Here is a 61587-nt window from a genome sequence, read left to right as displayed (position 1 = left end):
ATGTGAAAGAGAAATGATGTCGTGTCGCCGTAACCCGGTCGCCCGTACTTCTCGTCGTTGCGGCGCTATCTTAAAAGTTGCGGAGAAATAAAAATGATCCAAGTTTGTATTTCTTTGTGCGGAGCTACGTCTGTGAATGTAGTCTTATTCTGTCAGAAAGGAAACGCTTATCATTGCTGCTATTGCATTAGGCCTACTTGAGATTCGGGATAACCATGATATTGATATCGGCTGATGATCACTTAAAACAAACTTATCGGCATCAGCCTGAGATTACGACCAATATGACTATACATGTTGCATATATGATGCTGCATATTAAGTGAAAATGTAACGTTAAAAGAGTAGCTTAATACCTACAGAATCATTGCCAGGAAGAGGACACAAGTGCATGTTGTCCTCACAGACAGTAAAGGAAGATAAGAGGCCCAAGGATCACAGTTTGAGAATTGGAGAGATTGGTGGTGTCTTGGTTTCACCAAGCCTCAAAAAGAACTATAAAATGGCTCCTCCATACCAACAAACTCTTTGGAAGGGTGGCTCGAAGACAGCCCTTACTGAGCACAATAAACAAAACAAAACATCTGGTGTTTGCCAAACCTCATTGGAATTATGACTGATGAGACCAAAATTGAATGTTTTGGCCATAAACACCATCTACATGTTTGGCGGCAAACGAGGAATGCATACAAAAAAAACCACCTCATCAATGACCCACAAACTGTCAAATATGGTGGTGGGTCATTGATGCTTTGAAGTTTTTTTGCTGCTGGTGGTCCAGGGACACTATTTAAGATCAATGGCACAATGAATTGAACAAAGTACCAGGACATTTTGGCTGAAAATCTGTCTCTGCTCGGAAGCTGAGACTTGGTCGTAGGTACTGTAGATTGTCCAGCAGGACAATGACTCCAAGCATACATTAAAAACAACATCCATATTCTCCAATGGCCATCTCAGTCTCCAGACTTAAATCAAAAACCCAAGGATATGAATGATTTTGAAAAATTCTGCATGGAGGAATGGTTAAAAATCCGTCCAAATGTCTCTAACATTATCACAAATGATAGAAAAATATTTTCATTTACATGTTTGAACAAAGCATATACTGTGAGCACCATAATTCATTGGAGAGTGACATATTTTTTTTTTTTTTTTTGGTTCTGTACTCCAGCACTTTGAGTTTGAAAGGATTCAATATATTCATATAAACTAATCATTTTTAATATTTGGTCACATATCTGTTTGCAGGCAATGCCTGCTTGAAGTCTGCAACACACAGAGACCACCAGACACTGTGTATCTCGCCTGGTGATGCTCTGCCAGGCCTGTACTGCAGCCCTCTTCAGTTCCTGCTTGTTTCAATGACTGTTCTGCATTCAGAACAAACAAAATTCATGTTCAGTTGGATTCAGATCCAGTGATTGACTTGGCCAATCAAGGATTTTCCACCTTTTGGCTGTAAAAAACTCCTTAGTTGCTCTAGCTCTATGTTGCTCTATGTTTTGGGTTATTGTCTTGTTGCATGATGAAGTACCGTCCAATAAGTTTGAAGGCATTTGGTTTTATCTGAGCAGATAAAATATTTCTGTAGACCTCAGAATACGTTGTTCTACTTCTGTCTGCAGTCACATCGATTAAGACCAAGACTAAGTGAGCCCATTCCACTGGCAGCCATAAGCCATAACTCCCCCTCCACTATGTTTCGCAGATGAGGTGGTATGCTTTGGATCATGGGCATTTCCTTTTTTCACCACACTCCTCTTTCCATCATTCTGGTACATCATGTGTCCACAAGACTTTGTTCCAGAACTCTTGGGGCTCTTTTAGGTGCTTTTTAGCAACTGTAATCTCGCCTTTCTGTTCTTCAGGCTTATCGGTGGGTTGCCTCTTGTAGGGTACCCTCTGTAGTCCTGCTGGAGTAGTCTTCAACATATTGTAGACTTTGACACATCTATGCCTGCATCCAGGGGAGTGTTTATCTGTTGGGCCTTTATCAGGGGGGTTTTCTTTGCCATAGAGTGTATTCTACGGTCTACCGCTTCTTTTGACATAATTGTGTTCACCAGTTGTTTTTTTCTTGTTAATATTGAATCAAACTGTTCACTTGGCCATGCCCAGGGTTGTTGCAATGCTCCTGAACTAGTTTGAGGTTGATTTTAATTTCTGAGCCTTATGATGGCCATCTTAGTTTTCATCGCTGTCTTCCTCGTCTTGTCACGCCCCTACAACAACATCTCTCATCAACAACTCTCTTCTGCATTCACTTCTGCATTCTGTATGACACAAATGAATACACCTGCCAAATGAAACACATCTGTGAAACTAATTCAACAAATGCTTGTAGTACCGGGGGGAGCATGTACAAAAGTTGCTGTCATTTCTGAACGGTTTATCCGACATGGATGAAAATACCCACAAATTAAAGACAGTGTGCACTTAATTCTCATTGTCATTGTATTCTTTCAAACTTAAAGTGCTAGAGTACAGAACCAAGATAACAAAAAAAAGTCAAATGAATTACAGTGCTCGCTGTGGATTACTATCTGTGTTGTTTACTAAATACAGCCTTTTTCATTTTTATCAAGGGTGCCGATAATGCTGGAACCCACAATATGTATAATAAAAATAATTCTGCAGGATCCTTAGGATGTTACTTTAGGTCAACATGGAAGTGAAATAGCTGTAAATCTATGTCTGTGTGTGTGTGTGTGTGTGTGTGTGTGTACATAATATGTGTTTATTGTATTTTTCATGTATCATTTCTTTCTTCTGTTTTTTTGGGGGTTTTTTTACCACTCCAAGGTTGATGCGTTCATAAGATGAGCAGCTCCAATTCTCAAAAGGGGCCCCAATATATGCAACATTGATAATATGGAGGCTAACGACTAAGAAAACTGTGGATAATGAAGAGTCACATGTGGACCAGTTTTGGAGTTGGGCACAGATGCCAACACACAGGAAACATGGGCTTACCATCACAGGAAACAGTTCAGCAAAAGTTGCACAGTAAACACAAAGTCCTTCTGAGAAATCACAATGCGAATGATGGTATCCAGTAATATTTAGCAAAGCAACCTGCTGGAAGTGCAAAACGTTAGCTACGAGTACTATGATGCAGCGTGCTGACACTGACAGACAGATTGAAAGATGAAAGGTGAGTTTTACACAGGGTCAGGTTTTTTTGGAACTTAAAAAAATGTGAACTCTGTTGTCCCGGGGATGATACTTGTCAAGCGATACTCTTCACACCATTTTTCAGTGCGAGCAGTCTGACAGTAGGTCAGAAGACTATGTTAGCTTTTACAGGAACACCCCTCAGCAAACACATTCCGCAAACTGACAGAGAACGCTGCTTTAAAGGCCATGCTGAAAAGCTGGGCTGTTTTCATTACAAGCTCAGTCATAAAACAACATGCGGCAGACCAAATTTTATATTTTCTTATGAGGATGTTTCTGAGTTGCTATGTCTACAGTTTCATGACAGATTTTCTTATATTGTAGTTTTAGGTTCCTTAATCATTTTTTAACCCTTGTGTTGTCTTAAGGGTCATAAATGACCCATTACTATGTTTCACAGCAGAGAAACAGCAGTTGTGTCCACTGATTAAATGCAGTCTTTCTGCACTGTGAAAAGGGAAAACCCAGATGTTCACAAAGTTTGTGATGAGTGACAGGTTGTTTTTTCATGCAAAATAGATTTGGGGTTTAAAATTAAATTAAGCCGCTTTATTTTAGGGACTTAGTGAAGGTCATTTTTTACCCTGAGGACAAAGGGAGTATACAGAATGTTAAGACTACACAAGAGTTAGTTAAGAAACACTGCTAAAGTTTGGGCAACATAAATGTATTTCCTGACCCTTTAGTTTTTAGTAACAAATCTGAAAATCACAGTTTCAATAAATAGTTTTCAGCTATCACAGCAACCAACTTACGAAATGGCCGTGTTCTTTTCACAGCAGATGAGCAGGACTGTTTGACAGGTTTCATGATTTCAGATTCAGCCTGAACAGCATGGAGAGGACCCCAGTGCAATCACATTCCCAACAGAACTAAGAGATATGGTAACATTATTTCATGCATTGGATCTAAATACATCATTATGTGAAAAACCGTGAATTATCGCGTCAAGCAGTAAATCATATAATAACGCAAAAGTGTGCGAGCAAGCTCATTTGTAATATAAACTTTGATAAAATGCATGGCATCACTCTTATGGGAAGGAAATACACTTTATTAGGTATTTATTAGACTTCTTTTTGTTCTTTTTTCTACTGCTGTAGCCTATCCACTGTCTGGCACCAACAATAATTCCAAGTCACTTAGATCAAATGTATTCCCTACCCTGATGGTTGATGTGAACATTAACTGAAGCTCCTGACTCCGTAGCTGCATGATTGTATGCATTGCACTGCTGCCACACAATTGGCTGATTAGATAATCGCATGAATAAGTAGGTGTACGGGTGTTCCTAATAAAGTGCTTAGTGAGTGTATATTTGAAAATGCATTGAAAAAAATATTTTACCAATATATTACCACTATAGGTTTGCAATATATACACAATATATTTCAAATATATTGTAGTATATATATTGTAGTATATTCAATTTCCATAAGTATACCTAGGGACAATAGTTTTCCTGTTCTCTCTTCTACCATCACAATTGAATTTAATGGTGTCTTTAATTCATGCGGTACAGGTAGCCGGCAACTAGGCCCTTGGAACAGTAAGTAGGTAAGTGGAAACCATTGTTGATGGAAAGTGTATTGTCAACCCAAACAAGGTTAAAGCTGTCTTCATTGAGAGCAGAAAAGAAGGCCTAAACAAATACCCAAGTCAAAACATCTCCACTTAAATGCAAGAGACGATGATCCAACCAGAGGCACCTTGATTAATTTTGTTTGGAAAGGTTTGAATAGTCTTACTGCTGTTTATTTATGAATTTTTCATGCTTAAAAAGTGTTGAAAGTTGAAAAATCATGCCTATGCGATTCAGAAAAGCACCCCTGGATTGGCAAACACATTTGGTAATGAGGTACTATTGTTAGTATCCACGACAGAACCAAGGGAGAAAACCAAGAAGAAAAGGAGGAAATATAGGTTTTCATAGACAGAAAAACCAATGCATTTTAGCATTATACCTTCATTCCTTCTCTGTTGAACTTACAGATTTGAGGAAATTTCAATGTTTTCTGTATACCCTTGTTCACACTTGTCAGTTGTATTACTGAAAATGGGTAGACAAATACAAAATAATAATAATAATAATAATAATAATAATAATAATAATAATAGTAATAATAATAATAATAATAATAATACATTACATTACTTGACATAGAAGGTTTTGAGCGTTTTTCCAAGGTGAGTAGTTTTTTAGATTGTAATTGCACCAAAATGAAAATAGTTAAAAGAGCCATACACAACCCTAGTTCCACTGGAGTTTAGTGCAAATAGACTTTGGGGAACCACCCTTATTTTCCTTCATAAACAATTTGTACTGTGGCTCAAATAAGAATGGCTATTAATTTATTGGTGATGTGTTTCAGAACCATCATTTATCATGAATCAGCCTTTCTGGTAAAACTTACTGCAATAAAAAAGTACTTCTCTTGAGAACACTTTTTATGTTTATACACACAGTTTTTTGGTCCTACCACATTTACAAAGATGCCACTTTAACATTCCTCTCAAAAGTAAAATCACTTTCGAGTTTATTGCTTTTGAAAGTGTTTTGAAAATGTTGAAAAAGCAGTATGATAGGGGTCTGTTTTTGTTTGATTTAGTACAATTCCTGTTAATCTCCTCACTGGATCAAATTATTTGTACCTTATAAAACGAATCTAAAAGGGCCTAGGGCACAATGGGCATACCTTTGAGGGTACCGCCCCAGTGACAAGCGATTGTACCCATATCGGTAGCACATTTTGTTCTGACAGTGTATAGGAGTGAATTAGACGCTGTGATAATGGCAACTTCTGATTGAACACTAAAGTTACTCCTGCACGCTTTTCCTGACCTCATCCCACAAAGCCTTCCCATTGACACAATACACAAAGAATATTTAATTTATGTAACTGTCTTTGTCTTAGCATGAATCTGATTACTTTATGTCCCTCTTCTCGCACTGTTGCCAAACATTTGTGCGGTTAATGGGAATGATTTAAGAATCAACTTTTGGCAGAGCAGCTCAAAGAACATGCGAATGGACTGGTCTGGTCTATCACCACAATAAAAACTCAAGCAAAGTATAATGAGTCTTGACTAAATTTAATGGAATCTCAAGATTTCATATCTATATTGGTCGGACCAGGGCTGGCTGGATTAAGCTGGTTGATTTTTCAGACTTTCTTTTGTAATATTCACTGCAGCGTTTGGATGTTTTGATCCTTTATTGGTTGGTCCGATATGCAAATACATTTGAAATAATAATAATTGATAACAATAGTAATAATAGTAATAAATGTAGATTTAATAAGCAACTGCTATAATGCCACACAAAAAAGATTGTGTGTGTGTGTGTGTGTGTGTGTGTGTGTGTGTGTGTGTGTGTGTGTGAGTGTATACCACCCATTGTTACTGTATTCACATTGCAGGTCAGAGGTCAGTTGGAGGCCAACTGCTATGAATAATTCCTGTTCTCACAGTGGAACATGCTCTGTTTAGGATTTCTGCTTTTCAATGTGTTCATCATTTTTTTTTTCCTTCTTCATGTTCTTCCCCCCCACCGCTGTCTGTCTTCGTGTTGACAGATTACAAATGTAAAATTATAATGCTTTTGTCATCCATATCTCTGTATACTTTTCATTTAGTGTAATAGAAGCCAGCCTTTTCTGTATTGCTGCATTTGCTTTCAAATCATGAATCATTTCTGTTTGATCGGTTGATGAGTTTACTTAATCAACTGACCATTTATCAAAGTTTTCAGCAGCTGAATTTTTAGTTTGACCTAGTACAGCTGCTTATTGGGATTTTTTTCTATTTGGTATCATAACAAAAATGAACTAATTTTATTTTGACTACAAAACTTATGCGTCACTCAAAATAAAATAAAAATTCAGGGGACTGCTCAGATATATTTGCCCTTTTTAATCTATCCAGTATGGGATGTTTTGTTATTCTCAATATATATTAATAAACATTTTGGTCAATGTACATCTTAAAAGATTGTTTATTAATTGCGTTGTTCCCTGACAACACTGCTTTGTTCTTGGTTGTGAGTTCAGCTTTAGAACAGCAATGGCTCCCTCTACTGGCAGAGGAGTGCAGTGGCACCATCTCAATCAACATCCTCTCTGCCTATTGTGCCTTTTAACAGCCAGGAACAGCTAATGACCACCCCCATTAGTGTAACATATCAAAGGGAATACTGATTAAAACACACCCCACATTGAATGTAAATAAAATTATGTATCTCTAATAATGACTTAGCTTTGTTTGCATAAGTGTGTATTTGTATGTGTACACGTCCTAGTTATTTATGTTTGAAGATAAACGTATATTATTCAAGAATTGCAAGTATTTTGTGTGCGTACGTGTGCGTGTGTGTGTGTCCGTGCGTGTGTGTGTCTGTGTGTGTCTGTGTGTGTCCGTGAGTGTGTGTCTGTGCTTTATGTGTGAATGTGGGTTCAGGAACTTGATGCGTGAAAGCGCCATCATCAGTTTTTTTTTAAAGGTTGTATTTATCAGTATCCATCATCTCTGCCATTACATCAATTAATAGCATTGAAGGGAGAAAAAATTGTCACAGGCCTGGCAGAAACCTTTTCCCATCCCTCACAAAGAGTTGTTTCCTTCCAGCTCCTTTCCCTGGCATTAGCTCCTGTCATCCCAGAAACAACAGAGCCCAGTGGTGTCAATTATATTTGATTGACTGAGTAAAGCACACACAAATAAGCCAAAACAATGGACACAAAAATCTATATATGACTCCCCCTGTCAAATCAAGGGCCTGTCTCCTCCATTTTCATTCTACACACTGGCCTCGCCGCTACATACTTAAATGTTTTCTTTCAGCGCTCGTACCATCACCAATTAAATTGCCAGGGTCTTCAAAGGTGTGGAATGGCTCCCTTGGTGACTGGCTCAAACTGTTGTCCACTAAATGAGGTCTAATTTATCAGTTTAACTTCACTTTTAAAAAAACCCACAGTCCCCAGGCACTGTTTTTGTTACTCGGGATGTTTGAAAAATCCTGTAAGTAATACCGAGAAACTATCTTTAAGACAGATTAGCCGAAGCCAAATATATCGCCTGGCAGTTGTGTTGGCAATATATACAGTGCCTTAATGTTTTATTAGGATTTTTATTTTTCTTGGTTTTGTTCTGATTCTGATTCTTCCGTTTTGAAATAAAATGTGAAATTGTCTTTGAACATCATGGTGGGTTTAGTCAATGAGTAATGTCATTTGCCTCACAGTAAAATACAGTAAAATATAAGCAGGGAGCTCAACTGTGTATATTTCATACATTCCATACATATTATTCCACATTATTAGTCCTTTTATTTAAAAACACATTTCATATACTGAACTTAATATACTGTATTAATTGTAATTACCATGTTTTCATATATGTAATTATCTACAGTATGACTGATGATCAGAAAATATTATCAATATATTTCAGATTTACATGCAAAATGAAACTATTTTGGCTTTCTCACACACCTACTCCAAACACTTGCTTCAACAAAGCAACAGTGCATTCAATAAAGGATCAAAATATCCAAACGCTGCAGTAAATATTACAAAATAGAGTCTGAAAAATCAACCAGCTTAATCCAGCCCTGGTTTCTGTCAGATCGCAAAATACAGCTCATGGAAGTCGGTCTCCATGGCCGGGCCTGTGTGCCGGCCCAGAACCTGCTTATCCACTCCTGACGCGACTCAGCTGGGCTATCTCAGCGCCTTCCCCGGCCTAGATGAGAAGGCGCCTGCTACCATAGACATATGGTACCAGGACATATTGTCGTGCGCCGATCTTTCGACAGGCAAGCTAAACAATTCTCTGCGATTCTCTAGAAAGGGAAGTTTTTGAAGAAAGCCGTTAATTATTACCTTCCCTTTTTTTTTTAACAACTAAGGACGAGCACAGAGCGTGTCCCTCGTCACAATGAAAGTTTGTCACTGCTGTCCCTCAACACCCGTTTCCTCCGTTGTGATAAAAAAAAACCCCTGCAAAAGCACAGCTATAAACGGTTTTGGTTTTGTGGACAGTCTTTCCGTCGAGAGAAAGCAGCACACATGGTTTCTGCACGCTGACGCTGACATGGTTTCTCATTCGCAGGCCCAGTTACCAATGATATTTTGCCCGTCTCTACTTTGAGTCAAAAGCCAACTGTGCCCACAAATGTGCCAAAATGCTCACAAATGTAAAGTTTAACAACAGCCTTTGCCTTTATGAGGAATGGTTGTAAAATGGCTAATTATATGTAGGCCTACATAAGTCAAAACACAGTTGGTGCAGATTAATTTGCCAACAAATCTCATTTGAAATGGAAGGAAGTCTCATTTTGTATCAATCCTAGTGAATGAGCACTAACTGGTTAGCATCTTATAACATATGTAATTTGTTAAAAGCATTTAAGAATACCCTCCGTGTTGGAATGCTACTGGAATGGCAGAAGAGTAGCCCACTCAACCACCGAAGAACATATTTTGGATTTATGAATGTGTAATACAATTGGAAAAATGTTCTGGAATAAAACAAATAGGTCACTCTCTTTGCCATGTGATAGCCTTTTAAAGGCAGTCACAAAACCCCCATATCAAACGGACCACCTGTAATAAACAACAAAACATATTTTTAAATGTAAAAATCAGTCAGATTACACCTACTACCACTGTGATAATGTATCAGACCAAAGCAAGATTTAAAAGCAAAGCGGAATATACAGTATTCATATGTACAGTGCCCTCCATATTGTTTGGGACAAAGACCCATCATTTATTTATTTGCCTCTGTACTCCACAATTTGAGATTTAAAAAAAATAATCAAATCACATGTGCTTAAAGTGAACATTGTCAGATTTTAATGAAGTGCATTCTCATACATTAAGGATTCATGATGTAGAAAGTAAAAGTCTTTATACATAGTCCACCTATTTTAGGGCACCATAATGTTTGGGACACAGCAAAGTTATGTAAATTAAAGCAGTCATGTTTAGTATTTTGTGGCATATCATTTGCATGCAATGACTGCTTGAAGTCTGTGATTCAAGGACACCACCAGTTGCTGGGAGTCTTCTCTGGTGATGCTCTGCCAGGCCTGTATTGCAGCCATCTTCAGCTCATGCTTGTTTTGGGGGCTAGTCTCCTTAAGTTCTCCTTAAGCTCTTGCCTTCAGTGACAGAGCTCATTTCTACATGGTGAAACCAAAATGTTTAAAAACACTGTCAAATCTGAGAATGTGCACTTCAATGTTAATTATCTGATTCCAAAACCCACACAAAGGCACTGTATATGTGTAAACACAAGTACAGGAGGGAAATATATTGAACATAAAACAGCTACATTCGTGGCTAAGTCGTATGACGTTAGTAAATATATATATATATATATATATATATATATATATATATATATATATATATATATATATATATAAAACATACTGTATTCCATGAGGAAAATATATGAGTGAACAAGGAGGTATCCAAGTGCAAAAAGTACTTACACAAGCATTCCTACTCATAACACTGGATGTGCGATTAACTTACAAATCAGCTGTACATTTTAATTACTAATGCAAATGCATTATTCTGGTGTTAATGCAATTTGTGTCAATACTACAAAAATCTTAAAAAACAAACTGCTCAAAATGGATAAATCATTTTTATTTAGTTCTGCATTTTTCAATTTCTGTCATTGTGACAAAGCATCATACACTTGTAAAATCATAGGTTCATTTGTCACCATTATTGTTTTTAATTTAACTAACAATTTCCATTGTTTTCAGAGTTGCAAATGTTTTGACTCCTCCAGAGCCTACACTAATGTAGAGTAGAAGAACCAAAGTGGTTAGACATGCCCCCTGCAAACAATGATACAGTACAATAAAATATAATTTCTTCCCCAGACTGTCAAGATATGGAGTGGTATGATGAACCTTATACTGTACTGTAAATAGATGTGATGTATACCTGCAGGCTACATTTATTAAAATCTGTTGGAACCTCTTTTGAGTACAGATTTCACAAGAATACTCCATTGGCTAAAATACACAATCCCAGCATAGAGACATGCACCAGGGACTGACTGCAGCGCTTTGTGTGTGGTATGTCTACATGTCCATTAATTGAGTACATCAATCTTTGGCATCAATGCCAAAGAAATTGATCTAAAAACCAGTGGCACCTGAACATGCAAATGCATGTCCTTTCAATCAGCTGTGTGAACCTATGACAACGGCTTCAATAATTGGAGGGGAAGGGGGTTGGGTGGGGCAACCACAACATATCTGTATGCACTGCATTGAATTTATTTATTTATACTGGATAGGAGACAACACTTATGTTATAAACAATAACACAATGTCGTTCAGTTTTGTAAAAGAGATTAAAAATGACCACAGTGAACCAATCGTATTGCAGCATTGTTAACTTTGCATATTTTTGCAGTTTTACATATTGCAGAGTGCAATATTGAGGTTTCACACACGGCACGCCGTAGCTCGCAACTCTTAAGTGGTCTTCAGACATAATTACTACAATAATTTAAAAAATATGTTATGATCACATAGCCTGTGTCCTGCTCTTCAGGAATTCAGTGTCAATAACATTGCAAAAACACTGCAAAAAACTGGAAAAACATTCTCTTTCCACAAATCATTTTTCATACTGCATACCACAAGGTTACACAAACTCAATGGGGTGTCAAAAAAGTCAATACAATATAACATAACAATCGAAATGAAATCATAGGAATATGCATAGGTCACAGATACAGTAACTGATAACATGGCAATAATCAACACTTTGAATGAAAAACTAACAGTAGAAAATGCAAGGTGGATTAAGTGTAAAAGAGTACTATATACAGTGGCTCCAATACATTTGTGCAAGTGTACATCAAGTGCTCCTTACTAGTAAAATCCAATTTACGCAAAAGAAAATTACATCCCCTGTGCATTCCACTGTTATGTTTCTTACCCTTTACAATTACAATATTCTGAATTAATAACTGGAAAAAAAGAAAGTAAAATGATAAGTGGAAATCATCCACAAGTTGTTCAATACAAAAAATCCCCACATTAGTACAACAGTGGTGTGGAATGGAAACGGGAATCTTGGGCAAGCACAGAAAACTTGATCCACGTCACTCGCCCGGCGTGTCTAACACAGGCCACTTCCTACACGATGCTGGTCTTGCTCTTGGACCTGGTGACGCCGGTCTGACCGGCCTTCGCTTCCGACGCCTTTCTTCCGGGCGAGCTCACCGACGCTCCGGGATTGGGACACTTGCCGACGGGCGAGCCGTGGGGATTGTTATTGTTGCTGTTCTGGTTCCCGCTCAGGGACTCCATGATGGAGCGGAAGGTCCCGAACGGCCGCTTCCACGTCTCCCCCGGCTCGGGCCCCGCCGAAGTCCTCCCGGGCCCCTTCTCGCCCTCCTTGGCCTGGGCGCCCTTGGCCTCGGCCTCCGGGGCGTCTTTGTGGACGACAGGCTCGTCGAACGTCACCCTGAGCTTCAGGCTCTGGGAGGTCTTCCTCCTGGAAGAGGGCGACTTGAGGGCGCTTTTGGGGCTGGTGGTGGCGGCCTTCTGGGAGCCGTCCGGCCCGTCCCCCGGGGTGTCCGCCTTGGCCTCGTGGTCCGGGTCGCTGCAGTCGGAGGTGGGCGAAGGGTTGTAGCCGTCGGCGGATTTGGAGGCGCCGTGGGCGAAGGCGAACTTCCGCTCGGCCGTCGAGGCTTGCCTCTTCATCACCAGGGCGGGGTCTTCGCACTCGCCGACGGCCAGTTGCCGGGGTCTCTCAGGCCGGGCGGGAGCGGGGCCGGGCGGGGGGCCCTGGGCGTGCCTCTCCTCGGGCGGGTAGGAGTCCGTGTCCGACTCGCTGAGCGAGCGCTGCATGATCTGCTTCAGCCGGGCCAGCTTCAGCTCGCGGCGCTCCACCACGCCCATGCGCCGCAGGGCCCCCAGGTCGGCCGCGGGCCCGCCCTGCCGGAACTCCAGGGACAGCCGCTCCTTGGTGCACACCTTCTCCGAGATCTCCTTGCCCAGCAGCTGCCGGAGCACCGTGTCCGAGTCGACGTCCCGCTGCCTCAGGACCCAGTGGCCGTCCCCTGGCCCCACCTCTGCCGTCAGGGTCATTTCAGGCCATGCCTCCATGTGGGCGGGGAGGCCGCTAGCACAGACAAAACAAAAAACAGCCAACCGTGAGGACTACAGGTATGGTCATACACATCGAAACGTCAGGCTTTCCCCCTGTTGCATTACACAGTATGTCTTGCTCGGAGCTAGTAGTGTGCTTCTTACATTTTTCAAATATACAGTACTGTGCAAAAGTTTTAGGCAGGTGTGAAGAAATGCTGTAAAATAGGAATGTTAATAGTTTATTTTTATCGATTAACAAACTGCATGAACAGAAGAAGTGAATGAACAAGAAAAATCTAAATCAAATCAATATTTGGTGTGACAACCCCATCAATTCTTCTAGGTATACTTGCGCACAGTTTCTGAAGGAGCTCGGCAGGTAGGTTGTTCCAAAGATGTTGGAGAACTAGCTACAGTTCTTCTGTGGATTTAGGCTGCCTCAAATGCTTTGGTCTCTTCATGTAATCCCAGACAGACTCGATGATGTTGAGATCAGGCAATTCTTCCATGAAGACCACTTCTGACCAGACTTCTCCACACAGTAGATGGGTGTACCTGGGTCCTACTGGTTTCTGCCAATTCTGAGCTGATGGCACTGCTGGACATCTTCTGATTGTGAGGGGAAGTAAGCATGATCTGTCTTTCATCTGCTGCACTAAGTTTCCTTGGCCGACCACTGCGTCTATGGTCCTCAACATTGCCCGTTTCTTTGTGCTTCTTCAACAGAGCTTGGACAGCATATCTGGAAACCCCTGTTTGCCTTGAAAGAGTTCTTTGACTTTTCCAATGGTCATGGTTGATTTTGCATGCTTTCTTTAGAATGAGATTAACTGTATTAAGTAAAATTGTATTGCCAAATTTAGCTTTGTTTGATTTATATTTACAATAATTGTTAGGGGTGCCAATAATTTAGGCACCTGTGGTTTTCAGAAAAAAAAAAGTTTTACATGAGAGTAAATGTATTGAAATAAAAGTATAGTTTTCCCTTATGTTTGAACACAAGATATCGATCATTATCCATGTTGCTTATTATATGCAGCCTTTCTTATCCATTTTTGTTAAGGCTGCCAATAATTCTGGGGCCCGCTGTATCTAGCATTTAGGCAAACTGAGTAGTAGGTACACTTCAGTGGTAGGAAAAGGCGAGCATTGCTGGGCTGAACGGCCTGTTCTCGTCATGATGTCACGTTGTTACGTTAAGTGACCGGCGGTGTGTAACCGGGCGTGGGGCGTACCTGGGGGGCGGGGAGGACGATCCGTCCACGTGAGGCGAGTCCAGGAGCAGCTGCTGGACCTGGTTCTGCAGAGTCATCTTCGCTGCGGCTTGCCTGGAAGAACAAACGCACGCCAGCCATAACCGTTAGCACGGGTACTCTGGGTCACAGATACACACTTAACTTGTCTTGGGTCTGAACTGGTTGACGATATTGAGGTGAAAACAGAGACCAGCACGCCCTGCGGCTCTCCAGGACCAGGAGTGAGGACTCCAGCACACCCTGCGGCTCTCCAGGACCAGAAGTGAGGACCCCAGCACTCCCTGCACCTCTCCAGGACCAGGAGCGAGGACCCCAGCATACCCTGCGCCTCTCCAGGACCAGGAGTGAGGACCCCAGCACACCCTGCACCTCTCCAGGACCAGGAGTGAGGACCCCAGCACACCCTGTGGCTCTCCAGGACCAGGAGTGAGGACCCCAGCACACCCTGCGGCTCTCCAGGACCAGGAGTGAGGCCCCCAGCACACCCTGCGGCTCTCCAGGACCAGGAGTGAGGACCACAGCACACCCTGCGGCTCTCCAGGCCCAGGAGTGAGGACCACAGCACACCCTGCGGCTCTCCAGGACCAGGAGTGAGGACCCCAGCACACCCTGCGGCTCTCCAGGACCAGGAGTGAGGACCACAGCACACCCTGCGGCTCTCCAGGACCAGGAGTGAGGACCCCAGCACACCCTGCGGCTCTCCAGGACCAGGAGTGAGGACCCCAGCACACCCTGTGGCTCTCCAGGACCAGGAGTGAGGACCCCAGCACACCCTGCGGCTCCCCAGGACCAGGAGTGAGGCTGCTCTAGGTCTTTCATTAAAAGTTTCATTTGCTTGCGGTGTATGCTTGGAGGCTGCTTGCATCCAAGGGTCTCTGTTCATCTTTCCTGTTGTGCGATCATAAACTGCTTTCAAGTCATTTTCTGTCTCAGCACACAATACTACACTGCAAACTTTCATCAGGTAAACAGAAAACGGAAACGGTCTGGCTTCACTTGCCTCCTTGTGTCATAGTGTTTGAGGTATTGCTTGACGCTACACTAGTGAACTCATTGAATCAGAGAATGACTGACAATTGACAGCTCTGGTGTAAAATCCAGCTTGAAATTATAGCTTGAAGTTTTACAGCTTCAAAATAGCTAGAGCTGATCAAACCATATTGAGTATGGGGCTGGTCTTAACTGGACTACCAGCTGGCAGCTATTTCACAAGCTCGATTTGTTTTTTCTCAGCAGGGAGGACATGTTTTTGTATCCAACATCCTTTTCCATGGCCCTTTGATTGTGTCTCCAGATTCTGCCGCTGATTTAAATGAACGGTTGCTCCGGGAGGAAGTGGATAGGGAAACACCACAAGCCGACCTTCCTGAGGGTGGCAGACATTGGGAGCGCCCGCCCGGGGGACCCCTGGCCCATATGTACTCACTGAGCTGCTTGGTGGGCTTCACCATCTGGGACCCCGGCCCATACGTACTCACTGAGCTGCTTCACCACCTGCGACCCCTGGCCCATACGTACTCACTGAGCTGCTTCACCACCTGCGACCCCTGGCCCATACGTACTCACTGAGCTGCTTGGTGGGCTTCACCATCTGGGACCCCGGCCCATACGTACTCACTGAGCTGCTTCACCACCTGCGACCCCTGGCCCATACGTACTCACTGAGCTGCTTGGTGGGCTTCACCATCTGGGACCCCGGCCCATACGTACTCACTGAGCTGCTTCACCACCTGCGACCCCTGGCCCATACGTACTCACTGAGCTGCTTCACCACCTGCGACCCCTGGCCCATACGTACTCACTGAGCTGCTTGGTGGGCTTCACCATCTGGGACCCCGGCCCATACGTACTCACTGAGCTGCTTGGTGGGCTTCACCATCTGGGACCCCGGCCCATACGTACTCACTGAGCTGCTTGGTGGGCTTCACCATCTGGGACCCCGGCCCATACGTACTCACTGAGCTGCTTGGTGGGCTTCACCATCTGGGACCCCGGCCCATACGTACTCACTGAGCTGCTTCACCACCTGGGACCCCGGCCCATATGTACTCACTGAGCTGCTTGGTGGGCTTCACCACCTGGGACCCCTGGCCCATACGTACTCACTGAGCTGCTTCACCACCTGGGACCCCGGCCCATACGTACTCACTGAGCTGCTTCACCACCTGGGACCCTGGCCCATACGTACTCACTGAGCTGCTTCACCACCTGGGACCCCGGCCCATACGTACTCACTGAGCTGCTTCACCACCTGGGACCCTGGCCCATACGTACTCATTGAGCTGCTTGGTGAGCTTCACCACCTGGGACGCCAGGGACATGCAGGTCTCCACCACCACCAGGTAGCGCGAGCAGGTGGTATGGCCGTGCCGCTCGGCACTCTGGGAAGGCCGCTCCCCGTGCTGGTTCTGGATGGTGACATTGGAGCCGTACTCCACAAGGGTCTGCAAGCACAACACGGACATTCTTTAAGACACGCAACGTATGGTACACTGCATGCTTACGTTCTCTAACAGATATAACGTTAGCTCAATAACAGAAAACTTTCAGCGAGTGCCTGCAAATCCTCTGCTATGAGCTAATCAAAATGTACTTTCACTTTTTTTCATATTTACATAGAAGATGATTATAATTAAACTATGATACTGTGCATGTCTTCAACGAATTTTACTTGCAGTGCTCAATTAATTGACATTCGCATTATGCCGATTGTTGCCTGTTACTTATTAATTGATGTTGGCGGATAATAAAAGGGCGGATGATGTCTATTTACTCTCTGTCAGACTGGAGAGCCGTTGTCGATTTTTCTACAAGTGAGAATTGATAGATGTGGATTGTGCGGCAGGGCCGGCCTTGGTTGGTTTGGGGAAGCCGGGGAGGCCGATAGCCACGCGCCACGCGCTGAATGTCAAAAAGGCAGAGGTGAGGCCCGGAGCTTGGGCAGACGTAACGGGCAAACACTGCATGTGTGACGTCGCTGCGAGCGAGCGAGGCATGATGGGAAAACAGGCCAATTCGATCTTGGGGGGCAATTTTTTCGAACAATTACCTATGCTCAAATAGTTCATTGCAATTTGTGTACACCACAGTTGATTATATTATATATTATATAGAAGATTATATAAGAGGCAGACTGTGGCCTAGAGGCTAAGGTACATGACTGCCCTGGTGTAGCCACAATAAGATCCATGTAGCTGTTGTAAGCCAACTGTAAGCCGCTTTGGATAAAAGTGTCAGCTAAATAACTAATGTATTATAATTGACATTTTTATATTTAGGCATTAGCAGACGCTTTTTATCCAGACCGTCTACATACAGTCCAGTTATACAGCTGTATATTTTACATTGTACAGAACATCGTAGGGCACAAACGGCAGTCCCCAACCAAGGAACTGAACCTACAACCTTGGTATTGCAGGCCTATTTCTCTTTCAGGGTGCAACACATACAGGGACAATAACAGCAGCATTGCTTAAAGCAAGCGGCTTCTTTTTTTGTGAAGTCAGTTGGAAAAATTATGTCACCGATTGCAAATATTTGTATTATATATACATATATTAAAATACATATTATTATTCTTTTTTTAATATATGGTTGTTGGAGTGGGCAAACCACGGAAAATCGGAAACATTTTGGCAAATGGCAGCTCTTCTGCTCCCAAATGGCAGCTCTTCTGCTCCCAGCCGGTTCTGGTCCTGTTTTAAAAAGAATACGCTGCTCAGCTGCTGGTCGTGAGCTTATCAAGAAATCTACCTAACATAACAGATTGTGTAAATGACTGGCCACCCATAAATAATTAAACACAAAATGTTTTCATAACGTTAATGGGATGTTTTTTCCCATGTTATAACATTGCAACTCCATTCCAGCAACATTGTGAGAACGTTTTTAGTAAGCTGGGTTAGCATCGAATGCTGCGACAGGGCTCTCCCTTCCCACCCCAGTGATACAGTGTTGTGTCTCTGCATTAACGGTGTGTTAAATTCATGGTTAGGCCACCCAACCCAGCGCATAAATAATGCAGTGACACGCTCTGGTATCTGGTGTACATTTCAGCCGCAGAGTATGCGACATCGGGTACTGACCTGGGCCTGATACGCAATTGTTTTGGATTCAAATACGTTTCTGTGCCCGTTTGTTTTTTTGAGAGAGATAGAGAGAGAGAGAGAGCGCGCTTGTACCTGGATGCAGCCCAGGTGAGGCCCTGTTAGCACAGGGGGCTGTGATAGAGCGAGAGCCACTCAGAGAGAGAGAGCGAGAGAGAGAGAGAGAGAGAGAGAGAGCGCGCTTGTACCTGGATGCAGCCCAGGTGAGGCCCTGTTAGCACAGGGGGCTGTGATAGAGCGAGAGCCACTCAGAGAGAGAGAGAGAGAGAGAGAGAGAGAGAGAGAGAGAGAGTGCGCTTGTACCTTTATGCAGCCCAGGTGAGGTCCTGTTAGCACAGGGGGCTGTGGTAGAGCGAGAGCCACTCAGAGAGAGAGAGAGAGAGAGAGAGAGAGAGAGCGCACTTGTACCTGGATGCAGCCCAGGTGGGGCCCTGTTAGCACAGGGGGCTGTGATAGAGCGAGAGCCACTCAGAGAGAGAGAGAGAGAGAGAGAGAGAGAGAGAGAGAGAGAGAGAGAGTGCGCTTGTACCTTTATGCAGCCCAGGTGAGGTCCTGTTAGCACAGGGGGCTGTGGTAGAGCGAGAGTCACTCAGAGTGAGAGAGAGAGAGAGAGAGAGAGAGCGCGCTTGTACCTGGATGCAGCCCAGGTGGGGCCCTGTTAGCACAGGGGGCTGTGATAGAGCGAGAGCCACTCAGAGAGAGAGAGAGAGAGAGAGAGAGAGAGAGAGTGCGCTTGTACCTTTATGCAGCCCAGGTGAGGTCCTGTTAGCACAGGGGGCTGTGGTAGAGCGAGAGTCACTCAGAGTGAGAGAGAGAGAGAGAGAGAGCGCGCTTGTACCTGGATGCAGCCCAGGTGGGGCCCTGTTAGCACAGGGGGCTGTGATAGAGCGAGAGCCACTCCGAGTGAGAGAGAGAGAGAGAGAGAGAGAGAGAGAGAGAGAGCGCGCTTGTACCTGGATGCAGCCCAGGTGTCCGTGCTGAGCGGCTATGTGCACGGCGCTGTTTCCGCCCTGGTCCAGCTCGTCCAGGGAGATGGCCTGCTCCTGCATGAACTGCAGCAGCCATAGCAGGATCTTCTCCTGTAAGGGGATGGGGGACAGAAAGGCAAGGCAACGAAAACAAGTCCGTGAACAATGGTCGCCCAACTTCACTTCCAGCAGAGCCATGGGTGTTGTATCGCCCTGTAAAACAGCTGCTAGATCCTATCGAGAAAAGTTGACTGATACTAAGAAAAATACCGCCCTTAAAGTAAATTCATTTGTTTTTGTTACATCCACAAGTAAAAAAAGTATTTTCTTATCTGAGGGCCAGAGCAGGAAATGGCACCCTTGGGAAAGTTGGTTTACTTTTTTTTTTTTTTTTCAGGCAAAGTCGGCCAAAATTGGTTCTAGAATCAATGTCAAATATTGTCATTGGCTACACTTATAGGTCAAGCATTTAGAATTGGCTAACTCTTATCCATGGTAACTTACAAAGTTTACATTATCTTATGCATACAGTACTGGCAACTAGGCAGCTGGGTATGTACTGCAGTAATTTAGATTAAATGCCCTGCTTGGGAATGGGACCTGCGACCTCAGATTAATACGCTCAGTTCCATAAACATTACTCTACACTGCGCCAAATTTACTGCTGACCATTGCTGTAAAGGACTTTGGGCTGCAATTGCACTGGATAAAAGGTTCTTAATACAGTGTCATTATATGTAAACAGGCCCCCTATCTGTGCCCCCTACCTAGCCATATGGTGCCCCCTACCTGTGCCTCCTACCTGGCTGTATCGCACCCCCTACCTGGCCGTATCCTGCTCCCTAACTGGCCGTATGGTGTATGGTGCCCCCTACCTGGCCATATCGTGCGGAGTAGTGGATCAGGCTGGGGTGCTCCCGGGTGCAGCTCAGCTCTGCGATGGCTTCAGTCTCACTCACCATCCAGCGCACACACTCCAGGTGTCCATTCTGCATGGAAGAGTCCAGGTTTACTTAACAGAGCTTTTCAGTCTAACCAAACATCGTAGAAATGTATTCCTGCCTACCGCTATATATACACAGAAAAATGTGGATAAGGCCATGTGAAGTAAGGGGGGGGGGGTTACTTCCATGAAAACCTGTTTCCCCTACACCCCTTTACAACGGAGAATGGCCGTAGTCGCTATGAACTAATGCCGCCCGTGTCATGTGGCTCATCTTTCCGGTGTGAGGCTTCCTTGTACAGAGGCACCCCGCCCCCCATCCCCCCCCCCCCCCCCCCCTCTGCTTTGGTACCTTCTGGGCGCTCACCCGGGAACAGGGCGGCTCACCTTAATGCCCAGGCCGGCGGGGGTGAGCTGCTGGCTGTTGCGCTCGTTCAGGCAGTCCTCCCCCATGAGCGAGGTGAGGTGCTGAAGGCAGTCGGCGTGCCCCTGCGAGGCCGAGACGTGCAGGAGGTTGTTCCCGTCCTCGTCTCTGATCAGCTCCAGGTTGTCCGCTGCCAGGTGGGGCTGTTACAACGGTGGAGGGGAAAACGAGTCGCATAAATAAAGAATGTGTGATGTGTGTGTTTGCCAGGCCACCGTTTTCATTTCTTTGCCCCTATGTGAGCAAGCCAAGAGCGACTGTAGGCCCTTCCGACATCTCCGTCAATCTGTATTTCTAGCATAGCTGACAGAGGCAGATTGCAACAGATAGGGAATCTGGTCAACCTGTATTGCTGTAGGCACCTTACTTGTTGCCATGGACATGCCATCCACAGCAGATGTGGCATGTGCAGTCAGGATTTGTTTCCAGACCTGCAGGAATGCCACTTCACTGTGAATAAGGGCGGAGATGGCTAACGTTGGTTCTGGAGAACCCTAGGGCCTGGTTTTCGTTTTCGCGTTAAAACCAGCAACCAATTTTGAAGCCAGGTGAGATGATTCAACATGTACTCAGCTGCTTCAACTGACCAATCAAGTGGTGAGGAATGATGAATGAAATGATGAATGCTCAGGACTAGAACTCGTCCTTTTCTGGGTTTAACCTCACCAGAAGCGAGATCTGTCCTTCCCGGATGGTGTTGATGATGTTCTGGACCTTCTTGGCCTCCTCGTCCACCTCCCCGTACCCCCTGGGGCCTCCCCAGGCCCGGCCGCCCTCCGCCTTGCCCCCGGAGCAGCCCTGCAGGGGGAAGTTCACGGACTGGCTCCCGGACACCTCCCCTCCGGCCTTGTGGCCCCGGGACTCCGGGAACGTCCTGGAGGGAGTTTCCACCTCGGCGGACGGCGGGCAGCCGCGCGGGGCCTGGGAGAGGTCGTGGCCCAGGACCGGCTGACGGAGGAAGTCCGGGTCCATGGACTTGGACTTCCGGATGTCGGGCCACTTGACCGGGGACAGCGCGCAGTAGGGCATCACCCCGCCCAGGCTCTCCCCGTGGGGGAGGGCGGAGGGCTTGCCCCCGAGGGAGCCGGACGCGCTGCGTTTCTCCGGGGCCGACCGGGGCAGGGTGGACATCTGCTGGCTGGATTTGATGTAGGGCACGTCCAGGATCTCGTCCATGTCCAGGTCGTAGTGCTCCAGCTCCCCGAAGAGCGCCCCGCCTCCCGGGCTCTTGCCCTTGAAGCTCTGCCCCTCGGCGGACGGCTGGCTCGCCCGAGGCTTGTCCGAGGCCTCCTCTTTGCTCCCGTCGCCATTATGGGACGGGCTCTTGGCGTCAGTGCCGCTGTCCGGCACCTCGGGCTGGTGTTTCAGGGGGGACACCCGTTTAACCGGGCGGAACTTGCTGTGTACGTCGGCGATGCCGGCGGGTTTGATCCCGTTGCCGCCATGAGACGACACGCCGCGGCTCCAATTTATCGCTGGGGCTAGGGGCAAGGACAGGAAGAAAAACGTATCAAGCGTCAATACAATCTTACGAAGCAGGAAAGCATGCAAAGCCCTAACCAGGGCTGTCCAACCCGGGTCCTGGAGATCTACCGTCCTGTAGGTTCTCCAACCCTAATTTGGCTTAACAAGATCTCTATCTGTGAAATGAAGTGCACTTTGTTTGGTTTGGAGAAAACAGTAGATGTACAGAAACTTGGGGATTGGGGAGGCCTGGTCTAAACTTTCACCCACTTTCATGACAACATTCAGGTTATTCCATGCAGCAGAAATCCCACTGAAGTCTAAATGTAGGGCAGTCACTTGGAAATCCTGTTATATAAAGTTTAGCCGGATATGCTATTCACACTTCTTATGTCCCTGAGACCATGTAATCTGATTTGCAGAAGTGGGTAAACTGTTACAAACACTTCTCTCCTTCAATTAAGATTCAACAGCCTGCCTGTACTACAGTAAATCCGCAAAGTCAAGAAAAGCAAACAAGCTGTTTGTTTCAGAGGGAGTATTCTTTTTTCTCGACTAAATAGGTAGCTGGTAAAAATCTCTTTAAGTACAGATAATCTACCCTTTTCTGCCTATTAACTATGGGGGACGGCTAATGTTGGTCCTGGGGAACCATAGTTTTCGTTTTCGTGTTAAAATCAGCAACCAATTTCGAAGCCAGGTGAGATGATTCAACGTGTACTCAGCTGCTTCAACTGACCAATTAAGCAGTGAGGAATGATGAACCCCAGCCCACTGTGACTTTCTAAGACTAGCTCTGGACTAGAACTTCTCCTCCTCTGGGCTTAACCTCACCAGAAGTGAGATCTGTCCTTCCCAGATGGTGTTGATGATGAGGTGCTGGACCTTCTTGACCTCCTCGACCTCCTCGTCCACCTCCCCGTAAAAAGGTTTGGGGGGTGTGACCTTTCATTAGCCTCATTGGTTTTGTCGCTCTAGAGATTATTGCTCTTAGAAAAGGGGGGATGGCACCCAAAAAGTCACCCGCAAGTAGAAATTGGGGTTTGCGTCAATTTTGGAGTGTCATATCTTTGGTATTAAAGCACGGAAAGACCTGAAAATGTGAACTCTGACAAACTTTCCGATCAACTTTCAGATTTTCATAATACTGCTCATTCAAAAAAGCTTAATAATGCCACTTGGTGTATGGTATCCAAACTTTAAATACATGCAAATAGCTTGGCTAAGAACACTCACAAGCAAAATTAAGTCTAATAGATCATTTATTACACAATGCCAAGGTTGGGTTCTTCAAAAGGTACATCCTTTTTTACGAGCTAATATCTCTGGAACGGCAAATCCAAAGTGGCTAATGCTTTGCATGTTCACTATTGAATATATAAAGAACATTTACACAAAGCTTGAGCAAAATTTGAGTGGACACCCCCCACATGTTGACTTTTCACATGTGATTTGTCTGCATCTTCAGAAGAGGTAGTACGAGGAGACTACGGGCATGTGTGCGTGTGTGTGTGTGTGTGTACTGCATATAAATAAATAAAACAATGGCGTGAATGAGAGGGAAGAACGGAAAGCTAACACTGGCATAGCGGCCGCAAAGTTTTCAAGTCTTTGCCACCCTGTGGTAGCATACAAAATGGCTTCCAGAAGCGAAATATGGCAACGCTTTGTTTACAGCACAAATAATAGGGGGCAAAGCCCACACTCTGAAAAATAATTTATGTAAAAGGTGCTCGACTGCATTACGGCACAGGGGAGGCGACACGTCCAAACTTTGCCAAGCACTTAAGTGGCCGACATCCCAACCTCTTCAAGGAGCTCAAAAAGATGGATTATCCTGTTCCAGCCGTGACCTGGGCCACAAGCATTTCAGACAATGGGCTGTGTGGAGCTCAGACCACAGCCGCATGCGAGCGGACTACCAATCTGAGTGTCACATGTCTCTCAACGCTAACAAACAGAGCGATTAAACAGCCCGATGAAAAATAGCCCTTTCTTATTTGTGTTTGCTGTCTAATTAGCATTCTGGGGTGAAATGCACACACCGCAAGAGCGGGTTATAGGGTTTGTGTTTACCTTGTCTTTCCTCACTTTGAGACTCATTTCTGCGACAAAGCTCAGGAATGCTCTTCAGAGAGGTCACAGAGTACTGCGGAGGAGGGGAAAGAAGTCTGATCAGAAACATTTCTTAATAACGTTACGCGCAGTGCACGATTTAGGGAAACTGAGTATGTACAATAGGCTTTTATGCAAAGAAGCCAATACCAATTGGAATTGGAATGTACTGAGCACTTCAAAATTCAAGTCAACACAATGTTTTCCTAGATGCATTCCAATACTCAAAGTACAGAAAAATAAGCACAGGAACAATTTTATTCAGGTATCGTTTCAGACATGGGGCGACATGGCTCAGGCAGTAAGAGCAGTCGTCTGGCAGTCGGAGGGTTGCCGGTTCGATCCCCCGCCCGGGCTGTGTCGAAGTGTCCCTGAGCAAGACACCTAACCCCAAAATGCTCCTGACGAGCTGGTCGGGGCCTTGCATGGCAGCCAATCGCCGTCGGTGTGTGAGTGTGTGTATGAATGGGTGAATGGAGAAGCATCAATTGTACAGCGCTTTGGATAAAGGCGCTATATAAATGCCTGCCATTTACCATTTACCATTTACATTGTAGCAGACAAACAAAATGGCAAAATTATGCATTAGAAATTATTTTGGCCATATGTCATATAAGCACTGATTTACTAAGAACTTTAGCACACGCAAAACCTTTCAGCACACGGAAGACTACTAACACAACCAATGATTGGTGCACTAGTTGGTCATGTTATTGATTTAGCATGGGCTAAAGGTCTCAGCAAAACATGTTTTAACTGATGACTATAATGCCAACAGTGTTAATGTGCTGAGTCAGAGCAGGCATGAAAGAGATGCTGGTCACACAGGCTGTTATGCTCTAAAATGGATGACTTACTTAATCATGCACTGGTCCAATAAGAACACAATCCCCTAGACTTTAGTACTACTATTTCATGAGTCATAATTTGTATTTTGCATTTTTCTGAAGTACACTCCAGTATACCTTCTTGCATTATTACACTGCACTATTTCCTCAGAATTATGAAGAATGGCAACACATTTTTGCTAGCCACAGAGCATTAACATTCTTAGATAGAATTTAAGTACATTTCTCAACGTGGATAGCAATGAGCACCCAGTGCACTGGCCAGAGTTACAAAGAGGCTAACGTTGCAGTTTAGTCCCTGGGCCCCCAGGTCCGGCCCTGGTTGACTCACCACTAAGTCGTCGGTGAAGTCGATCTCGTCCAGGTCCAGGTACTCAGGGGCGTCCATCCTCAGTCAGCATTCTGAACCCCCACACCCTGGCGAGAAGCAAACCTGCGGAGGCAGCGGTACGGTCAACGCCACGTCCCGAAAACCCCACAAGACCAGGCCAGGCGAGCGCGACGCCAGCTCTGCTAGCGAGAGTGGTGCGGCGGGAGGTTTTGTCGAGCGCTCCTGGGCTGTCATTCGAATTACCGATGGGCCGAGTCGACTGGTAAACGCACCCGTCCGCCTCCCTAGCGGAGGGGAGTTGGCCCGAAGTTCAAACAGTCCGTAAATAAGTCAGTTCAGCTTGTGATTACACCGCGGAGTTATAAAACAAGTCTCACTCCCATGCGGTAGGACCCATGCCTGTGAGCGAAAGCCTATTATTTCTCCCTCTTTCTTCATTAACTAAACACACGGGCAGTTTCAAAACAGCCCAACTTGCAGGGCTTCCCGGCGGAGAGGGTTGGCAGTTAGGGTGGGATCGTGACTGTTGTGGGCCATTCCTGATGCTGATCAGGGTGGCAGTGAACTGCGGTGTTTGGTTACAGAGACTCCACCAAAATTACAAGGCTGCATTTGCTAATTGCATAATGGTTTGAGAAAGATCTGGAGTGACTTTTTTGTACAGAGAGCTGACAAGTTGTATAAAGGAATATTTTCTTTTAATTGGAAATTATACGCATCGTGTTACCCCTTCATTTTAGCAAAATAAAAAAATACCTTGTTTAGCAGTTTGTGTTTGATGTAGTAAAAAAAAAAAAAAAAAGACATTTACAGTGAATTGCCCATTCATTGGCTACATAATTCTGGCCGTATGAACCTGTAATTTGGAAAGTAATGTATGCCCTACAACTTGTATACACAACCAAAGCCAATATCTTACTTTACAAACTGATATTTCCGACAAACAATAGCATCATTTGAGCCAAAAGATACTTGCCAATAAGACTCAAATAACCCAAACTGCAGAGCAAATTATGTTTTTACAGCCAGGCCACTTTGTATATTTTTGAACAATAAAATATTATTACACATAAAACTATTTTTCTTGCTATACATCTTAAATAGAAAAGTTATTGTGAACAGCAAAGTACCAACTTCCTAAACACCTAGCTCTGATATTAGCAACATGCACTTTCACAACAGACTGTTGTCATTTTATTTCAGACTATGCTTAGTTTTAATAACTTCCTTCCCATGTTCAAATGATACTTACAATACTTCTCAACTTCTCAAGTTCTGAAATTAATAATTCAACAATTCCACATTACATTTTAGGCATTCAACATGTGGGCCTACTATTTCAAGGGTCTTGGAGAAGCAGGTTAAACGAAACTGAAGACAATGTTCCAAAAACACTCGCCTTATAAACAAAGGGTTTTTTTTTTTTAAACTCGCCACCTTACTTGCACATTCAGAACAGAACCATAACACAGCAAAAAAAAGGAAGAATTTCCTGTGGAAACTGTATCAGTGCCAACATTGTGTGAGCAACTGTAAACCATCGCGTTTCAAATGGAAAACAATTGTGATTCATCACCTACAGCTGGGATTAATGGTAAAGAGTTTGTTTGAAGTATCACATTTAAAATGAAATGTTTCATTTCATTCCAGCAAACAAGACAATACATTAACCAAATGTGTGTGTATGTTTACTGAAAATAGGGCCTATGTTTAGAATGTCACACAAAAAATGTGTTATCAATAAAAAATTATGTAACTGATATTGTGAGACTAGATCCCATTAAAATAAAGTGCCTACTTGGCAACTGCCATTGCATTAAAAAATAATTTTGATTAAAAGTATCATTCTCTGATAAAATGATCCAGAATAGAATGTGATATAGCAGTGATTTAACATGCTTAATATCCACTCACTGGGCATTTTATTTATTGGTATTTTCCTGCTGCAGCCTAGCCACTTAGAGGTGTGATGCATTGTGTGTTCAGAGTTGCTCTTCTGCATACCACTGTTAGTTATGTGTTCACCTTCCTGTCAGCTTTGACCAGTCTGGCCCTTCTCCTCTGACCTCCCCTGTTAACAATGTGTTCTTGCCACAGAACTGCTGCTCACTGGATGTTTTTTGTTTTCCAAACCATTCTCTGCAAACTCCAGAGACTGTTGTGCATGAAAATCACAGGAGATCAGCAGTTTATGAGATACTCAAACCACCCTGTCTGGCACCAACAATCATTCCACGGTCAAAGTCACTTTTTCCCCCATTCTGATATTTGGTCTGAAAAACTGCTGAACCTCTTGAACATGTCTGCATGCTTTTATGCATTTTAGTTGCTGCCACATGATTAGCTGATTAAATATTTGTATTAACAAGCTGGTGTACAGGTCTACTCAATAAAGTGTTCATTGAGTCTATATATTATATGTTTTGTGCTATGGACTGCAGGTCTACTTCAGGCAGGTCAAACTGCCCTGTTTCTGGTTTCCCAACCTCCGATTTCAAATAGAACGGCCAACAACCAATGGAAGAACATGCTTTTTATCAATAGAATGTTCCGCCAGCGGTAAGTCATTTCCTATGGTGCTACATCAACAACAAACACTGACCATGCCTCGGAAGACCGAACGTCATCAGGACAACGGCAGACAAAAAACAAACAAAAAAAATGAATTGTGGGAAGAGAACAAGTGTTTATTCGATCCACAAACAAGTTGGCACCCTATGGCATGTAAAACATTTTCAGGTGGAAACACATGCCCACATGAACCTGTACCTGCTCTGATACCAATGGTTCATCAGAAGAAAGTGTTGCCAACTTGTACCGTATGCCTATAACAGGTAACTTGACATTTGTAGAATCATTATGTGAGTCTAGTTTCAACCATGCACTTCTTCCCAACAGCTACCCCTGGAAAATATGACCATGATACACGTATGGGAGTACCCTATATTTAAAAATAAATAAATAAACAGAAACCTAGTGGCTTTAAAAATCTTATTGCTGTTGTAACCTTAGCAACCCAATTCACAGGTTACAGTAGCAAACATCTTTGTTAGCCGTTTGCCAGCAATTTAACATGGTTCTGATGTGGAAATAAAAATAGTGATAGCTGGATAAGTGTACCCTGTATTTAGGTCTAACCGTTTGCCATCTCGGTTGCGCCATGTTTGGTTTATAGAGGAAGCTAGAATTATGACCTCAGCAACTCCAGAAAGACGGGTGATGGAGAAAAACCAGAGAGCATTGTATAACAGGCGTGTCTGCTACATGGCCCACTTTGCGACTGAGAAAAGTAGTTTTAGTCGAAGATTCTCCTGTAAATTTCAACTTCAAAACAAGCACATAATGTACCCAAGAAAATAATACACTTTACACTGATATACAGAAAACACAGAAGAACATCCCATTTTTAGCACCACAATAATCAGAAAGATACAATATAGCGACCCCTTACTTAGAAAACTACGTCAATCATACACTAGCCCCCAGTTCATTTCTTAGTAGACACAACCACAACGGTCTTTGAAACCGAAAATTAAAAGCGAGAACTAGGCCTACTACGGAATTTCCAGACATAATAATGATAATTTGTATAATAATACAATAATTTCTATCATTATAAGCACATACTCTACGTCCACTATAGGGCTTAGTTTATTGCAAAACTCAGATCATGTTTTAGATGACAACTGCACCGTTTAACTTGATACCCAGCTGTTTAACGTTAGCTAATGACATTTCCATTCTTTGTGGTCTTTCAAATAATTGCAGTGGTAAGAATGTAATTTCGTAGCGCTTTTCTCTCAAAGTAACCAATTAGGTGGTTACATACAGCATATCTTGCGAGAAATATTTTAGAAACACAAAGGACTGGGATACAAATAAATTGTAACTTTGATAGCTGCACAAGATTGGAATTTGCTACTGTAAATTCAGGTACCGTTAGCTGCGCTTCTTTTCTTTGACATCATAGTGGGCAAGCTTGGGCGTAGTGCTCCCGATGTAACGACAGTTAGCTACAATATTTCTTGTTGTTATAAGAAGATGTGAAACAATACAAGTTTAGTCCGCGCGAATCACAAAGTTAGTGTTTGCAAATGTTTTTTATTGCTACATAAACACAAAATAAAAACAAAGACGACTATAGGCCTAGCTATAGCTAGCTACATATAAAAGCAACACTTTTTAATCTTAGAACCTTAAAACATAGATTTCTCTCCCTGAAATACGTCACTGTCATATTTCTGTTTTAATCATAAAATATACAAAAGTGGCTTCTTAGCTGTGGCTACAGTATAATTAAGCTAGCGTTATTTATTTTGTTTTATGCTATCAATGCTATTGCTAGCTAGCTAACTAGCTTTATAACTTACATTACCTAAGGTTAGCTAGCTAACTAAATATTTAGCTATGTACCCGATGCGTTCGAAGTGCTTTGTCTTAGTCTAGCTAACCATGTCAACTATAATAATGACCGAGAAGAAACTATTGTTCATATACCGCGCTGAAGAAAAAAAATTAAACATATTTTGATTTTTACCTTCTGTAAGACGTTGATTCCCGTATTTCAAACGTATTTGTAGGCAACCCGTTCTTTCCCGTTTCTCCTGAGACGCCGTGCACAAAAGCTGAAGGATGTTGAAACGGCGTCTGCTTGCACTGTTTCCCCCATCGAACCGGAAACAGCTCCCGGGTACCGTTATCTTCAATAATCACAGCGTCTTTCTTCAGTTTATTGTTTAAGTCACTTGCAGAAAATCATTTGTAGCTATGTAGGTACTGGTTCTTAGGTAAGAACGATTCCTACTTTGTAAAGAAAAAAATATAATAGACCTCTGAAAGGAAACTTTGATGACTGAAAGATACCTCATTGTCACATTGTCCTTTGCAAGGAGTCAAATCAGATGCATTGACAGTTCATGTAAACAACGCATTTTATTATATGCTATAATGCTACAACCCACACACACTACCTGTTTGATGTAGAATCACTGATTTTCATTATATCTCAGGCACACACTACATTACTAACAGACAGACACAGCTAAAGGTAGTGTGTCCAGCTAAAGCACTATATCATACAATAATATGGTGGTATGATTATTCACCTCCTTGCGTGGAAAAGGCAGGGTATCACCCATGCCTCAATGCAACTAATCTGTTACAGGATTGACATGGTTTATGGTGCTGCTACCTTTAATTGTGTAGAGCGTGTGGGAAAAGTAAAGAAAATGCGTACCTGTGCTAATTCATATAAATTTGCCAGAAGACCTGAGGTAGAAAATATATTTTGCTGAATCGCTGGAGTTGCAAATGTTTGACGGATAAAATTATTGAGGATTTCTCCCTGATTTGGCTCTATTGCTCTGTTGCTCTTTATTTCTGGCCTAGAGTTCCAGTCTATAATTGTATGCTGACAATTTTGGCTGCATTGGGATTTCAGAGAATAACACTACCAAGGTACAGTAGCATGCTAAAATCCTTGATATACTTGTCATTGAAGTAATGCATGAAAGGCATCTATGTATTACAATTATGTCTGGTCTTAAGTTGATGAGCAAAGAAATATTGATTATGTTGCACGTGAACATGATTGTACAACCGATGATAGACTTTCAAGTTAATGGGTTATGTTAAACGATGCTACATGAAAACAATTACATAACGTAAACAATTATCATGTTTCTGCTCGTGCTCAGGACAATAGGGAGGATAGCTAACGCGGCAGAACTTGAGACAAGTGCTTCCTCACCAAACAATACCCTTCTGAACTCTCAGCTGGGCATTTTTACTGGTGTCACCTCATTTAATGTCTAGTCAGTTATTACAGACTCGCAGAGAATGGAATCAGTGATGTGAACTCTGGTCTTCCACCTTTACATTTATACACCCGAGTGTTTTTTTTTTGTTTTGTTCTGCAAAAACTTTCCTCAAGCCTTCCTCAGGAGGAAACCGATTTCTCTTCACCTCCTTGCCCTTATTTAGACTGACTGACACTGAAAAGAAATGTTTCATGGATAAATAAAATATTAAAAAATATTTACTTCAATTTTAACAAGCTATTAATTTTTCTTATTACACTTATCATGAGGGATTATTTCCCCCCTTAAGCCATAAAATGTCAGAAGTAACTATTCATGCCATGAAAAATAAAATTACCATATTCACGTTATGCTATATTGCAAATGATTACATAAAGAAAGAATAAATAACTGATCAACAATTTTTTGGAGTAAGTGTAGCCACTAAGACTAATAATTTGGTAAAGACGACAATTTGATAAACGACAATTCTGTAAAGACGTTCAAGGGAAAAGTGGGTTTCCAAGCTTAAGGGAAAAAGGAAATGTAAGGATTTAAACAATGTTTTTTAAATTGAGCAAAAGGTTGGTTGGAACGAAAACCAGCAGGGGTCCCCCAAGACTGAACTGGAGAACCAGTGGTCCAATCACTTACTGTAATTTTGTTAGAGTTGTTTAACATTTTGTCATCCATTTCATCAGCAAGGTATGATCCTTCTAGTGAATTGGACGTTTTTGGACCTTCAAAGTTTTTAACCTGACTCCCCAGGACAAATACACTGTACATGGGCAGAGATGGTGACATTTATCACAAGATTAGGGTAGCTATTCCCTGTGCTGAGCAACTTGGGTGGCTTGAAGCCTGTAACAGACATTGCTACGCTGTTACGCTGGCATGTCCCTGAGGTTCATCTCTCTTAACTTTACACAGTAATAGTCTGTCAGGACCTCGGGCAGCGATTCTGCAGTCTACACTAAGTGTTCGGTAATGTAATATAAAATAGGAAAAAGATGAACAATACCCTTATGTCCTTTTACATGGACATTTGTTGTCTTTGTCTGAGAGTACGTCAACAGACAGGCACTGAAACAGACAATAATGCAATAGTACAATTCATTTCAGTTATTGAGCTGACACTTTTTATGCAAAGCGACTTACAGTTGATTAGACGAAACAGGGGAGCCCCCCTTGGAGCAATGTGGGGTTAAGGGCCCAACAGCTGCTTGGATCTTATCATGGCTACACCAGGACTTGAGCCATAAACCTTCTGGGTTCCAGTCATGTACCATAACTACTACGCTATAGGCAGCCCCCGATAATTAACATTGCTTTAGAAACGCTTACAAAAACATGCACACAATGGTCATTCCGTATGCTACTGCAAAAACTGCTGAGTATGTACATTGAGTTACCCGTAATCATAGCCAGAATGCATGCCTGGAAATGAATAAATACATAAGTTTATCCTCACTGACATAAACAGTGCAAACCCAGTGCTCAATATCATTTCTATGCAGGCTACTATTAAATGTAATATGCAATTCACAGAGTAAAACAAGAGGAGAGAAGATGTATTAACTTTGTTCTCTGTCTGCTTTAATGGCTCCCATTAAGAAAAATCCAGTTTTCTGAGATATCCTGTTTAATTGAGGGAATCGGCAAAGGAAATTATTTGATATTGCCTCACCATAGTACTTGTATACTGTCCAACAGTATCTCTCCCTAACCCAACAGGGAGAGCCTGGGGAACAAACCCGCGACTGACTACATACAGGACCATGATATGGGCACTAATCATGTTCTCTCTCCCTTGTCTGCTCTTAAACCCCAGGCTGCCAAAGGCTGTGACATCATTCCTCAACATTGGGTGAACTTAGCTTATGATTGAACCTTGAATTACTAAAATTGGGTATGTCTGACTGTTCTGGTGAAAGGCCCCTTGGATTTACCAAACAGAGTCATTCACTGATTGGATTTTAGCCGATATGGCCTATGACTAGGTTGAATGTCTCTTTCACGTCTGCAGTGCCCAACATTTCCAGCCTCCGTACTGTTGCCAAGGCCTGTCTGGTCTTGATTGTAGCTTCCACCTTTTCAAAAGATCAATAGAAGCACAATTGCTAGCAGAATGTGGTCTTCACACTTGACATGGCTGCCCCTTTTTGGTGCCGGAATGACCAGAGGGGGTCACAAGGAAGCAAAGAGTTGACAATTACTTATCACCCTATGGGGCTACCAGCCACAGATATGGACTCCTTCACTCTTCTCTGCTTCGGTAGTTTCGGTTCCTGAAATACGAGTCGTGAGGTCTTTATATTCCATCAAAGGTGTTTAAAATAGTTTTAATTACAGGGCAGACATTTTGATAGAATAATTTTCAGCCAGCAGTGGGTCTGTGGCAAACCAATTTCCACGTTTGCATGCTGCAGGTGGCTTGGCTAGTCCATGGAGACGACCACTATAATGAATATGGTATTATCCGCGAGTCTTATCAAAGCTGTGGGGACTGTGTATTATTCAATAATTTTGTGTGATCTGTCACAGAAACGTCTGCACGCATATAAAGGGTTTTAAAATTACTTTCTAATTTTGTTCTCTTTAGAAATATTGTGGAGAAATATAGGGTAGGTCCCCCGAGCGTTCTCAGAGTCACACAGTAGTTAAGACTTTCATTCCTTTGTGAATATGCAAACAGTTCTATTATTCCAATTCACATTTTTTTTATTCACAGAACCCAATGAAAAATGAATGTGATTTTTATTATCTGACAGTTTTGTTTCTTGAATGTTGTATAATAATAATAATAATAAATAAATAATTAATAATTAATAATAATAATAATAATAATAATAATAATAATAAATATTATGTAATTGTACAGTATAGTCTAGTTTATCTTTAATCCTCATTTTAATGCTCAAAAGAAATGATAGAACCAGGGATACAGAAGGGAATCAGTGGCCTGCTTTCAGCCTCTTTCAACCTCACAAACTTCATATCTAATAATTGTTGGCAAACCCTGCTACTTAGTTCCAGGTTTGCGTCAATATGTCACACTAACCCTACCGTGTATATCTAGGTATTGTTCTGTTCTTTCAATTTGGATATTCTCCTGGAAGCATTTGATCATGTAGTCACTGCTATTATTTATGCTGAGGAAAAATGTTAAAACGTCAAAAGACAAGCGTATGCTGTTCATTCGATGCAGTTTGTTGCAGTGCCGCCCTCTAGTGGTTACGTGGCAAAAACAAAAAAAAGCCTGAGTGTTTCTTCGTTTCATGACTTGAAGGTCAGAGTGCAAAACCTCCATTTTGCTGACTAAGCATCTCTGTAGTTTTGATGTTATTTATTTACTTACTTAAAAAGATGAAAGGATGTTTGATTGAGAGCATACGTGCTGATCTCTTTAAGACTATGACTATGGTAGCTGGTATTTCAAGCTGGTCATAGTTGGACACCAAGGCATCCGTTGGGTTTATGGTCAGATGGCGAACAAATTGTGTCTGCTGCCTCATACAGCAGAAGCCGTTAGCTCTGCTTAGGTGAAAAATCTAAGATGACCTAATATGATGTTGGATTGTTCAGTGCAATACCATGGCTTGGATGAATACCCAATTATGATTGGTTTGACAGCAATGGTTTATAGTCCTTTAATGTATAGCCATGGTCATCCGGGAATTTTTTAATATAGGCATGGTCACTAAAGTTAAAAATCACTACGCAAAAACTCTCCCTTGAATTTTAGTTGTTGCCATGGTATAAACCACTTCATGCCTTTGCATATACAATAACATATAACACTTCAGGGTGCTTAACAAACACCTCTATGTCATGTGATACATTGTTGTATATGCACTGCATGTTGCAGTTTATATGTTACTTATTGTATCTGTTCATCAATAACAGAAAACAGCTTAAATAACACTGGTAGATTACATCCAAACAACACTTATAATTGGCAGGTCTATAATGTGCCAGTACATGGATATTGTGGCCAGCAATAATTGTGAATTACATTATGTGGCACCAATTATAACATAACATAACATAACATAGTTATGGCCAATTAGCCTAACAATACTCGCCTTTTCCTACCCCGAAGTGTACCTACTTCTTAGTTTGCCAAAAAGCGAAATCGTATCTAACACCATATCAAGCCTGGTCTTGAAAACCCCCTGTGTTTCTGCCCCCACTACATGTCCTGGCAATCTATGCCACACAGTGCCCAATCTCTGTGTGAAAAAAATATAATAATAACTAATATATGTGCAGAATTTATCCTTTGCCAATTTCCGTGTGTGCCCTCTTGTTCTGCTAGCCAAACTCACCCTGAAGAATCGCCTATCGTTCACTTTGTTAATCCCTTTAATGAATTTAAAAGCCTCAATCCAATCCCCTCTAAGTCTCCTATGCACAGTGTATACTTTACACTGAGCAGCATAACGTGTGGGAATCCCAGGAGGCTTTCTCTAGGCAGGTCCACAGAGGACGCACCTGGTCAATGACAGGATGATGGAAATCGATTTTAAAGACAGGAGAGAGGTCATTAGAAAGCGACAGAAAAGAGGTTGTTTGAATAACCAAATGAGTGAATGAATGAATTAATTATTATTATATCCAGTGGTCCATATAATTGAAATCACATTTGTGTATGGTTAACCAGCACGGCAGTTTTTTTTTGTTGTTGTTCGTTTCTCCAAAAGACCACATTTAGAGTCATCATCGATTGGGAATACTATGAGATCATGGGATATAGTTTGCCCCACAGTATCTGACAGGATGGTGGATATCTTGCCCCAAAATTCATGTACCTTTTCGCATTCCCAATTCATGTGGAAGAAAGCACCAACTTGCTAGTGAGGACAGAGATTGCAGTAAGGGATTAATTAATTATTATAATTATAACGTATAATAATAAGAACATAATTATTCTTATACTCTTATTATTCTTAAGTGCATTCATATGGATTGTAATGTGCTTTACATAAGAGTAGAGGGGTTGGTCATACAACTGTCACTAGCCTCAGGGATGTGTTTCACCAGAATACAGAACACAATTTTCACATGCTTTATTAAAAATGCCAGTGGGGTTAAATACACTGTAAATATAACAGTGTTATACAGCTAAAGAAGCATGACCGGGGTTCTGTGTTTGGTGCATCAAAACCTCCCAGCATAAAATTGTTGCTTATGATTTTTTAAATGCTTGACACTTCAATGGCTTGATTCATTTTGATTCAGACAGTATTAAACCTGATGAATGTACAAAAAATCTGTATTCTATTTCCTGTTATGACATGACACATTTGCTAAAATCTGTATGACTTAGATTTTGGCTGGCTGTAAGTACAAACTAGTGCCTCCTCCCCTTCCTGTCCACTAGAGTGCACCAATGAGTTCTGCCAGTTTCAGGATAGACCTGCAATGTATTCCACTCAAATGTTTTTGCAAGTTATGTGACCAAAACTATTTACATAGCATATATGCACTGATCATATAATAAAATGAAGCTTATCAAAGTAACTCATAAGAAATTAATTAAACTGACAGGACGTTCATTGCCATTGTTTGAATTTTCAGAAACATTTGAACTGCCAACCTTACCTTTTAGTGTAAAAAAAAGAAGCTAATATATTCACAGGCTACTCTTATTGAAATATGTTTAAATTATGAGATATATTTTATATCTCATCTTCAGGCTAGTAGATTATTAGGTAATCGTGCAGAGATTTCGTTTATTCAGTCCCTCCTTGTGTGGAAAGACTAAAATGACAATGCCATCATTCTGGTCTTTATGTGGTCAACAATTATGAGATTGGAGATCTTTATGGCTGCATATGTCCAAATCTTAATTGTGGAGGCCTTTGTTTAACAGTATGAATTGTGGACATCAAGCACACAAAGGGTATATGGGGGGAGCCATCCTTGTGCTAACGTTTTCCTTGCTGCGGTTGAACCAGCATGCCAGATATTTTTGTTTCCCCAAAGACCAAGTTTAGAGTCATCATTTTTGTCTCACAATATATGGGTGGATATCTTAACCTAAAATATGGCTAAGCTTTCCTTCACTTACTGTGGACATAGTATGGTATACAGCAAGTCTATAGCACTTAACATTTTACATTTTAGTCATTTGGCAGACGCTTTTAATCCAAAGCGATTTACAAGTGCATAAATTCCTCAACAAGTGAAAAGCATCAAATCCATAAATTGCTAAATTATTTATTTTTGCATAGGGTATACAAGAGGCATATCAGGGTGGGTACGGTATACGGTTAGACCTGCTCGGGGCCAAAGACGAATGAATACAGTAGATTTTTGTTTCATCACATAACGTTAGATAATTCTATGTTGTGAGTATACAAATTCTAACCGCACTTTTCAAACAAAGGAACAAAGGACAGAGATTTTTTTAAATTCTGTCCTGTAACTAAATTCAAGTAACTGCGGTAGAATGCAATAGTCACCCTTTGTTTATACTGTAGCCTGAATCTGCAAACAGCAGTTTAGAAGGCCTGAACTGAAAGAGATAAGAGGTCATTATGAATAATTTTTTCTCAATGTAGCATATTGACATTATCGGTGTGCATTACAGTATGTCTGCAGATAAGCATGCAGTATGCCAGGCCCCAAATAGTATGGAGGAAAGAGACGTATTGTATCTTGGAACCTGTTTTCCAAATTGGCCTGCTCGGTGACCGAAATCATTCTGACACCGAAAATACCTACATGCTTGTTAGAATACATCCTAGGCAAGCCTGTAAAATGAGCTCAGTGTTCTATGCCAACCCATTCCTGAATAACATTATTATTTTTTAATGAAAAGGACATGTCACCAAGTTTCTAGAATTAGAATAAGCCTCCAGTGGGAAAAAAAAAACCCTTTGCCTCAGAGGCTTTTATAATTTTATGACTAAAACATTGTGACGCTTATCTCAGAAGAAAATAAGGTCAAAGTACCTTTCATAAGGATAATTAGTGTAATAGCTGACTTAACCTAGCTCATCACATTATGAATATACTTTACACACAGAATGTTTAAGCTGGCTATTTCTCTTTGCAATGTAAGATTTCTGAAAAGAGTTTTGATACTAGCAGTATCAGACAAAATATATTTTGTTAATTAAAGCTGTTTAAGATAGAATCTGTGACTGTTAATCTATGGTGTGTGTGCATGAATATACTGTATTTCGATTTTTTTCCACAATAGAAAAATGGCTTAGATACCTGCATTGCCTAATGCCTTAAATTCAGGCATGCAAGTACCATACCCTCACTGTGCTAAAATGCTGTCTCTTGTCTTTCAGTAAAACTAATAAAGATTGTGTTGTATTATACCTGCTCTTCAGTCTGCCTGTCGACTAGGGATCCAACTTCAAAGTCAAACCCTAAACAGAATGCATTAAATGTGCTTTCCCTGCACTGAAAAGAGCTTATACATAATCCCCAATAAAGGCCTGTAACTATTCTCTAACTCTTCTGTTAGAACAAGAGGCTCAGCTACATCTGTCTTGTGATTCTGAAACTTGCAGCAGGGCAAATAAAAGTAATAACAGCAGTGAAACGATGCTCAGAATTAATTCATGAATGAGACGGTATTGAATCTTGAATTAAATCTATCTTCTAGGCCTCTCCCAATGACAAAATTGCCCATGAATAGGTATGGTATTGTTGGCAGTAGAGTACCACACTGTGTTGCTTGCCGGTGGTAGCCTGCCTTAGTTAGTTCAGGCTGTGTGGCTATCAGAAAGTCACATGGATGAATCAGAGCTTTTAAGTTCTGTAGTGGTGAAATTACTTGTCAAAATGTATGTAGGAACAGGACACGTGATAGCTGGATTTAGAGTGAAAGGCTGTCCTAATAGCCACTCACATTGGTAGAATTAACGATGAGTGGATGTATGATGTGATGAGTTTCATGCGATGTACCGACCCTCTTGTTAGTAGCTGGCTGCCGTCCAAGTTAGTTCTGGCTCAGTAGCCTGTGTGTGATTGATTTTGATTGTTTTCGTGGCTGCCTGGCATTGTTTGGCAATCTACAAGGTCACATGCTGCAATGCTGTTTGTGTCCTACTGAAGGTTCTTTATGACAGCTTACCGTTTTACCTCTAATTTCACTGTTAATTCCATCACATTGCCTTCTCTCATTTGTGTGTCCTGGCACCTCAATGCTAATGCTAACCGAACAGCAAAAGCACTGCTTCGGGCCAGAAATCCTACAATATGTAAAAAGAAAAATAGTCTAATTCAATTTCTTTAGGAGACGTCAATTCCAAACACGACCTTGTGAAAAGCATACAATCGTGACCAGCCCTTGACATTCTGAACTCAGTGACTAGAAAATAATTGGCTTCAAACTGTTCCTCATTGACTAACTACTTATAATGACACACATCTATGGGGTTTTAGTCATTTCTTTAACTGTACTGCAACTGTCAAAAGGAAAAATTACCCAGTCACTTCGCTTCACACTGAAACGGCAGCAAACTGTGAGCCAATTATTTGCCTTATAAGAATGCATTATTCTTTATGTTCAAGGGTGGTTTGTTCATCACACGCTTACCGTGTCCTCTGGAGCATATCAATGAGTCGGCAAGTTTAAAAAACAGATTGAATGTGGGAGCTAGCCGGCCAGCTTGTTCCCTCTGGAGTTTTATGTTTTCATGGCATTTGGAGTAATACGGACCACAACAATGTCACGTACATTATATCCTTAAACAAATAATTCAAGTCAACAGTCTGTTTCAACAATTTATTAAAGATCCTTTGTCATACATAGACGGGGATTCACTGTAATAATACGAGTTACATACAATGAAAAATCAAGAGAAAAAAAGGTACACATTCTTTACAATACCTTGTTGCATTACACAAGTAAGGGAAAACTGTCCCTTTCTAGTTCCACCGTACTTAGTGGTGTTTAAATTCATTACTTATGACTCAATATAGCACCAATATCCTGTGGCTCACTCTGAAGAGAAACAGTCAAAACATCGGTAAGCAATCTCTATAGACACAGTCATAGATATTCTCACTGTCATTCGCATAGAACGTTGCATGACGTCGTACAGTGTTTTATCAAATGACCCAGCTTGTCGTAACGTCTGTCGTAATGTCTGTATGAACTATCTCTGCATCAGTTTTCATTATGAATGAAACTGTGAACAACGTGGATTTGTTTTTAATTCAACTACTGCACACATCTTAAAGCACCATGAGCTGTTATCTTATTTTTCCATTTCTATGCGTCTAATATATATCCTATGCATTAAGAAAGAAAATAGTATATGTAAAGTATGGTTATAAATGTAATAAATATGATCTGTGAACTTTATGGTTGAATGTAAGCATCATTTTTCTTAAAAGTAAAATTATGATTATGGTTATGATTTCCATGTGATTATTGATACAGTATGCATGGTAAAAAAGCAGTCCTTTCGGTGACTGTGGTCTTTGGTTTGCTGATGTGGGGCTTCCATATTTTGCCCAGCCACCTACAGTTAGTACCTGAGAAGACAAAAATAAATTTGGGAAATAATCCTATCCCCAGACATGCAAAAAATAAAGTGGCCGATATAAACATTTGTTAGCGTCAGGCGACAGCTGTTCTCTTGAAGGTCTCCACGCCCTATTTCCAACATGTGATTATGCTTGCATAAATGAAAAAAGTGTGGAAAAGAGATGTGTTTAAAAGAAAGCCAAGGCATACTAAAAACAGCAACAAAACGCACACGGTGATTGAGGTTAAAAGTTCACGGCAGTCAGTTCCTGTTGAACACATACAAATGGCCCGGCTGTGGGGAGCAGCAGTTTCATGGGGGAAAGTGTTTTAGCTTTATGGCTTTAAATGCTAACAGTGACACATTCGCAGCAACCCCCACTAAGACCCTAAACACTCCTAAATTACATGCCGTGCACTTTGGATGTTTACTGAAAAGCAGCTAAGCAGCTACAAAACCAGTGTTTTTCAGTTAAAACCCAGCAATCTTTCTGATAATAAGCCCCAGTTCTCTACACTTCACATAACTGCTACAAAATCGCTGTCCCTAATTTAGTTTTTATGCTTCTCTCAAAATTTGCAATGCCGAGTCATATTTATGGGCTCGTCTTATCACCGATGACAACATCTTCTGCACAAGGTGAGCGTGGACTAACTGAAGTGAAGTACATTCTCACCGCCTTTGTTTCTTTGCGAGTGCAGAGGCTGCAGAGGTGAAACTCTTGCCAGTAAGATATTAAAACCTATTGTAAGAAATCTGTCTCTGATGCCAATATATCTGCTGGCCACACATTCCCTGGATCTTATCGGTATTATAATACGGTTGGTTCAATGGTAGAATGGCGGCAGGGAGTGAGAGATAAGGAGCGACTCGAGTCAACAGACATGCTAATTCAGTCGCAGCAGGGTGGCCAGTGTGCGACTGCCTAATTGATAAGGGTCATAACATTGTCTGCATCCTTCCTCATCAAGGCTTGGAATAGGATAAAAAGTTATCACAGCAAAGGTTCTGGGTTCAGTCCGACTGCTGAATCCAGAATACGTTTTTCATGCATTTCCGACAACTGCCGTTCCTGTAAATAAACATAATTTTCATCAAGTTTCCTTGCTATCCCCCTGTGCAACACTAACTGGGCATTGACTACAGACGGTCCGCAATCCTGAAAACCCAGACGTGATGAGTAGGACAGTTCTGTACTGTATGCGTGTGTCTGATACTAACAAGCACACTAACAAACTGCTACAGCTCACAAATATACAAACATTTGACAAGGGAAAGACTTCTAAGAGAGAGCAGACTCACGCTGAAAGACGACACCCTGACGGATAGGCGTACTGGCCAGTGTAGCGGAGGTCGCAGCGCACCACGTTGTTGTTGTAGTCCGACTCTGGGACCTGGTAGCTGGGGTTCACACTTATCTGAAACACATTACATTACATTACATTACATTACATTATTGGCATTTGGCAGACGCTCTTATCCAGAGCGACGTACAGTTGATTAGACTAAGCAGGAGACAATCCTCCCCTGGAGCAGTGCAGGGTTAAGGGCCTTGCTCAAGGGCCCAACGGCTGTGCGGATCTTATTGTGGCTACACTGGGATTAGAACCACCGACCTTGTGTGTCCCAGTCATTTACCTTAACCACTACGCTACAGGCCGCCCCCCAACACACATGCTCTGCAATGGATCCACTTTCAGTTGCTTTCACTTCTGCGTACAATAGGAACGCAACAGTTTCACTTCAGCAGCCATCTACAAATGACGAATTTCAGATAACCCTGACGAACTGGTTTCGCTACATGCTTTCAAGTATTACATTTCAAGTATTTAGTATGTTAAATGGTCAGTTTGTGGATGGTGGTGTTCCTGAGACTGTATCTACTGTGTGTGGGGTAAACTTGTCTATTTTTTATATGCAGCAAAAAAAATTCTAAAAATTTGATTTTAATATCAATGAGACTGACCAATAGGTACAATAGGTAATTTTGGACTCCTAGCGGTCAAGAGAGGAACTGCAGCAACAAACACCCTCAAACCACAACACTGTTTATCCCTCCCCCTTCTCTGTGAACGCCCTGACCTTGAAATGTTATTGGCTGTGGCAATTAGAACCAATTTTCAACCAATGAGCTGGTACATGTTTTGGTACATGGTAGCGTCAGTCCGTCAACTGTATATTTTGAAACCTGAATTTAAAGACAGGCAGAGGGTGAGTCAACATGTCAGTGAGACTTTTTCAATGATAGGAAGGGATTTACAATGGTCTTGTAACCATTCTTACCTATTGTAATACAGTTGAAATATGAAGGAAATCACACTAATGACTATTCTGAATGGCCACTTTCGCTGCAGCACGAATTGGGAAGGCAGTCCTCTGAAATGGGGGCACCAGCTGTGACCCACAGAGTCGCTGGATCGCGGATCACCCCAACTGATGGAGCAGGCCCAGGCGACCGGCAGGTGCCCCTGTGATCCATCCCTGCTGTGTGATGATGTTCAAGCAGAGGGTCCCCTGCCCTCTCACCCTGGGTGATGTACAGTAACAGGCATTCATGTGTCCCCCCAAGGCACACGATCAATGCACTGAGCACTAGGGGCCTTGATTAGAGACATTAGACGGATGATGCACTGCATTGCAAAATACAAAAAGTTTCAGACATATCAGATTGAAAATATGCAGCTTTCAGTTAAACTCACTCTGACATAGGCATTGAAATGTAGTGTAGCTGCAACTCAACATGTGGCCTTGAAAAAGGATCCATACTTTTGCTAAGTAATATATCTATAAAGTGTACTATTTCTAGAAGCAAATATTTAACTTGCAATAAAAATGTCTATTGTTGTTTGCTAATGCAGTGCGTTGCCTGCCTGCTTCTTTCCACATCGTAGCGCACAGCCAAGCTTGCACAGACAAGAGTCTGAGGAATACCCTTCATATGTGGATTTAGCTTGCACAGACAAGAGTCTGAGGAATACCCTTCATATGTGGATTTAGCTTGCACCCCACAGGTGCCCAGTTGACTAGTGGAGATGAAACATGGACTAACCAATCCTGTACCCGGAGCAACATAATTGCCAATTGTGCCTCACCCTATAGAGCTAGCAGCCACAGTTGACACTGGTACCATTAAGATATTGTATTTGAATTTAATGTATTTTGCTGCAGTACCCAAAAACATACAAAAGATGTAGTTTGGTTCCCCCATCTGATTTTATTTTACATACTATCAGACCAGGCTTTGCCGTATAAACTGTGACAAATATGTGTGTGAACCAGTCACATACCTTTAGAATATAGTTTCCAGGCTTCACGTCAGTAATGTCAATCCACTGGCAGTCGATGTCAGCGTTATAGGTGTCATAACATCCTGGGCTCAGTCCCTTCAAAACACAATATGAAAGACAAGCACCCGGCATTTCATGACAGTCTTATTGAACACAGATGGGCAACTTTCACAAAAAGCTATAAAAAAAATAAAAATAGCCACAGGATCAAAGCAAAATTTCCACTCAGTGACTCAGTGATATTTTTCAGACCAAATGTCAGAATGGGGAAGAAATGTGATCTAAGTAACTTTGATCGTGGAGTGATTGTTGGTGCCAGACAGGGTAGTTTAAGTATCTCAGAAACCACTGATCTCCTGGCATTTTCATGCACTACAGTCTCTAGTTTGCAGACAATGGTGCAAAAAAACATTCAGTGACCAGCAGTTCTGCATGCAAAATGCTGTTAAAGAGCAGAAAGGCCAGACTGGTCAAAGCTGACAGGAAGGTGACAGTAACGCAAATAACCACACATTACAACAGTGGTATGCAGAAAAGCATCTCTGAGCACACAACACATAAAACCTTTAAGTGGATAGGCTACAGCAGCAGAAGGTCAATAAGTCAAAAAAAAAAAACCTAATAAAGTGCTCACTGAGTGTATATTGCTACATTGGTTCCGTGGCACTATAGGAAGAAATCATTCCTCAGCCCGTGTATATATTTTCCACCCGTACAATTAACTGAATAAGCCTTAGCGGATAATAGGGCTTTATGAAAACAGTAATGGCAACACTTAGCTTAATGGGCAGGTATTACGGAGGAATGCGAGATAATGAGAGCGTTCGGTAGCACTCACCTGAGTGTGTGCCGTGCACGCGAAGCGCCTGTAGTGCCCGTAGTCGCAGGAGGTGTCCTCCAGGCAGAAGCTGGCCTTGTGGCCTTCAGCCACTCTCCTCTCCGAGTCGGCCTCCAGCAGGTCGTAGTGGCTGAACTCGTCCATGCTGTGGTAGTGCCTGGGAAACAGTACAGTTTACTGCGTCAGAGGCCAGTCGTTTCTCTCTGGTTTAAACACATCTATAAAAATTCATGTGCTCTATTTTATGAACAAACTGAGCTGGATTGACACTACATTGCTTCGGAAGGTTTTTTTTTTTGGGGGGGGGGGGGGGGGGTTTACGATAAAGTAGTAAACTGTCAAATAAGCTCAAAGAGGGTCAACAGGACATAACGGAATGGAAGGTCGTTTTATGAGCCGAGAAGACCTTTTCACTTCTCTTGCTTTGCAATGTGTCCTTAAGTTAAATCATGTTTTCGGTAACTTAATACCTGGGCATTAAATGCTTAGGTTTATATTAGTGTGCTTTTAGGAGCACCTTCATTCCTTTACCTAACACAGATACCATTACCTGGATATCTTTCAATCTAAGTAAAGTGTTTGTATAGGATTACTTCAAAAAAACTTGATTATCCTGACCCAGTACCTGTTCCAAATACAGATTTATTAACTTGTCTAACAAGTTGCATTCTGTTTTGCAATAAATACTGTATATCAGATATATACATGTTATTCTGTATCAGATATATACTGTAACATGTCAAACTGTATATCAGATATATAATAACACAAATAACTTGTCGTACCATATAGCAGATATAATAACATGTCATACTGTATATCAAAGAAATAATAATATGCCATACTTTCATGGTTGCTAATTTACACCCTAAGATAAAATAGGATTTCCAAGAAAACATTGAACATATAACCTTACATTAATGTAAACAATGTAATGAATATAAACGTGCAGAAATATAATTTTTATAAATCAATTTAATTAACTAATTAATTAATTCATTTTTGGTATTTACATTCCTTGACATAATGAATTGCAAATACAACATAAATAGGCCAATCACTCAAAACAGAGGTATTCCATGTGTACAGATGAAATGGGGGTTTTCGTCAATATGCTGTAAACATTTCAGTTGAAGAATAAACAATGAGGTGCACTTCACACTGTTCACTCAAATGCACGTTGAACATGGTGTTTGTATCCACAACAATGTTAACATGTGTTAACATAATCAAAATGGTGGGTCTTGTTGAACACCAAGCTGCCTGTAGACAAAAGCATTAGCCAGAAGCTAGATCTGGTTTTGCAATTTGCATTCACCTCAGATAACTCATGAATCCCTGCTTCTATGAATCCCTGCTTCTATGTATCACTGCGACAAGTTAATTCTATTTTTTAGATTTGATGTCTTATACAGTAAATAGATGGATTTGCAAAACTGAGGGGGACTGAATGACAGGTACATTGGGGAAACATTTACCTGAATGAACAATAAGTCTGTTTTATAGAAAACAGGAAATGGGTGATGACAGATCATATCAACCCACTGAAATGACACTTGTGTCCTCATTTAATGTGTTGCAGAAGAGATGGGATAGTGAGGGCCCATAAAAACAGAATATAGAGTGTCTCAATGTTCAGAAAATATGTGGAGCTATCAATCATTGTCACAGACTGTATTTGAACCAAGCACTGTTTTATTACAAGCGAGCAAAGTATTTTGATTAATCCAACAAAGTCAGTGACTGACTGCACCCTCCACCCAGCAAGGTGCCCTCATGAATTAACCCAATCGCATCACTAACGCACTAGCAAATATCCACTGACTGCACGTAAAGAATAATAATATAGGTTCTTATATATAATCCTCTTGCATTGGAGTGCCCTACACTCGAGTACCAAAAAGGTACAAAAGCTTGTTGCTGGGGTGGTACTCTGTGGGTGCATAAGATTGTGTTGTGGGTGTAATCATTAATTTGTACCTTTTTTGCTTGTAAAGGGTACTTATTAGTGCCCAACGAGAGTTATTGCACAATTCAGGGTTCATTCAGGGAATGTGTTCCTTCAAGAACAAAAATTTACTTCCACTGTACCTTTATTTCTGAGAGTGCAGTTTACATCTTTCCCCAAAAAAGATAAGATTAAAGTGCTGTCCACCTGGGTAACCTCTGTCACATTGTAAATCAACTTCAAGTTCCGTGGTTATGGATCATGGCTTTGGTTTATTTTGCCAAAATACCTCTGCTGGTCATTAGGAAACAATGATTGAATGTAATTTGCTGACATTATTATTTATTGACATAATAAAATGGCAATTATCTCTCTATTCAGAATAATGGCAGACACTGGTCTGTTTTCTCCCATGACTAGCTCCGCCCATAGTATGATGTAATGCCGACTGGATGTATGCACTGGCAAGTGTCCAGACTACATGCAAGACAAGAAAAATGTAGGTACACTATGTTTTATGTTTTGTTCTTCATTGGAGTGACCCAGTTCCCTTTAAAAAATTATTTTTTAAAAACATCTGAATATGTTAGAGGATGTAGACCAGTTTTACCAAATCAAACGCAGATGGCTAGCTTACTAATAAAACATGTTACGTTTACACAAGAAGTGGAGCCGACATCGTTTACATATAGTGCAAAATGAGACGGTCTTCATATGCACAACAGATGAGTGCAGTCAATCTGGTCAATCTTAAACTACGTCCCATTATAAATCATTAAATCATAAAGTGTGTGACTCACTGGTGACAGCTGTGCCATTCCCAGGCATAACGTGGCCTGCTTGGGAGGAAGTCGGAAGTTCCCTGGTTCTTCACACGCTGTGGAAATCTGAGCAGCATCCGGGTGTCATAGTCTCTAGAGCTGTCGGCTGAGCTGTGGATATATAAGAAACACCCAAAGCACGTTTAAAATCAATCATTCATATTTTGTGGACATATGCTTCTTCTTTTTCAAAATCATAAGTTATAGGCATATTATGGACATATTTCACTTTCTCTTTGCGTTATGTGGTTATTTACCAGGGGAGAGCTTCATAATTTCAATGAGCCAAAAAGAAATTGCAACAGTGAAACGGAATGATTCTAAACTTCAGCTTCCACTTAAATGTGTTTGTATAGGTATTATGTTTTACTCAAATTTGTAAAGGCACTGCTAAGTGAACGGTGGCAATTCCAGGAAGCTGTCTGCTCATTAAATTTTCTTCAGAGCCAAATGCTCTACAATTTCAGGATTTTCCACTTTTCCATGTTAAAATGCCAACATTCATCACTCAGACACCTCTTGGAATATTAACAAAACCATGGGTGTTATATTTAAACTGCAGACAGGTTATGACCAAAGCATTAACGTCTGTGGATAGCCTAAACATGTCTTTATGATACAATCACAGAAAGTGAGAAATCATCTCCAGATTCACAAAGGCTTGTGGTTTGAGGTGCATCAACTTTTATAGTTTTGCCTGAAAGGCTGATATAAAGTCACTGCACGGTATCATGAAAATATTAAAAACTCAAAGAGTTTGCGTCTTCAATTTTTTTCATTCCGTGGTGATTAAATTAACTTCAGTGAAAACAGGCTAAACCTTGAGCGGAATCAAAATGATTTATAACAAAGGTTTCCCTAAAACCACAAAATGAATACTCACGACGATATTTTTATGTGTTCGTGGGCGCAGCGCCGTCTATGCGTAATCATGGACAGAGAGGAGGCGACACAGACTGCAAACAGCCATTCTCTACAGCATTGTTCCTCTGCGCATGCATTACAAAACCCAAGTTCCCAGAATCCTTTACATTGTAGCAGAAGATAAGAATCCCTTTGTCAGGGATCTTGTCAATGCTTTGGCTGTGCGGTCCCCCCCCCCCTTAAGATGCACTTGTGGAACCTTGGTGACTGCGCTCCCAGGAGACCGTACCTCGCCAAGCAGTTTTCTTCGGCAGCACATCTTAGGTTATACATAGGTACCCTCTGGACATAAGTTGAGGCTTGTATATAGTACGGATCAGGCACCAAATCGGGCAGACCTGCGAACCATTCACGTTGCAAGTTATGTAGATGCAACCACTATACCATGTGATCTCAATCTTAGATTTGCTCTATAATGTCTTTTTCACACTAAAACGAAACATTCAGAAAAAGGCCTTACCGTGTTGATAGTACCTCGTGCCATACCCTGGTCTGTGCCTGCTCCGCTGTTGAGGTCGCTCGTACGTGTCATAGTAATTATAATAGGGATTATTGTCGTCTATGGATTTGTATGGATTGTAAGGATCGTCACCGGCCATAGCATCCTGTCGTCTCAAATTGCTGAGTGGCGGAGAATTCGTCCCTGAAGGCTTGTCGTCTGTAGTATTAGAGGCACTGTCCGTTTTTGGTACAGAACCTCGATTGTCTCGTCGCTCCTGGGGTCTACTAAATCCAGCCCAGCGTAAGCCCCCGGCGTGCGTCCGTGCACCTGGTCGCCTTGGGGAATCTCTCGAAGTTTGAGGTGGTCTTTGCGCGTCGCTGGGATTTCCAATGGATTCCTCCGCTGTTTCATTGTTTTTACTTGTGATGACGACGGGTCTCGATTGAGCTGAATTTGTACCTCTTTGCCTCGGTGGCTGAAATTCCGATCCGTGACTTAGCAAGCTAAATACCTGCCCATTGTGCTGCCACTGAATTCTGTGCCTTAAACCACCTGCTGGTCCGGCATTCCCCTGTCTTGCGTCCTGGTGCTGAGTGTAAACTCTTTGCAGAATGCAACTCAAGAAACACAAGTGTATGCATAAATATATTTTAGCGTTAAAACAACGTGCCCTCATCCTTATTTTTAAGTAAACGAATCTTGTCTGGGTTCACAGATTGATAAATTTTATGTCTGAACAGTGAATCAAAAGCAAAACGAATATGACATCATTTCTTAGGATTGAGACACCAAAAAATAAAAATACCTTAACAAGTTTGTTGCAAGTATCCTTATTGCATTGAATAAAATGGAAAATCTTACATGGAGAGAGATAGGGCAGTCCAGACAATCTCACATCTTTCTGTTGCTTGCTGGCGTGTGGAGTGCGAGCAGGAGGAGGGGTTGAATTTTAAACTTTCTGGAACCGTTACAAAGTTACACAAGCTATTTTGGCAGACCGTTTCTCCAGTTCACGTAATGGACGGGAAAAAAGTCCTGGCATCGACTATTATCGGTCCGTGATTTGTGTCTTGCAGTGGCATTATTGGAATATTCTTGTTCGAACAGTCTATTGTTATCTTTTGATAACTATTATATAAAAAATGGAGTGCCCCTTTCGTAGCTGGTAGAATTATTCTAGAAGGAATGGTTTCACACAATAGCTTAATATGTTTTATTGTTCCGGTTGTAAAATACAGTTGTTAATTTATCAATTTAACGCTTAACTGGACACATTAAATTCCTTTTGTGCGCATTGTGAAGCTGCCGTGTCTTTGCGTTAGCTTGCTGTGGACAATTAGCTATCTGCGGAATTTAAAAAAACAGCATTCCCAAAGCCTCTTACCTATCTTACTATTTCACTAAATGACTTATGGCAAGACAGAGAGACTTGTATGTGTCCTAATGCGACAGAATAATCCTGCTGGGAAAAAGCTAAGAGATCATTTAATTGCACCGTAGATAGGAAAATTAACATTCAATTAAAGGACCCAATAGATTTTTCTGCACCAAAGGAGAATACCAATTCACAGATTACACAGTAGCCTACGTTTAAAGGAACTACAGTATATACAAACAAGAATACGGAAGTTACAGCCTAAATCTTGATAAAATGCTAGATCACTTATTGCTGACATAATCGACATGTTGCAAAAGGTTTATTTATTTTTTTCATTTTCTTTCGAACCAATTTTTTTTTTTTTTAGACTTTGACAAATTTGTCTTTTGGAACTATGTTTGTCACCTGTGTTTGAAGAAAAACAATAAAAACGCAAAAAAAATCTATCCCCTCCCTCACTTTGACTTCTAATCTGCTGTAATATGCTTTATGTAAAGAATACATTAAATATTAAAGGTACAATAGGTAATTTCGGACTTCTAACGGCCAAGAGAGGAATTGCAGCAACAAACATCTTACATATTGTACCTTCAAAGAATCAGTTTGAGTGTCCTTACTACAACTGAATGCCAGTGTGATGCTCAGCGAGGATGTTAGCTATCTTATTAGCGAAAGAGATATAATAACAAAAAATAGTTAATGGCTGATATACAAAATGTACCGCCTTCATTCCACAAACTGTAGCATACCCTATAAACTGTAGCATGGTCACAAACAACACATTATTAGGGAGGAGCATGTGCTGCCATGGTTTGAACATTGGATTCAAGATCTTTGCAGGGTATTTAGTCCTAGAGTGGAAACAGTTTTTGCCCTCTTATTTAAGATACTTTGCCTCCAATGTTGCCCCAATGTCATTAACTGCAGAATGTCACCTTGAATTTGAAGACCCATGTAGGAATTTCATCCCTTTTCATAAATACAGGAATTGTTTATTGACCAAAGATTATTGACTTCTGTTTTGTTGACCATCGCCTGCCTGTACCACGACTTTGCCTGCTGTCTTTGTGCTTTTACCCCGCGGAGCAGACTTTGGTCTTCACTCTTGTGCCGTCATCGACCCTGAGCCTGCCTACCCGGGGCCTGTACTTCTGCCCCGCTGACAGCTTTCCTGGCTACCGGACTTTTTGCATGGTGTAGCGATTACGAGACTGCCTTCTCCCTCGGTACTGCACTTTGGCTGGATTTTACGTGTACAAACATTGCTTGTTTTTCGACTACGCTCTCTGGATATTCCCCGAATAAAGCCCTGACGGGACTTTATTACACCCCTGTTTCTGAGTCGTGCATTTTGGGTCCAACCCCCCCACGCACCCGTCTCATGATGCCCGAAGAATTCTCACCATAATGAAGAAAAACCTCTAAACCCCTGCAGCCTGAGACATCATAAATATTGTTCAGGGGGCAGGTGTTGATGTGTCAGTGACTACTCTCTGCAGAAGACTAAAAAACAGATCTACAGAGGTCACTCTGCAAGATTCAGACCAGTAGCTGGTTTCCAAAACAAGATAGCCACAGTTTGCTACAAAGTTCTTAACAGAGCCTGCAGAGTTCTGGAAAAAGTTATTGAGGATGCATGAGACCAAGATTGACTTGGATCAGAGTGATGGCAAAGCAAAGTCCAAAGACATGCAGGTTAGGGACTACAGATGAAAATGAGCTCATTAGCTAACTCTGGCACATTTATATTGGTGCATTCTCTTCCTACCAGTCTCTCCTGGCGGCATTCTCCTCCGCTATCACCACTGCCAAAAGAAACTACTATCAAACAAAAATTCATAATTCCACCTCTAATCCATGTTAACTGTTCTCCATTTTCTCCTCTCTCCTCAGCACACCTCCCCCACCATCTCAGTCCTCCCTCACTGCTGATGACTTTGCAGTGTTCTTTGATGAGAAGGTCGCTGACATCCGCAGCACCTTCATGACCACCACCACCCTCTGTGCCTGCCCCCTGTTTCTGTTCTTTTTCTCCACTTACAGATGCTGATGTGTCTCACCTGCTGATCTCCCACCGCCCTACTACTTGTGCCCTTGACTCTATCCCCTCAAACCTCCTTCAGGCAATCACACCTGACATCCTCTCTTCCTTCTTCTCACAGAATCACCTGCTGGACCCCCAGAAGTCCGGTTTCAGACCTGATCCGGTCACTCGACGGAGACCGCACTCCTCTCCGTCAATGAATCCTTGCAGGCTGCACGAGTAGCCTCCCTCTCCTCTGTCCTGATCCTCTTTGACCTCTCTGCAGCCTTCGACATGGTCAACCACTCCATCCTCCTATCCTCCCTGGCATCTACAGGGATATGTGGCACAGCCCTAGACTGGATTAAAATGCTATCTCTCTGACCGGTCCCCCAGGTGACCTGGGCTGGAAGAGGGTTAACCCCTCGCCCCCAGGGCTCAGTCCTCGGTCCCCTCCTCTTCTCCATTTACACCAGATCCCTTGGCCCTGTTATCTCAGCTCATGGCATGTCATATAATTGTTATGCCGATGACACCCAATTCTCTCTTCTTCCCCCCCATTCGACACACAGGTCTCCACCCGTATCTCCGCCAGCCTGAGAGACATCCAGAGCTGGATGGGCAACCACCATCTAAAGCTCAACCCAGGTAAGACGGAGCTAATCAGAGATTCATCCTTGCTCTAACCTCTCCCTTCTCCAATTTTTCCATCTCACTAGGGGATACCACAGTGACCTCATCCCCCAGTGCAAGAAACCTCGGAGTAGTGATTGACAACAGGCTGTCCTTCTCCGAGAACATCGCTATGGTGACCCGGGTATGCAGGTTCTTCCTGTACAACATCCGGAGAATCCGGTCCTTCCTCACCACCTACTCCACTCAGCTCCTCGTACAAGCAATGGTCTTGTCCCGCCTGGACTACTGCAATTTTCTGCTGGCTGGCCTTCCAGCATCCGCCATCAGACCCCTACAACTGATCCAGAACACCGCAGCCCCTCTGGTATTCAATAACCCCAGACATTCACATGTCACCCCCCTGCTCAGCAACCTCCACTGGCTGCATGTTATGATTTGCATAAAATTGAAAACTTTGGTGCTCGCATAACAGGCAGTTAAGGGATCATGCCCTATATATATTCAATCACTTATCAAGACATATACACCAGCAAGACCCCTCTGTTCTGCTACCTCGGGACACCTGGCACCTCCCCCTTGCCACAACTGCACTTCTCGGTCACGACTGCTATCTGTTCTGGCCCCACGGTGGTAGAATGACCTTCCTGTGGATGTCAGAACAGAGTCTCTGACCACTTTCAAAGGCAGACTCATCTCTTCAGGCTGCACCTTTCCCTCCCTACCTCACCACCATGATTAGCCTTGTGTATGCCATAGATTATAATGGCACTTACATGTAGTTATACATAGATATTGTTATATTGTATTAGATATTGTCTTGTTGTACTCGGGGTATTCTAGCTGCCAACCATGGTATGCTAGTTCATAAATTGATGTATTCTTCAAGGGTTCCAATTGTATCTATGTGGTCACACTAGGACTCGCAACCGTACTGTCCTCTAGGGTCCGCTTCACACTTGTTCCTGTGTTTGATCTGCACTATGTTATATAGTACTGTGCAAAAGTTTTAGGCAGGTGTGAAAAAATGCTTAAAGTAAGAATGCTTTCAAAAATAGAAATGTTAATAGTTTCTTTATCAATTAACAAAATGCACAGTGAGTGAACAGAAGAAAAATCTAAATCAAATCAATATTTGGTGTGACCACCCTTTCAAACCAGCATCAATTCTTCTAGGTACACTTGCAAAAAGTCAGGGATTTTGTAGGCATATAGTCAGGTGTGTGATTAACAAATTATACCAAACAGGAGCTAATGATCATCAATTTAATATGTAGGTTGAAACACAATCATTAACTGAAACAGAAACAGCTGCGTAGGAGGAATAAAACTGGGTGAGGAACAGCCAAACTCTGCTTCCAAGGTGAGGTTGCTGAAGACAGTTTTATGTCAGAAGTCATACACCATGGTAAGACTGAGCACAGCAACAACACACAAGGCAGTTATACTGGATCAGCAAGGTCTCTCCCAGGAAGAAATTTCAAGGCAGACAGGGGTTTCCAGATGTGCTGTCCAAGATGCAGACTGTAGATGCAGGGGTCGGCCAAGAAAACTTAGTGCAGCAGATGAAACACACATCATGCTTACTTCCCTCAGAAGATGTCCAGCAGTGCCATTTGCTCAGAATTGGCAGAAACCAGTGGGATCCAGGTACACCCATCTACTGTGCAGAGAAGTCTGATCAGAAGTGGTCTTCATGGAAGAACTGTGGCCAAAAAGCCATACCTCAACTATGCACAAAAACACAGGAACTGGGGTGCAGAAAAATTCACTTCTTCTATTCATGCATTTTGTTAATTGATAAAAACAAACTATTAACATTTCTATTTTTGAAAGCATTCTTATTTTAAAGCATTTTTTCATGCCTGCCTAAAACTTTTGCACAGTACTAAAAGGATAAAAGTGTCTGCCAAATGCCTTGTAATGTAATGTAATGTTATGTGGAAACTGAAAATGTTGATTAATGTGCACTGTGCCTTGAAAAATAAATAAGTATGCAGGGCAAAAGGGACTACCCAAGATCGAAAGCACCCCTGCTCATCTGTGAAACATGGTGGTGGGGGTTTTATAGTTTGGGCATGTATGGCTGCCACAGGTGCTGGCTGAATTCATTGATAATGTAACTTCTGATAGGATGGTATTTCATGCCACAATGAACCCAACCAGATAGCAGTGCTCTCTTTCTTCTTAATTATGCTTGATTAACAGTTTATTTTGCTAAGCCTATTGTTTGGCCTATTTCTCAGCCTCATAATGCCTTCATGACTTTCATTGGCACAATGGTCCTCATGTTGATAAATGGTAATAACAGACACCAAAGGCAATCAAAAGCCTAGAATCAAGACTAGATACTGAAAGCTCTATTATACCTGCAATAAGAAAGCAATTGAGCACACCTGGCTAATCAGAAACACTTTGACCCATATATTATGACATCAACATAAATATGTTGTTTATAGGGCACTAAGCATGTGTGAAGTTTGAAAGTATTAAACATCTTATATCTTCTTGGAGCTCATTGATTTTGGTATCTTTGAAGCTTAATATCTCAAAACCACTCAGAACGCAGATAGAACCTTCAGTTAAGGTCACAAATATTGTGCCATGAAATGGGTGGACTATGTATAAAAAGTGCTGTAATTCCTACACTGATCACCGAATTTGGAAGTGAATATCTTCAAATTAAAGGCTACAGTCTGCACTTTAATATTACATTACATTATTCATTGCTTCATTTCAAAATTACAGTGTCAAAACAACAGAAATTGTAGCACCAAATAGTTACACACTACATTGTGTATTTGGACCTCTGTTGAACGGATGAATAATGTAGGCAATGGCTGAGGGCATGTTATTTTATCTTATCTCACCGGAAAGCATTTTCCACCCTACATTCTCTTAGCTACACATTCTAAACTAGTGACTTCAAGGCGGTCATTTCAAGCGAAGCCTCAAAATGGGCAGCTGTTGATTGTGAAAGAGCATGTTTAAAATCCAAATGTATGTTATTTTGAAATTCAGGGAAAATGGAAAGTCCAAGAATTTGCCATTGAGCAACAGAAATAAATCATAGTCGTACCCCTCCCTCGCACTAATCCCAGAAATGCAGTATTTAAAAACAGTTTACAGTTACATCTAGATTCTCCTTGTTCTGTTATGGTCCTACACACATTCATCCAGCTAAAGTCATTCCTGCAAGTTTAGAAATAGCAACATTTTGCAAAAAGTGAATGAAGTACAGTTATATTCAGTAAACTCAGAACTAAAGTGTAAAGAGTAATTCTCATGAAACTGACAAATACATAATGTATATGGAACCTCTTTGTAATTTTGACTGGGACCACATGGATTATGGTTTGTGCCTCCCTCATATTTTGCAGCGAGACCATCTAAGCAGCATTTTAACTGAAACAGCTCATGACAGCATGTTCTTCTGGAAAAAGGTTGCCTGTATTGTGGCCAGCTTGAGGCAATAAGGTGACGCATTGCACACACTAATGGAGAACAAATTTGGGTGGCAAAAGAAGAGAAACACAGAGGCAACCAAACACCATTCAACTAAACCACTCTTAACCCCTTAAGTATTGGGCCATTTTCTTTCCAAAAGCTAGAAAATTACCCAATTACAAAATAAAATGGTTACTATTCTTGAACCCTTTTGATTACAGGCATAATCCTGGGCTTTTCTGATAGGTAACCCTTTGGGGTTTATTTTTCAAGAGACACAATTACTATTACTAACTCAAACACAGTGGAAATGGATAGATTTTCTCACTGAAAATATTTTCTGTTTTTGAGTGGATACAGATTATTGTGGCTATTTAGAATGAGAAACTATTCTGCATTTGGCTTGCTGGACCCTTGCCATGAAACGACACCTTGTCATTACCTTGATTCTTGTAGTCTTTGGATTTACAAAATTTAGAGAAGTTGAGGTCCCCCCATGCTCGTTTCGCCACCCACATACAAAATAAAGTACTGTTCTCGCGAAAGCAATGCCATTTTAAAATTAATAAGATAGATAGAACCATGAGTTTTAACACTTTATATATCCTGCTAGTATATCCCGTCATAGCAATTGAACTGTGAACTGTCTGGGCAACAATTATAATTGGTACTCGAGGTTACAGGAATTGGAGGTGCTTCAAACAGGCGCATCCATCTGGCAAGATTGGGAATGCATGACTTTATGCGCTGGCAATTACCATACCCATCTTAATATATTACAACTGGAGATATGTTGTGATGCATCACTGTGTTGACATTGTGTTTACCATTCATTGCTCTCCAGAGTGCCTAGTGACCCTGGAATTCCTATCCTGACTGTCCCATTGTCCTCTTCTCTTCTCCTTTCAGAAGATATGGCAATATGGCAATATGGCAATCCCAAGAATTAAACAGTTCAAGCCATCCTTGTATATGTATGCAATATTGCAGTAATAGCCATCACTAGTCCTACAGTGTTGTACATACACTGTATACGTGTACATGGCTTACATACTGTATGGTATGTAATATACAGAACCCATTGGCCAAGATCATTTTGGTTTGGTAAATTGTCTTATGGATTGTTAGGAAATTTAGAGAATTTATGCTTATTTGTGAATAGTGGATATACATCTTGAGAAATAATGGAAACATGACTAATTTCCCAACAATTCATTGCTAAAAACATTTTGGCCATAAGCATATTTTCATTAAGATATGGAAGATTGCATGCTTGGAAATTTGTATATGATAATGGAATTCTTTAAAACATGTTTATCCATCTTTAGCCATAGGTACAAAATGCCAGGGGAAAGATGTATTAATAGCAGTTTAACAAAAATTATTTTAATGCCAAAGCATAGCAGACAGCAACATACTGGACTGCTGAAGGAAAGAATATCGGCCAGAGTTCGAAGATGATTTGGCAAACTCCAGTCAATATCACACCTGTCTTCCACAGGGCAATATGGCCTGTCTTGGCACAAAGACATTACATCACAACAACATGTCCTGAACAGATGTGTACAATATTGATTTCTGCGACAAATCAATATTCTGTAGAAACAGTCTTCTTCTGAAGCAGCGAGAGGTACCATCCTTCTTGTCTTGCGCAAATGGGACTGTTCTGGAGGTGTACCAAGGTATGCTTTCCAGGAGATTTACTGGAGTGGCTCAGGTTAACGGCTGTCCTGCACATGAGCTCAAACCTGGAACTTTCTGGAAAGAAGCCCAGGTCTTTAGTCACTATGCCACACTACATTAAATATTGCATGTATATTTCAGCATTTAGCAGATGCTCTTATCGAGAGTGACTTACAGCAGATGATTTAGCTTTAACATTCAATCCATTATATTAGTAGTATTATCCTAAAGCAGTTCCGGTTTAGTACTGGATTTTGCTCATGGGTACAGCAGTAGTGCTCCAGCAGGGAATTATATCCACAACCTTTCAGTTACAAGCCCAGTCCCCTAACCATTCCACTGCACTATCCACCCCACACTTCTGTCCAAGCCTCAGCTTCCTGTTTTTACACGCATTTCTGTCAGTTTTCATTTCTTGTAAAGTGCTTTTCACTCTGTGCTTTTCGACCAATAAAATCCCAGGGAAAACAGTTGCTTCTGCAAGAATATGTTTTTCCTTCGTCGTGGCCTCTTATATTAACTGTTTTGTAGCATTTAACTTTTTTTGGGGGGAGGGGCTGAAAAGTACTGGCACTTCTAGTTGTCCCCATTACACTTGGCAAGATATATTTCTCTCTTCTCGGGGTCAGTATTATTTCTTTGCCATTGAAATCCTACCTTGGCTACCTTGAGAAGGCTTGGGCACAGCTGGATTTTCCATTATGGAATAACAGCTGGAATAGTTACTTCAGGAATTATTAGGATTTTTGGTGTTGCTGTTGTTATTTTAATCGGGTTGTATTGTAGATGGCTACAACAAAACAAGGAAAGCAAGATGGAATAATTTACGAATGCTGCTTTTCACATTTGGCTGTAAACTTTGGTTCTAGTTATGCTACAGCATATTTATTTGAGCATGAATGTACCTGTCTCGAACATTAACTGAATTGAAACGACCCAGATTTTCGAGACTCAGTCTGCTTGTCTTTCTGCTATGTGCTGTATGTTTTTTCTCCTGGAAAGGCCTGGAATCTGCCTTCTGAAGACCAATGTATGAATCACGACCAGAGTAGAGATAAAATGGATCCCCTGGTGAGGCCTGAAACTAGGTCACTGTGTTTTTACCTTGTTTTAAAAATTAAACTTAAACTTATTGTTCCAGGGCACAGATCTAATTGTGTCGGCATGGAAACAAGGTTCTCATTCTTTAATGGGCACTGCTCAAGGGGTTCTCTCTGTCAGCTGGTTGTGCTAAACAAAAACAAATCACACTAACAGGAATACTAACCTAAAGAGTGAGGAGTGTGTGTGCGTGTGTGTGTATGTGTGCGTATGTGTGCACATGTGCATCTGTATGTGTGTGTCATGGTGTAGGAACACATACCTGTACTGTATGTGTGTACTGTATGTGTGTACAATTGAAAATACCTGTCAGCATACCTTACTGTATATTACTGGGCAAACCTCTTGTATTATTCAACTGTAACTTTTAACAGTGGTTCTCTGTTTAGACTCGCTAATAGCAATCCACACGTTGCCTTCTTATAGGGCTTTAGCCATTCATTGAATTGATTCAATTGATCAATTAGCACCAAATAAAGCACCGCTCAGTGAGAAAGTCCACTCGGTAATGTCTTATTCTCTGTTGATGCTGCAGTTGTTTTCCTCTAATTTTCAGTTTCCAAGTATTTCTTATCTATAATTTCCAGGCAGGTCTTGAAATGTCGACAAGGGAGTGGAAATTAGGCATTTATAGACCTTCTGTGGCTGGCACTGGCCACCATCTTGGTTCTCGGTTCAATGCATTTGCACTTTCTGTCTGAATAACTGAAAAATAGACAGTTTGAAGAACAGAGTGGCATGATCTGTTCCTGTGTGGAACGAGGCTGAAAATGAATCGCATATAACAGTGTTAACAGCTTCAAAAGCTAGAAGGATATAGTGAGAAATAAAATACCACAAGAATAATACTGTTTCTGAATCCCCTCAGATCAGTTGCTCTGGGAAAATTGGATATCCTAATCAGATTATTATTATGTTTTTCAGTCATTTTTGCTCTTTTTTGCTTCCCAGTTTATTGCAGTATGATGCAGCACATGCATGAAATAAGAAATGCAGTATGCCAGTTTCTTCACAAGTCGGTCAGGGTTTCCACAATCTATAAACAGTATGTGGTGCTGTTTTAGTTCCCGTAATTAAATTAATTACTGCTGTAGCTTTACATGGAATCAATATCTACCAGTCCTATACTGCACTGGAGGAGAGTTTTGATGTATGGAATTCAAATCAAATGATTCTTGGCATGGGACAGGGTACAATTTGTGTTTTAATAATAGCGGTATCCATTTCTTGGTCCCCTGGTGTTTCTAGATGTGCCGCCAGATACATTTCACTCGGAAACAGTGCCTTGTCATCCTACCAGAGAACATTCTAATCGCTTCTAGCTGGTTGCAGCTGTGTTGGCCTTAATTCCCCTCTGTTTCTACAGGTAAGATAGGTTCAAAGACGGTCAAATGAACTCTGCCAATATGCCAGGACTGATATGTAGGTTGTGCACAATTCCATGTTGGCCTTAAGAACATTTCATTATTGTCTGGAGGTGTGCACAGACCATTAGTTCACAGGTGTATCCCATGAAAAAATGCGTGCCCAAAAACTGGCACTCTAATCAGCCACCATGGCAGCTTGGACCCAGTTGATATCAAGTCAGGATGTAAGATCTGAGAGATGTGCTACTGTGGACTCCGGCCCGTTTGGCGTCACTGAAAGGAGCCCCATTCCCCAGGCTACCGTGTGCAACATCAGATATGCTATTTGAGGCAAGCCCCATTAGAGGAACAGAGACTTTGCCAGGCCTGATACGGAAAATAATCTTTCCCCACTGTTTTTACCAATAACAATGAATTTGGTTTTGGTGAGTGGCAAGACACAGTTATAGTTTACACTTAGAGCTTCTCTTGCTGGTCATGGGCACGGGCAAACTCTGGTTAGCCTAATGTAGACCAGGAAACAGTAGTTCTTCATCTTACTTACACTGTTGTCTGACTTGCCAAGTGGGTCACGGTGGGCGTCTGTAGCGTAAAGCGAACAGGTGTTCCATGTTATTTTGGACTTTC

General features: G+C 41.9%; 2 protein-coding genes across 3 annotated transcripts; both read right to left on the bottom strand.

Moving 5' to 3' along the window:
* Window positions 1-10826: 10826 nt before the first annotated feature.
* sncaip (synuclein, alpha interacting protein) lies at window positions 10827-30444 on the bottom strand. Its single transcript, XM_061260288.1, has 10 exons — window positions 30308-30444; window positions 25771-25872; window positions 24553-24625; window positions 21679-22493; window positions 20976-21155; window positions 20521-20634; window positions 19631-19756; window positions 16846-17015; window positions 14551-14643; window positions 10827-13346 (listed from the first exon to the last, which is right to left on the bottom strand). Exons 2-10 carry the CDS (start codon window positions 25825-25827, stop codon window positions 12356-12358), a joined length of 2619 nt encoding a protein of 872 aa, XP_061116272.1. The 5' UTR covers window positions 25828-25872; window positions 30308-30444; the 3' UTR covers window positions 10827-12355.
* Window positions 30445-40306: 9862 nt separating this feature from the next.
* LOC133140370 (protein-lysine 6-oxidase-like) lies at window positions 40307-50235 on the bottom strand. 2 transcript variants are annotated; one of them, XM_061260279.1, is made up of 7 exons: window positions 49347-50235; window positions 49116-49224; window positions 47942-48073; window positions 45194-45350; window positions 44356-44451; window positions 42371-42486; window positions 40307-41075 (listed from the first exon to the last, which is right to left on the bottom strand). In XM_061260279.1, the coding sequence occupies exons 1-7, from the start codon at window positions 50002-50004 to the stop codon at window positions 41069-41071; spliced, it is 1275 nt and encodes a 424-aa protein (XP_061116263.1). In that variant the 5' UTR covers window positions 50005-50235; the 3' UTR covers window positions 40307-41068. The 2 variants fall into 2 exon arrangements, with proteins under 2 accessions (XP_061116263.1, XP_061116264.1); XM_061260280.1 differs by lacking the exons at window positions 49116-49224; window positions 49347-50235 and adding an exon at window positions 48846-48947.
* Window positions 50236-61587: the final 11352 nt, after the last annotated feature.

This window comes from Conger conger, chromosome 11, assembly GCF_963514075.1.
Source record: "Conger conger chromosome 11, fConCon1.1, whole genome shotgun sequence".
In the NCBI taxonomy this organism is placed as follows: Eukaryota; Metazoa; Chordata; class Actinopteri; order Anguilliformes; family Congridae; genus Conger; species Conger conger.
Note: the sequence above shows the minus strand (reverse complement) of the source record. Positions and strands in the feature narration are given on the sequence as shown.

Bases quoted from the DNA above. Each gene is read 5' to 3' on its own strand.
- LOC133140370 (XM_061260279.1), bottom strand. From the start codon at position 50,004: ATGAGGGCACGTTGTTTTAACGCTAAAATATATTTATGCATACACTTG. The intron at 45,351-47,941 runs GTGAGTCACACA...ACTGTTTCCCAG, and splicing joins GAATGGCACAGCTGTCACCA to GCACTACCACAGCATGGACG. The intron at 44,452-45,193 runs GTGAGTGCTACC...TGTGTTTTGAAG, and splicing joins CGTGCACGGCACACACTCAG to GGACTGAGCCCAGGATGTTA.
- sncaip (XM_061260288.1), bottom strand. From the start codon at position 25,827: ATGGACGCCCCTGAGTACCTGGACCTGGACGAGATCGACTTCACCGAC. The intron at 20,635-20,975 runs GTGAGCCGCCCT...TCTTCCATGCAG, and splicing joins CCGCCGGCCTGGGCATTAAG to AATGGACACCTGGAGTGTGT. The intron at 17,016-19,630 runs GTACAAGCGCGC...TTGTGCTTGCAG, and splicing joins GACACCTGGGCTGCATCCAG to ACCCTTGTGGAGTACGGCTC.